The sequence below is a fragment of the Taudactylus pleione genome, unplaced genomic scaffold (genome assembly GCF_031769625.1).
Source record: "Taudactylus pleione unplaced genomic scaffold, aTauple2 ptg000016l, whole genome shotgun sequence".
NCBI lineage: Eukaryota > Metazoa > Chordata > Amphibia > Anura > Myobatrachidae > Taudactylus > Taudactylus pleione.
Genome location: NW_028284418.1, coordinates 47,105,962 through 47,178,050, shown reverse-complemented (window position 1 = coordinate 47,178,050; position 72,089 = coordinate 47,105,962). Strand labels below are relative to the sequence as shown.

The following is a 72,089-nucleotide window of genomic DNA, read 5'->3' as shown; positions in this document are numbered from 1 at the left end:
AGTGATTTTGGCTCTATCAGAGCCAAAATCACTCCCACTGACATCACTAGTTGCCTTGGGAACGCCTCAGTCTGGCAGGCACGCCCCTGGCACGCCCACCAAAGGGGGCGTGCTGTCAATCAACATCGACAGCATGCCCCCTTTGATCAGACACTACGGGCGAAGGAAAGTCCTTCGCTCGTCGCGTCTCGCGCATGCGCACGACGGAACTCCCTCCGTCGTGCGCATGCGCAGTGCAGACCATCGACCCACTTGCGAGCGGACAGCCGTTCGCGAGTGGGTCTGAATCAGGGCCTAAGAGAGGAGAGGGCCGGTGTGCATTCCCTGTCTGGGGCCCCCTCCTCTCTCCCAGATGGCTGGCAGCAGACTGACGGCTGACCGCAGCAGCAGTAGACTCTGGACACTAGTCTGTGCCCAAAGTCTACTGCGCAGGTTGCCGGGAAAATGGCGCAGCTGCTATTTTCCCGGCAATTTCCTCACTGCGCTGCGCAAAATGTTGGGAAAATGGCAGCGGCCATTCTCCAGTGTTTTGTGCAGGGCTGAGACACCCGAAGCAGGATCTCGAAGAGGTAAGTACTAGAAAATATGGGTGCCGGGTGTACGGTGTGGGCCCCCCTGGACCCAGGAGCCCGTGTGAAACACACACCCTGCACCCATTATAAATACATCCCTGCCTGGATGGAGATAAAGTGAATTGAGATAAAGTCTCAACCAATCAACACAGCCCGTGTTTGAAAAATGACAGTTAGGAGCAGTAGCGGAACTTGTGAGTGGTGGGCCCAGGTGTAAAAATTTGCTTTGGGACCCCCTCCTCCGCCCTACTTCAAGTACAAAGTAAAAAAACTAAATGTAAAAAGCAGCGCTAAAGCTTAAACTCATTTATTGGATAATATCAAAAACACATAAATACATAAAAGATGAAATGACATTAGGTGTCAATCAATCTATGAACAATACTTGCAAGTATGAAAGAAATAATATAGTGAAATAAAAAATTTAAAAATTAAAAAATACTAAAAATTGAAAAAAAGGCACTGATGAATTAAAAAATCGACATGCATGTCAGAAATCGTAATGACTGGATGACCTCAATAAATACCCATTTCAGGCACTACACAATATACCGCACCATGGGTAAACAAGAAAATAGTTCTGTTGGTAGAACCCGAAGAATCATTCAGCCAAAGATGGAAATCCAATAAGGGACTGAGCACATATAGTCCTCAGCGCTAGGACCCTCCTATATGGACAAATATTACCTCTATGAATCTCTTAGGAGTGGTCCAATATGTAGTGGCGGTGGTCTGGGAAGGGGTGCTCAAAGTCACAATTCAATATCCACAGTTTCCTGGTGCTGAGCTGGTAGTCATATGGAGCGTACACACGGTCAGATTTGTCAGACTTGTCAGATTTGTCAGATGAACGACTGAACGATTAAACGATTTAAACGATTTGGACGATTTGACCAAAGTTTTGAACGATTTGAACGATTTGAACGATTGATCGATTTTTGACTGCATTAAAATGAATGGAATCGTCCAAGTCTGACTGCAAACCCATCAGATGTCAGATATCGTTATCTGACAAACGGGAACGCGCATCGTTGATCGTCCATCGTTCAGGCATGTCAGATATGAACGATTTTCCTTCAGATATGAACGACTGAACGATTTTTAAATCGTTATCGTTCATATCTGAAGGAAAAATCTGATCGTGTGTATGCACCAATAGGGGCTTCCAATGAAGAAAAATCCACATATTTTCCATTCTAGGAAAAAGTATCTGCTTATCACTCATTGGTGTATGCAGACCATGTGTTCTGTAGCAGGGAGAGATCAATATGGCTTTGTAGATCCTGTAAGATTTCTACAATGGGATCATCAAATGAATCTAAAAGGATAGGAACAGGTTCTACAGAATCTTGGGACATTGGCCCTCATTCCGAGCCGGACGCTCTGAGAAGAGCGCTCGCTCTGAATGAGGGCCGTCCTCCATAAAAATGGAGCGTCCTCCTGGACGCTCGTATAGCTGTGGGTCACCACCCACAGCTCATACGAGCGTGCAGGATGATGGTCGCGATGGTCTTGACCATCGCGACCATCGCCAGTGCGACCAGAAGCCTGTGGTCGGGGTTTTCGACCACAAGCCCTGGAGTGATTTTGGCTCTATCAGAGCCAAAATCACTCCCACTGACATCACTAGTGATGTCAGTGGGGCCGGCTTCTGACGGTAGGCGTTCCCTTGGGAACGCCTCCGTCTGGGAGGCACGCCCCTGGCACGCCCACCAAAGGGGGCGTGCTGTCAATCAACATCGACAGCACGCCCCCTTTGATCAGACACAACGAGCGAAGGAAAGTCCTTCGCTCGTCGCGTCTGGCGCATGCGCATGACGGAGCTCCCTCCGTCGTGCGCATGCGCAGTGCACACCATCGACCCACTTGCGAGCGGACAGCCGCTTGCGAGTGGGTCTGAATGAGGCCCATTGTCTTTTTAGCAAAAAATCTCTGCCTACAGAGATTACGAACAAATTTGTTCAGATCTACATAGAGATCGTAGATATTTGGTTCTGTAGAGGGAGTGAATTTTAGACCTTTGTTAAGCAAAGATAGTTCATCTTTAGACAATTTTTTAGAAGATAGGTTAAAGATACTATTGGTTAAATTATATTGTCCCCTTAATTTCATTCTCTTAAGTTTCTCCTTTTTCCCACTTCTTCTACCTCTATACTTGACGTTCGACCTCTTTTTGGTGTGGATGGATGGAAATCTTTTCTCCACGCTTGTTCCTGAGAGGGTGGATGCATTCTCTCTAAAAAAAACCTCTGGTACTCTCTCTCTATGTTCATAAATTCTGGAATGATTATTCTTTGGACGTACCCCTAGGCCCCTTTTAGTTGGTAGATTTTCCTGAAGGGGAAAAGTTTCTATCTTTCTACTATCAAAAAGGTTCGGCTGAGTATCGGACCGATACCTATCGGAGAGAACTCTCCGTCTAGTGTTCCGATATTTAATAGGTTGATGCTAAATGGTATTAGTATCTTCTCTGTTATTTTATTGTCATATTCTAAAAAATCAGATCTTTTACTGATGGGTTCTAGTTTCGTTTTAATAACATCAATTTCTTTTATCAGTTGTTCCACTTTCATATTTCTATATTTAATCACTACTTTCATAAGGGATAATGAGCATTGATCTAAAGTATTCTCCCATTCTCTCTGAAATTCTGATTCTTTTGGAAAAATGGAAGGTTTGAATATACGTAATCCTCTTGGAATCATTTCTTTGTCTAAATATTTCTGCAGGTTGGTGCTATCCAACCAATTTTTTGATTCCAACCTCAATTGATTATATGTAATATTTACCTATTTCCATGTAGCTAGGTTCCAAATATAAGCTGGGAACATTATGGGTCCATATATAAATTGGTTAATTATGCCACCCGGGATCTAGAATGGGTATAACTGATTTTTTCCACCTACATGATTCTATATCTCATTCGCATTGACAGAGGAGAATACTGTGGACCGCGACGTTAATCACGCTGCGCTCCACTGATTATGCCTTTTTTAGCGTGGAATATCTCATGATTGGATCTTACACCGCTGTATAGGAGGGGTCCTAGTGGAGCGCGACGTTGTTTTGCGTTGCGCTCCACAGGCCGCTCGAATTGATCCGCAGTATCTGTACCCTTAAGATCCGTCCTCTGTTAGCGGTTGGAGGATCAAGTTGAGGCTTGAGACACAACGTCATTTGGACTACGCCCCTTGCCATATTGATCTCTCCCTGCTACAGAACACGTGGTCTGCATACACCAATGAGTGATAAGCAGATACTTCTTCCTAGGACGGAAGAATTATTTGCACGATTGGAATATAAGTAAGTGATTTAAACATTCCTTTTTTCCTATTATATAAGTGATCGGTTTGCCTCCATCCATTTTTTATATATATGGCTTATTAAAGTTAGAATATGTTAATGCTTAATGTGTTGTTTCTGAGAACTTAAACGATGTGAGTAATGTAATTACACTCAGTGGAAATTAATTAATTTTAATGAAAGGCACTATTTAAGAGGCACTTGAGAGAGTCCAAAACACCTTGAAAAAGCTGCCAGAGGAGCAGTGAAACGCATTGGTGTATTACCAGGATTCAGGCACTACCAGCACCTGCACCTACACATCCCTGCACTTCATTTGGAAGTTCAACATATGTGGATTTTTCTTCATTGGAAGCCCCTATGACTACCAGCTCAGCACCAGGAAACTGTGGATATTGACTTGGGACTTTGAGCACCCCTTCCCAGACCACCGCCACTACATATTGGACCACTCCTAAGAGACTCATAGAAGTAATATTTGTCCATATAGGAGGGTCCTAGCGGTGAGGACTATATGTGCTCAGTCCCTTATTGGATTTCCATATTTGGCTGATTGATTCTTCGGGTTCTACCAACAGAACTATTTTCTTGTTTTCCCATGGTGCGGTATATTGTGTAGTGCCTGAAATGGGTATTTATTGAGGTCATCCAGTCATTACGATTTCTGAAATGCATGTCGATTTTTTAATTCATCAGTGCCTTTTTTTCAATTTTTAGTATTTTTTAATTTTTTAATTTTTTATTTCACTATATTATTTCTTTCATACTTGCAAGTATTGTTCATAGATTGATTGACACCTAATGTCATTTCATCTTTTATGTATTTATGTGTTTTTGGTATTATCCAATAAATGAGTTTAAGCTTTAGCGCTGCTTTTTACATTTAGTTTTTTGGCTCTTCAAAGGGACTAACTACCCCTTTTTTCTAGCAGCTGCTTAGAGAGACCAACCTTGTCAGCGCCGGTGTTATTTCCATTTGTTTACTTCCAAGAACAAAGTGCAGTGGGTGACAGGGAGAGGTAGAGGGTGACAGGGAGAGGCGAGAGGTAGACAAAGAGATGCAAGAAGGTGACAAAGAGAGGGTGACAGAGAGAAGCAATGGGTGACAGGGGGGTAGATGTATGAAGCTCTGGAAAGTGATAAAGTGGAGAGTGATAGACGACCAACCAATCAACTCCCAAATGTCATGTTACAGGCTGTGTTTGAAAAATAACAGTTGGGAGATGATTGGTTGGTCCTTTATCACTCTCCACTTTATCACTTCCAAGAGCTTCATACATCTGCCCCAGGGAGAGGGAGGGGCAGTGGGTGACAGGGAGAAGCAGTGGGTGACAGGCAGTGGGAGACAAGGAAGAGGGTGAGAGGTGACAGGGAGAGTAGTGGGTGACAGGGATAGTTGACAGGCAATGGGTGAAAGGGAGAGGGGATAGGCAGTGGGTGACAGTGAGAGAGTAATAGGGAGAGGTGACAGGCAGTAGTGACAAGGAAAAGCAGTGGGTGAGAGGGAGAGGCAGTGGGTGACAGGCAGAGGGTGACAGGGAGAGGGGAGAGGCAGTGGGTGACAGGGAGAGGGTGATAGGAAGAGGTGACAGGCAGTGAGTGACATGGAGATGCAGTGGGTGCCTGACACATTATAACACACTGTAGTGCCCACACATTATGCCACCTTTAGTGCCCACAAATTATGCTACACTGTAGTTCCCACACATTATGCTGCCTGTAGTGCCCACACATTATGCCACCTTTAGTGCCCACATTATGCCACCTCTAATGCCCACACATTATGCTACATTGTAGTCCCCACACATTATGCCACATGTAGTGCCCACACATTATGTCGCCTCTAGTGCCCACACATTATGCTACACTGTAGTCCCCACACATTATGCTACCTGTAGTGCCCACACATTATGCCACCTGTAGTGCCCACACAGTGTACTCACCAGCAGCATCCTCAAGCAGCCAGCAGAGCAGCAGTCACAGTAACAGTCACAGCCTCACAATCAGTCACACCCATGAGGCTGCGCTGCTGCCTCACTCCAGGCAAGAGGAGCATGTGATGGGCTACTCCAATCAGAGCTCAGCACATGCTCCTCTGACCCCACTGCAGAGACTACTGGGATTTATTACCCAGTAGTGTACTGCAGTGCTGAGCCTGACTGCACTGTGCCCTGGTCCTCTCTGTGTGTAGATGCCGGCCAGCTCAGTCACAGCCTTGATGACTGGCTGACAGGCCAAAACAAGTGTGAAAACTGTTCTTTACACACACACAAACACACACACTGTTGTGCATAGGAATCGTTAAAGTGAATGGCTGGGGGCCGCCTAGGTACTATGGCCCTGATTCAGAGCCGGACGCTCTGACCAGAGCGCTCGCTTTGAATCAGGGCCCACCTCCATTAATATGGAGCGTCCTCCTGGACGCTCGTATAGCTGTGGGTCACCACCCACAGCATATACGAGCGTGCAGGATGATGGTCGCGATGGTCTTGACCATCGTGACCATCGAAACTGCGAGCAAAAGCCTGCGGTTGGGTTTTTCAACCGCAAGGCCAGGAGTGATTTTGGCTCTATCAGAGCCAAAATCACTCCCACTGACATCACTAGTGATGTCAGTGGGGCCGGCTTCAGACGGTAGGCGTTCCCTTGGGAACGCCTACGTCTGGCAGGCACGCCCCCGGCACGCCCACCAAAGGGGCGTGCTGTCAGTCACCATCGACAGCACACCCCCTTTGATGAGACACTCCGAGCGAAGGAAAGTCCTTCGCTTGTCGGGTCTCGCGCATGCGCACAACGGAGCTCCCTCCGTCGTGCGCATGCGCAGTGGGGACCATTGACCCACTTGCGAGCGGACAGCCGCTCGAGAGTGTGTCTGAATGAGGGCCTATATCATCAGTGTTATTTTTCTGCCGTGCCACTGAGCTTTTTTTATGGGGTCCCCACAAACTAGTTTATGTCACTTGGATGCCTAATGTTTTTTTTTGCAACCCCTATTTATTGCCTTCGCTTGATTCTTTCCTTACCTATATGCTGGTTTCTCTGAAATTAGGGACCTCTGAAGAAATTGAGCTTCCCTAGACAGACAGTGAGTGTCTCTCTGTCTGTGGGACTTCTGTGCAGGGACTTGGTGGAGGTGAAACTAGTTCCACCTACCATAAGAGGTGACGGAACATAGTTCCACCCCATTCCTGCCCACTTTAACCCCTGGGCTGCACTGCTTTTGTTTTCCCAATCCCGGGATTGGCCACCTTACCTCTAATATAGCGGTGGTGATACAGTGTACTTCTGGGCTCCTAGTAAGCATTGCAGGGCTGCTGTCATAGGAGAGTCTCAGAGATGCGTTCATATACAGAGAGTGTCAGGGAGAAATGTTACGCAAACGGAGCAAATGTGTAGTAGTGCATATCGCCAGGGGCACCAAGAGGGGGGGGGCGGGTACAGGTGGCCTGGATTTCCTTGAGGGGCCTGGCGGGGGCCCGGGTCCAGTGCCACCCCCACCCTCCCTCACAGCAGCCCAGCACACAGCGTGTGCTGAGCTGCAGTGGGAGACTGCTCGTGGCTGCTGAGCAGCCATAGCAGTCTCCTATGCCTGTGCAGGGGAGCGAACACACTGATCGCGCCCCCCCTGGCTTTGCGCCGGGCTGAGAGGGCTCAGAGCGCCCCCCAGCGAAAAGCGCCGCTTCACGGTGCTGCAAATCTTTTTTTTGGGGGGGGGAAGGGGGCATGGCCACACCTCCCGCAATTAGGCCACGCCCCCTATCACCCAGGCCTGCCGCGGCTCTTTGCGGGCCTGCATATCGTAGGTCAGGCCCCCTGCTGAACTCCAGCATGTCCTAGATGTTAAAAGTGGAGAACACTACTTGCCACACTCCTTTTTCTTACTCCAGTGAGGTTTCAAACCATATTCCAAGATGGCCACTGGAGTTAGCTACTGCGCATGCATGGAGCCATCTTGTCACTGTGTTAAATGCCACAGTGCGAGGTAGTAGTCTCCCACTTAGCTTTAGGGAAACCACGTTATTACCGCCACCCTTAACGCCTTCCATGATCCCTGTACTGCTATCTGGTCACCAGATACACTCACTTTAATCTGCTGAAACTCCACGCCATCAAACCAGTGTAGTACGGCTGTATCTCATATAACAGCAATAAAACCACTTCACTGGTTAAGCAATTGGGCTGTTCGTTGTCTCATGGCATTCGCCTTGTGTACTGGAACTCTGCTACACCTACAAACCCCTACACGCATAGTTCCAACACTAGGAACCACCAGCTCAGTTACCTGTTTGGAACTATGGATGGAGGTAGTGCAGGAGAGCTCCTCATCCAACAAAAAGTAGGCATGGACCATCACAAAAGGTCATGTGCACTTCAGAATTGCTCTTTTCATGGCATTTAATCAGCATTAAAGTGCGCAAACTTCAGAAAGGGATTCACGGTCATCAGCAAGTCATGAGATCCTGGAATGAGAAGATGATCCAAGTTGTCCTGCATCCAGGATTCATAAGGAACAAAGTCAGTCCCTATGTATACAGTAAGCGAGAACACAATAGATGGATAATTGTCTTAATTTATATGGATGATGTGCTAATGTGGGTGCATGAAGCATACTGTGACAAAACCCTAAGGGCTCACATGGGTGTCTTTTCATACATAAGTTCCTCTTCATTCAGCTTGCTACTGTTGAATATATCTGGGTGCTATTCACTAAAATAGTTAGGCTCTACTTTGTATTCCTGTAATCAACATTTATAAATAATATCCAATCCATCTAAGGATCCAAAGTACTGCAGAAGGACCTTCAGGCATAACAATCTATTATGATAAATTTACTACTCTTGAATATCTTATTTAATAGCTATTAAGTTGACGCTGCCATGTATTACACGAGTACAGGTGGTGGTTTTAGCAAAGATAAATGTACACTCGAGCAGATTGCAGGGACCAATCCAGTGTAGCTTAACCAGGCTGTGTGGTTTATTATGCAAGTGGTAGTACATCCGTACTCACTGTTACACTGATACAGGAAGAGCATGAATCGGAGCTTGTAGTGCAGGGCCGGCTCTAGGGGTGTTCAACCTGTGCGGTCGTACAGGGGCACCACCCATAGAGGGCGCACCCCTCCCCAACATCCTGATTTCAGCGGGACAGCACTGTCCCGCTGTTCACATAAGGGGCGTGACCAATGGTAAATAGGCCACACCCCAATTTTTGATCACACGCGAAGATAGGGTGCCCTGGAGAGGGCCGGCACAGGGTGCTCCAACCCCTGGAGCTGGCCCTGTTGTAGCGGAGCAGGGATTAGGCAGATCACCAGCTGGTGACTGGCTCAGGTATGCAGTAGCGGTGCAGGTGCTGGAACAGCAGTCAATGTGGGCGAAAAGTTGCAGGTCTGTGGAACTAAGGGGGAGTTGTCCGTTTCCCACTATGTCATTCATACAGAATAAGCAAGATGGAGCTGAGCCTTCACTTAATAGTACTGGTAGCCTTAGTGGTAAGGGAGCCATATTGGAGGTTGCGCAGTAGTGCTCTCCATTTCTAACACTCCCTTCGCTACAAGCTTCAACATGTTACACAAACTTGCAATTGAACCTTTCACGTAGCAATACTTTTTACTGCCAGTAGGGCATCATCCGGTTCACGGTGCTTTGGGGTCCCTCTAATCCCTTATAATTTCACAGTCCTGTATATCATGAAGTGGTGCATTACGTGTCAGAATATTATAAGATTGATTACTAAAGAACAGACTAATTGGTCTCTATTCCAAACAAAATAGAATAGTATAAAGAAAAATCATGTTGTTAGAAATGTTGCTGATGTATAAGATGTTAGTCTGTTATCAACAATTTTTTTATTATTTTTTTAAATTAAAAAGAAAACAAAAACGTTATAATAAGATGATGGTGACATAGTAATGTAACTCCATGGCCACCGCTCATCTGAAATCTAAATGGAATTGACTGGATATCTTTACTTTCAAAATACAAGCGCTGTGCAAATCCATTTGTGACCTGCTCTATTATTGTAAGTAATTACAGAGATTATTGTTCTTTATCATAACTGGCTTCACATCACTGCATAATAAGAATGAATGGCTTCCCCAGTGGAAAATCCAGTTCGTTGTGGTTGTTGTTTAAATACATCATTAGAGGCTTTTATTACAAGATTAGACAAATCCTTTGTCTGTTTTGTGATCTCTACAACACTATATATTTCCTATAGCAATATATCTTGTCTATACCTTCCTAGAGCCCCAAAGCAATTTGCTCTTATCTGATTGGGTGTTAGGGACGGGCTCATCATGCACCATAAAAAAAACATTCCTTGCAGATGAAAGCTAAATTCTATTGTCCCTTTCCTGTTTCCTATATTAAACTACTTATACCTGCAAATTACTGCTACATCTCTGGAACTGATGGCATTGGGAGGGGTAATTGCTTTACTGAAGGCTAGGAAAGAAAATAGTTTAGTATTTGGATTAAAGGCCGTATTTCAATAAGGGGATTTATGGATTAGCCTGTGGCAGAATTAATATTACAACACCAAGAAGATTTAATGGAATAGACACAATATACCTGGATGAAGCAATGCATTATAATTATCCGATTTAATCATGCCCATATTTTATAAGGACTTTCATTACATAAACTGTGTATTTGAGAAGTCATGGCACAGTTTGCATCGAGCCATCTGCAGATATATCTGTAGATGATGGTTGTTCATACACATTGAACGACCATCAATTTCCAGGCAGCTGCGGGTTCCTATGGCTGGGGGTCGGGTCCGCCTTCCTCCCTTGACGATGGACAGATATGTCTGCATATATATTTGTCAATTGGCTGTGCAGCACAACCAACGCAAAATGTCTGTGAACAACGTCGTTCACCAGACATATCGCTGGTACGCGCTGGCCGATGGGCACCAGTTATATTGGCCAATCAATTGATCGGCCAATATATCTGTCAGTGTGTACCCAGCTTTAGTATACAACCACACTCCATAAAAAGCACAGCCTTGGTGTTTCCATTACATTTTATGTTATTCAATAATGATGACAAAGCAGTTTTATTTGAGCTGTGTTTTTGCTGTGAATGAAAGGGGGGACAATAAAATAATAAAAGAAGTCTAACTTTCAGAAAAAAAACAAACCAGACCCTTTTATTTTTATAATGTGATTTTACAGCCGCTACCTTTGCCACTGTGGAGCAGTGACAGATTTTGTGAGTGATACAGCCCCAGCCTTAAACCACGTTACACCAGAGCTGAGAGTGTAAATTATGCTTAGTAAATAAACTTGACAAAAGCAGACAGCTGATTTCTGACACTGTCCCTCACAGATGGGATACTGAGGAGGGGGCAGGGATTACGGGAAGACAAATGAAGTAGTATTGATGTTCTGATTTATAGGTTTGTCCTCTTCCATTCATGCACTTCAATACATTTGCTATACATATATGGTAATACACAGTTTACAAAGAAAAGTGATGTCGGTGGGAAAGCCGGAAGCTCTCCCACTGACATCACTGGTGATGTCAGTGGGGCTGCCCACAAACGGCAGGCGTTCGCTTGGGATCGCCTCGGTTGTGAAGCCACCCCCCGCCACGCCTACAAAAAGGGGTGAGCTGTCGGTCAACATCGACAGCCGCTGCTTTTGTAGTGAGTCCCAGAGCGAAAAAAATTCTCTCTCGCTCCGGGGCTTGTGCGTGCGCAGAGCCCACCATCGACCCGCTTGCGAGCGCTCATTTCATGATACCATCTTCCAGTGACAGTGCTGCATCTAAAACCACAGTGTGTGTACTCTGTACCCTCAACTAGTACCATCTCATGATTTCATTCCCCTGTGACTGTGCTGCGTCTAAAGCCACAACGTGTGTACCATCGTCAAGTACCATTTCATGATACTATCTTCTAGTGCCAGTGCCGCATCTAAAGCCGCAACTAGTGTACTCAGTACCTTCATCACATACTGTCTCGTCTTATTCTTTTCCTGTACCAGCGTTACCTCAGGATCTGCACCAAGCGCGCTTTATTCGCAGCTTAGTTCTATTAGTGCTATTAGTGCTTACCTGTGATTGTGTTCTTCTATTCCCACTTGTACCAGATACCTGACCAAAGGGCTGCAACCTGCCTGCTGGGTGCAGCTAAAAGCCAAATCCCAATTGGAGGGGTCACTGGTGAACACCTCCCGGCAGGTTAGACTTCGAGCCTTTGATCTGGTCTGGTCTCGCCAACGTCAAGTACTTGTGAATGAGGAGGACGTATATCCAGGCCTCTCGCCTCCGGTTCATTTCCCAACCTGGGACCTTGACTTCCAGCTCCTCAGTAGGTGATCTCCCTAACACGAAGGTGACACATTGCTGAATGCAGCATGGCCCCCGCTGTCGTTTCGTTCGCTGACGGCATCGGCAAATGTGTACGCACTTAAGAATTTGTAGTGCTAATATACAGCTAAAAAACATGAGCCCCTGTATATTTTTCACTGAGGACAATGTTCAGCTATTAGACATTTAGGGGTACATTTACTAAAGTGAGAGTTTTTAGAGGTGGAGATGTTGCCCATAGCAACCAATTAGATTCTACTTAACATTTAACTAGCACCTTCTAGAATATAATAGCTAGAATCTGATTGGTTGCTATGGGCAACATCTCCACTTCTAAAAACTCTCACTTTAGTAAATTTACCCCTAAGGGAGTATAGGTGCCTTAGGAGAAAAGAATAAACATCTCATAATTTTGTAATAAATAAACTCAATGTGGCCATGCCCTAGTGCTAGCGCCAAGGCCTCTGGAATAGAAACATATACCAGTCTGGTACACCTGAGAACTGCTGGTCAGGGGTACAAAACATTTATATTTCTAACAGTTATCAAAATATGAACATCTGAACAAAGTGACTCCTGCAATTATTTGATCTAAGAAGAGTGAGTCATAGGAAGCAGTTATTGCACGTGCATGTATGAATGTATTCCCTAAGGCCATAGTTATCCCCCTGCATACATATGGCCAGACAACAACTGTGAGTAGTTTACTTACATTCAATACAAAAGTTACATGACTCAATAATGTCAAATTCTTGAAAAGAATATGATAACCTATTGGAAAGTCAACACAATGTCGACATCTGAACTGGTGCAATGTGAAATGTCAACAGTCTAAAAATGCAGACAGTTAGGGTTAGGCACCATCTGGAGGGTGAGGGTTAGGCTGCCGGGGGAGGTTAGGATTAGGCTTCGGTAAGGGGAGGGTAGGGTTAGGTGCCATCTGGAGGGTTAGGGTTAGACTGCGGTGGGTGGTTAGGGTAGGCACTAGGGTGAGAGTTAGGGTTAGGCTGCCGGGGGAGGTTAGGATTAGGCTGCGGTAAGGGGAGGTTAGTGTTAGGCACCATTGGGAGGGTTAGGCTGCGGTGGGAGGTTAGTGTAGGCACTAGTTAATGGTTAGGGTTTGGCTGCCGGGGGAGGTTAGGGCTAGGCGCTGTTGGAAGGATTAGAGATAGGCTGCGGTGGGAGGTTAGGGTAGGCACTAGGGGGAGGGTTAGGGTTAAGCTGCCAAGGGAGGTTAGGAGTAGGCTGCGTAAAAAGGGGAGGTAAGGGTTAGGTGCCGTTGGGAGGGTTGGGGTGCATTGGGAGGGTTAGGCTGCAGTGGGAGGTTAAGGTAGGACTAGGGGTAGGGTTAGGTTTAGGCTGCCGGGGGAGGTTAGGGTTAGGCTGCAGTGAGATGTTAGGGTAGGCACTAGGCAGAGGGTTAGAGTTATAGATTAGAATTAGGAATAGTGGGGAGAATTCTCACAGGAACACTGCTACTGAGACATCGCCGCCGAAACTGATCTTAACATGACTACACGGAACGGCACCGCTAGACCACCAGGAACCATTTGTCCGCAGCTCATCATGTCAACATATCATCCATGTAGACATGATGAATTTCTTCTACATCTTGAGCCTGATTCTGAGTGGACACAGCAGCGACCATATTCAGATGGATAATCTGCACCTACCACAGGGCAGGTGTAAGTTTCAATGGTGTGACCAATGGTGCGTCACAAGACACAGCAATCCGTATCTCAGCTGACAGTAGGCGGCTCAGTCCGTGCACATTAGGACACACGTATGTACACCAGAAAAAGGCTAAGCAACATTTGTATAAAGTCACAGATGTGTGACCGGCAATAGACATGGACACGGCTGCCTCTGACTCACAATCAGACCCCTTACATTATTATTCTTCATGTATAAATTGTTACTATTCTTTCCCACATTTAGAAAAATGAAAATGATCATTTACGAAGAGCACAAGGGAAGCTCAGAAGTACAAATACACTTTTGTACCATCCATGCACTTGAATTTGCTCAGGGGCACCTATTTTTCTCCCAGAGAACATGAGCTTACAGAGCAAGCTGGCCACAGGAGTGGAAGTTTGCAAAGATAGATGGCAACCTCCCATCTGGCCCTCCCAGAGAATGGATCTTCCGTAGCCCAGAATAGCATGTATGGAGTTTTCACATGAGTGCACCAAGTTGCATGGAAAATGGTAGAAACTAAGGGCCTGATTCAGAGCCGGACGCTCTGACCAGAGCGCTCGCTCTGATTCAGTGCCCTCCTACCTAAAAATGGAGCGGCCTCCTGGTCACTCGCATAGCTGTGGGTGACCACCCACAGCATATGCGATGGGCCAAAAAGATGGTCGCGATGGTCAAGACCATCGCGACCATCGGGCTTGCGGCGAGACGCTGCGGTAGGGTCTCGGTGACCGCAAGCCCTGGAGTGATTTTGGCTCTGTCAGTCACCATCGACAGCACGCCCCCTTTGGTGCGAGACCCGGAGCGACAGCTTGGCTGTCGCTGTCCGGGTCTCGCGCATGCGCACGATGGAGCTCCCTCCATCGTGCGCATGCGCATTGGGGTAACATCGATGCTCGCAAGCAGGTCTGAATGACCCCCTAAGGCCCTGATTCAGAGCCGGACGCTCTGACAGAGCGCTCGCTCTGAATCAGGGACGGGCTATTTTTTTTTAGAACGGTCTCCTGGCCGCTCGCATAGCTGAGGGTGACCACCCACAGCTATAGCGAGCGGCCAGGAAGATGGTCGCGATGGTCAAGACCATCGTGACCATCGGGCTTGCAACAAGACCCTTGTGGTAGGGTCTCATTGCTGCAAGCCTCAGAGAGATTTCAGCTCTAACAGAGCCGAAATCTCTCCCACTGACATCACTCGTGATGTCAGTGGGGCCGCCCCCAAACGGAGGCGTTCTCATGGGAACGCCTCCATTTGGGCAGCCACTCCCCCGGCCCGCCCACCAAAGGGGACGTGCTGTCACTCAACATCGACAACACGTCCTCTTTGGTACGAGACCCGGAGCGACGGATTGCCCGGTTCCGGCTCCGTCGTGCGCATGTGCTCTGGGCCACCATCGACCCAGTTGCGAATGTTCAGCGCTTGCGACCGGGTCTGAATCAGGCCCTAAGTGTGAGTGGGATTGTTATAGGAAAATAAAATTTGTGGTGTGCATGGTCATTGTCACTCTACGAAAGGATTAAAAGGATTTGATATAGTCACTCGACTAGAGCCGGCAGAGATTGGGTCTTGTCCTTTACTTTTAATGACACAAAACAGTACCCATGCACCGTACACTGCAGCAGCAGTATCTGCTCTCTCCCTGCCCGTTGGGGTGCTGCGCTGCTATATAACTGCCAGCGGTAGTGGGCAGGGGGGGTAGCATGTGAATAAAAGATTGTGATAATGGGCACTATGAATAAAATAAACACATGCAATAGATGTTGATTCTTACTCAAGATACATTTGTTTCAGAATTTCCCTGTAGAATTGAATAAGGGATATTATGTATCAGTTTGACTGCTGCTGGAATACACATCAACAATTGGTGGATGTGACGCAGACAGACAGGTAATAGATGTGACACACAGGTAAACAGGTGGGTGGATGAAATGCAGACAGGTAGATGGATGTTATGTAGAGAGGTAGCTGGATGTAACATAATCGGGTAGACAGCTAGGTGGATGTGATGCAGACAGGTAGGTGGATGTAATGCACAGCGCTGTCTCTTTGTATGGGGTTAATGGGTAATTGTTCAGGGGCCCAATGATTCCAGGGGCCTGGGCTGTATTCTCCTCCCTCATAGCTTGTAGCAGCTGGCACTGCTTCTTCACAACCAGAGAAACGGCTCTAGCTGCTGCATCTTGGGGAACTACAGCGTATATATCTCCCCCCATGCAGTTCGCATCGTGCTTGAGAGCTGGCCAGCCGGGTGATGTCAACCTTGTCAGTCGTTTAATGTATGTGAAACAACCGGGGGGGATCAACAGCCATGCACGGGGGAAGGGGAAGCAGCCATGCATACAATCAGTGGAGGGGGGGGGGAACAGCAGCCGTGCATACAGTCGAGGGGGGGGGGAGCACCAGCCATGCACACAGTCATGAGGGTGGGAGGAGCGAAGCAGCCATGCACACAGTCAGGTGGGGGGGAGTGGCCATGCACACTGTCATGTTGGTGGAGGAGCAGCTATGCATCTGTGATTTCCATCAATGGCACAAAATCCATCTATGGTGAACCATCGATGGTTTGCTCCCCTCGATGGCCACCGCTGATGGGGGTATGGCAGCCCAATCAAAAACGGGGTGGGGCTTAGCGGGCACTGGGGTGGGGCTAAGCTTCATCCCATCAAGAAAATAAAAAACTACCGGCTAGCACTTGTCCATCAATGGCAGAGAACCTTTGATTCTCTGCAATCGATGGCAAAACCATTGGCCATCAACAGTTACCATCGGTGATTGCTAACTATCGATGGTCGATGACCATCCCTAGCGGCCATGCACACAGTCATGGTGGGAAGGGGCGGGGCAGCCATGCACACAATAAGGGGGTGGGGGAGAGCAGCAGCCATGCACACAGTCGGGGAGGCAGCAGCTAAGATGTGCTCTCCATCTTTGATCCTCCCCTGTGTACTCCTAATCTCTATTCCTCTCCTGTGTGTTCCCAATACTCCCTCCTTCCCCACTGTGTGCTCCCCAGCCGCCCTCATGCGTGCTGCCCTATGTCTGCTCTTCCCCAAGTGGATGTGATACAGATAGGTAGATGGGTAAAATGCAAGCAGGCTGACAGGTAGGCGAATGTGACACAGGAGGCAGACAAGTAGCTGGATGTGACACAGTAAGAAGACTGGTAGGTGGATGTGATGCATACAGGTAGGTGCATGTGAAACAGATAGGCAGAGAGGCAGTTGAATGTGACACAGGTAGGCAGACAGGTAGGGGGATGGATGTGACACAGGCAACTAGTTTACACATTTACTATGTACTTACTACCACTATGATCCTTTCCCCATGCCCCTTCACCTTGCTAGGTGCGGCTGAGATCCACCTCCTTCTATATGTTGTTCTCTTCCAGGCCTGGTTCCTCTGTGTCCCATGATGTCTGTGTGCTTGCAGCAGTCTAGGCTCCAGCCAGGAGCATATCTACCCCTTGGCCAGGATGGCACTCGACAGGGGCACCGGCTGAGCCAGGGGTGTCATCCTCAGACGCGTAATAAGGGAAGGGCAAGTGGGGCATGTGCTCTGGGCGCCGGTGCAGTGAGGGACGCCAGTAGGGGGTTTGACTTCAGGGTTCTGTGCCACTATAATACATCTCCCCCACACAGCCTGTAAAATGACAGTAAGACAATGGGGCAAATTCATTTAATCGCGCTGTGAATATCTCCGGGAAGTTGGTGCCGGAGCTATTCAATCCAGCGCGCTGTTGAGTCCGACTATAACAACTTAAGTCGCAAAATGCCGGCTCCCACAACTTAACCTGGGTGTTTAATTGCGAGAACCGCCATTCTTCAACTAAAATGCCAGCTGCGAGGCTGTTAGCACTGCGCTAAGCCGGCAAACAGACTCGCGGCTGCCACTTTAGTCGAATTTCTGCTTGCACCCTCGGGAGGGTGCGAGAAGAAATCCTGTAGTCGGCTTAACTAGCACACTGAATTGAATAGCTCCAGGATCGACTTCCCGGAGATATTCACAGCGCACTGAAATGAATCGGCCCCAGTGATTGGTTATCTCTCTCCACTTTTTCTCTTTCCAAGGCTTAGTACATCTACCCTTAATGAACTCTAGTTGCTGTATTAGGAGCACTTTAGCCACAAACGTAAATTATTTTTTTTTGTCTTAAAGAAAAATAACTCGTTAATGGTAGTTTTTCTGTCTCTGTGAAGTCCTCTGTTATCCAAGGTGACATAAAACAAGATATTCAACCACAAACCACAGAAACAGTGTTATTATCAAATCTCTCACAAGTAATTCGTCACATATCAGCAGCAACACCATATTTATTTGTACTATATTTTAAATTGACTTGTGAATATGATGATGGATGTACAATTACCAGACATGGCAGGTCCAGGAATATAAAAAAAGTCACCTTAGTTATTGAGCTCATTATACATACCAAACTCCGCCCACATACAGCCCCGCCCCCAACTACAGCAGCACTCCACAGGTCGCGGTGTGACTGATTGATATTTGGAGGTTCCGCCCCCAGTAACCGGGACAGCAGCAGCAGCTACAGCCACAGTAACACTGAGTCAGTGTGTGATAGAGAGAGATAGTAGTGCTGATCTGTGGGTGGCAGTGTCCCATGTGAGTGCAGCATGTCCCGGGACAGGGTGCTCCAGCTGGCCCCTACCTCCCTAGCCCTGGTCCTGTGCAGACTGGATGGCCCCGGAGAGGAAGGGGAGAGGGGCAGCCACATCTTCCAGGACTTCCAGGCTGCCAATGCGAGGTGCTTCTGGAACAGGAGGCTAGTCCGGGCCGTGTCGGAGGTGTCCTTCCAGGGCTGGATGGAGAGCTGGGTGCTGCTGGTCCAGGGGCAGAGCGCCAGCCTGGAGGTGCTGAGAGATGCCTGGGTCAGGAGAGCACTGAGACCTCCTAGGGGCTTCCTCATCACAGCGCTGGGTGAGTAACCGTATATATCCCTGTATGTCTTCATTAAACCTCTGTGCCCCCTGTGCCTATGCCATGTACTGTACAGTGCCTAGCACCTCTTCTCTGTGTGCCTACCGTCTGGCCATGGGACACTTGTTGCACTTTAAAATGAGCACAATGTTCTTTTTTTATCCAATCCATTCTGCTACGTGGAATAATGCCCCCCTTGTCTTTTACCACTTATTTCTTACTTTTTGTTTGTTTATTATATACCAAATGCACTTTGCACCTTTATCTTATTTTGCTCGAAGTTGCACATTTTCTGCAAATTCATGACTTGCCCCTCAGTGTTTACAGCTGTTTGCACTGTATTTTGTTTATCTGTACAGATATTAACACCTTATACATACAAATAGTTCTCTTATAAATGGATTTATATGTATATTGCATCAATGGGTATGCAATGATAAGACTGCATAGAATAATATACAATACAATTAATTAAATACAGCTGCTGTTTCTTTATAATTACCTTCAGTATGTGATCAAGTATTTTACCAGTAGGAGATCACATTGTCTGGAAGATGCCTGATTACATAGAAATACAACCAATGTCATCATCATAACTGAGGATTAGCCAGATAATATATAGTAACAAAAAGATTTTGTGCAGGTCAAAATGTGAAAATATTTTAACAAATGTACAGTTTCTCTTCTGTATACTGTTCAGTGCTTCTGTAGTATATACAGAGTGTGATGTGACTGTGGGACTGGTGTAGAGATCCGTTATAGGGAAATGTATTGGTTTTCATGCGTATGCTTACTATACTATCCCTTTATACTGAGTATATATACTCAGTTACACAGTTTCTGTGTCTAGTTGACTTCAAGCCTTCAGTTCCCCTGGTTTTATCAGCCACAGACCCTGTGTAATTCATACATATCCAGGTTTAAACTTTAAAGTGATAGAATGGTAAGCCTAATCTTGCGGCCAAACTGGACATTGGTTGAGGTGCACGTCCCCAATACATTCTTTTGTGAAAGTAGCTGCCATCATTATCTGCCTGCATGTGTGCCAACCCTATCCTTGCTGCCAAAGATCTGTCTGAAATTAGCTGGATCTCTGCCCACGCTCACAAGCCCACAATTCTGTCTATACCTCCATTGGACACGTATCCAGGGCCGACTCTAGGGGTGTTTGACCAGTGCGGTCGAACAGGGGCGCCACTCTCCTCAACTTCCCGATTTCAGAATGGCGTTATATGAAGAAAATACTTAATTATCCTGAAAACTGCAGGGACAGAGGGAAATTTCCCCATAAGTCCCTGCAGTCTCCGTACCTGCTTTCCGGTGACCGCGGACAGGTAAGCCCAATTAGAGCATGTTAAACCTAACAAAAGTGATTGACATGTGTATACAGGCTTTATACTAGCCTGTATACAGGTATAGTTATGTACGATTAACTTTAACATTTATATATAAATGTTAAATATAAAATCACTTAAATATACATGTATACAGGCTAGTATAAAGCCTGTAAACACATGTCAATCAATTTGGACAGGCTGGAGGTGTACTTACCCCGTCAACGGGCACCGCAAGCAGGGACGGAGACTATTCTGGAGAGCATGACTGAGCATTGCGCAGACCAACAATGCCGATTGTTTTCGGAATCCCGATAACCATGCCATCTGTGACATCGCAGGGACAGCGTGTAATATGATTTATCAGTTTTGAAAATACCAAGGCTAGTGTATTCCCTTGTCTTTTCACAATCTTCCACTTGTTACATTGTGTATATTTTGCTTATCACTTGTGATTGAATTGTTTGAGAGAATAAGGTCCCGTCTAAAGTGGCCGGGATCTAATACAAGTGTTTTGGATGACTGGGGCTGGTCGTGAGTGCCAGGCGCGCCTTAACTACAGAGCGCCAGGCAGTTAGCATGGGTGAAGCTGCTTAACACAGCTAATCCCGTGCATTAGGGTACGAGAATATGGGCGTTGCAAACAGCGCAGTGGTGGTCGCGCATACAATTGATTTAGCTCCCGGCCACTTTAGAAGGGAGTTAATTCTCTCAAACAATTGAATCGTTTTGAATGATTAATCAGAGCTATTGAGGTCTCAATTAGCACATACATATTAACAGCACATTTATTACACAATCACTCTGCCCTATATTCTGTGGTAAGCTAAAACCCTCTCGCCCAAATGTAATCTCATACATTTGCAGATTCTGGTGAGGTTTTGGTGAACTGTCCTCGAAATTTAAATGAGCAAAAGTTTTTTTTTTTTATGGTAAATCCAGGTTGGTTTTGCCTTTTAAAAATAAATTGTTGATTTAAATCTGGAGAACATATTGTCAGAATCTCAACGCTGCCCACAACTCGCAGGATATTACATTTGGGCCACTGTCTGGTCATCACATTGGCCTGCAGCTCGCACTTCTGCTGACAGCTAGGCTGTCATTGGACATGTAGCCATGGGTTTCTAACAGAATTCTGAAAATAGGGGGGAGGGTAATCCTATCGTAAACTGTGCAGCTCTGTGTACCTACAGCCAGAGTCTGGCTAATTTCATTGTACTGGGACGCCTGTTGTCATTGTGTCCATCAATAAGGTTTGTATACAGTATAATTTTTTTTGATTATGTGTAATCTATTCTATTTTCAATCCTGTTGTATGTAAGAATTTCAACTTCATATATAGGTGTTCTCAGTACGTGATCAAGATTGTCACTAACTAGTGCAAGGCAGAGCATTCATTCCACCTTTATTGCCAAGCAATCAGGTGTGGCCAGTTTGGCCACACAAGTGAAGGGAAATGTTTTACAGATTTGATCTATCAGTGATTCGACTGCATATCTGGATCACAAAGGATATCACACTTCCCTAATAGCTGATGACTCTCCAGACATGGCAAAGGAATATGGCAAACCAGATCTTCTGCCCAGGCTGGTCAGACATTGATCAGACAGGTTGGACTTCTTGTGACCCATACACAAAATAAGGACTCCAGTCTGGGATAAGTAGTCTTATAGTCCTGTGTAATGGTCCACTTTAGGTCATGATTGCTTTCAGAGATCTGGATAACCACACTCTTCTATTACAACAGTAAATCCTCATGTTGGGCAGTAAAAGCAGGAACAGGACTGTCATCAGCTACCTATTTTTTATCCGAACAGTCGGTAGCATCAGGTCCCTGACTTTCATGTTTGGGTCTCTGAAATCCTCATATCTTAACACTGGAGAGGATATATATCAAGCCGTGGAGAGAGAGAAAATGGCGCAGTTGTCCAAAGCGACCAATCAGCTTCTAACTCATTTCAAAGACTGATCGATAAATGACAGAAGCTGATTGGTTGCTTTTGGCTCCTCTTTATCTCTCTCCAATGTTTGACACATCTCCCCCTATGTTGTGTAACCAGAACTTACACATGAATCTATATTAAGAAGAGTGTTTATAAAAAAAATAAAAAAATTAACCAACCTCCCCCCTCACCCTACAGAAAAAATAAAACAAACCACACATCTGTTATTTGTTTAGGTATCTACAAACGTGCCGCCTGCCCAGCCTTCCGCCACCACCACACAGAAACACATGCCAAACTGCTTGTTACTAGTATTATATATGTTTATATGAAATCCCATGCATTTTATTTACCCCAGTTTGGCTTAAATAATGAAATAATATATTCCAGCTAATTTCGGTTGTATTCATATTAAAAAAAAAACAACAACTAAAATTAACACCCAGAGCTCAGTGCTGGTCCTGACTTTGCCGCAAAAAAAGGTGTGACCCACTCCCACAGGCCTCCATCTCCACACTAACAAAATTGCTGGGGGTTTTCCCAAATCCACACGGCTGTAGGATCAGGATAATATTTTCCACCCTACTGATCAAACTATAATAGACAGGGGAGGGACCATGAGACTCCTGTCATTATACAGAACTTATCTCAAACTGTGAAAGTGCAACATGCCTAAAACTAAAGCATTCCCACAGGATAAGTAAGAAGTGTTTCCCATTAAGAAGAACTTGTCACCACAGGACCAGTGCACATGATCATTACTGTGCTTTTGTGGTTGGAGCAATGAGTCAAACGCTAATGAAGCACAGCTAAAGGTATATATCATGTCCCTTCCTTACCTATATCATGCCTTTATTTTGGTAAATTGATGTTAAACTTCCCTCCACAACCCTAACTACCTAATGCTTACCTAGAAACTATTTTCTTCCCTAAACTATTCTTCTTTTTTTTTTTTAAACAATTTGGCTAAGTAAAATGGAAGCTAAGTTACTTGTCCACATTTGACTTAAGTGAAATGAAACAACCGTAAGCAAGACATACTTATACCTGGTTTGTATCTGTGGTTACATAATATATCCCACATAGGATAGTTCCTTGTAATGACGTGTATTCTATTGCACACCTGTCTACCTTGCACTTGTAGCTGTTTATCGTGTGATGTTGGAGTCGTGGCAATTTCTATTTAATAGAAGGTTCTTACTCCTTCACTAAATGGACAAATGGCCATTTTACAATTGATCTTATTTAAAAAACATGGTACATTGTGCAAACATGTACTGTAACCTATGGCAATCGGACATTTGTTCTAATTTCCTAAATGACAGAATATAATTATTATGGGTTTTATGTAATTCTTTGGCATATATGCACCATTTTATTAAATAAGCCGCTGTGTGTTAATTGACTAAGGCACAGGTTCCCAAACGCGGTCCTCAAGGTACCACAACAGTTCAGGTTTTAGAGATATCCAGGGTTGAGCACATGTACTGAGGGACTAATTAAGTCACCTGTGCTCAACCCAGAGGTTGCCGTCTTTCTGGCTTCCCCTTCCAGGAGGGGGCAGCCAGATCGGCAAATCAAGGGGGCGTGGCTGGCATTTGTGAGCGGAGCGTGGGGCGTGACCACGCAATCACGCAATCACATAATTTTGGCCCCATCCCCGATACACAATGCCGAGATTACCAGCATTGTGAAGCAGGGGGCAGGGCCAAAATGTCGCGATTTGGAGAGAATCGCGTCACTGACCCCCCTGTTGCGGTGGAGTCTCTTATTGCCTCGAGGGAGTCTTATTACCGCGGCTGCCAGGAGGTTTGCCTGCCTTTCCGGGGGGCTGGGAGCGGCACGCGATTTTCGTGAGGCTCCCGGCCGAATCGGGAGGGTAGGCAAGTATGGCTCAACCATGGATATCGCTAAAACCTGAACTGTTGGGGTGCCTTGAGGAACGCATTTGGGAACCTCTGGACTAAGGGGTTTGTCTGTCATCAGCGATTCAGTGGCTATGCTAACAGTCAGGATTTATCACTGAACTTTGCAGCAATACAGAATGCAGTTGGTACGCATATTACCATCCTTCGGCTCCTCTAGGGGCCCTGGTGAAAACACCCCAGTTTAACACTGTCAGTGAAGGGTTACAGCATGTGTGGCTAATGTCTGTGCATGCACATAGAGATTTGGCGGCCTATTTATCAAGCTATTTTGTTTCATAAAATGATGTACAGTAGAAACTGCAGTTTCTGCATAATTTTATGAATTGTTGCTATGTACTAATAGTAGAATGCAGGATATGTCACAGAAATCTCTGGCAGAGTGCTAATTAGTGCTGCAAATCGCAGTCCCCATGATTATCTATGGGGACTACGATCTCAGTCCTATGTACTAAACTCCAAAGAAAAACAGCTTCTCTGAGTTTGGCCCCGGTAGTTTACATCCTCTTCAGATGGCGAATGTAAGGTGTCAGCTTCCCCTGGAGAAGTCTCTCACAAACCTGAAACACTTCTACATATTACCGAGGATATAACTCACAAGTACAGCAGTTACAGCAACCTCTGTCTCTGCGAGTTTCGTATTGTACATAGTGGGGATATTTTCATTAAAAATCAAAATAACCACCGTGATATGGATACGGCAGTTCCACGATTATTAATACACAGGCTCCTTGACCCGGTGGGGGTCTATTTTAAAAGGGAACCTGAAAACGGCATATAAATCATAAATATGTTATGCTTCTCTCAATTTTAGAAGAGGTTATTTGGCCTATCTCTGTAAATAACCTTGTTGCCTTTTTACAGATCCAACTCCTATCAATGGGGAGCATTCATCAATGACAAGATGCCTCCATAATTAATTTTTAGATTTTAGTTTATCAGAATAAAAACTTTTGTCTAATGCAGTTTCGCAAACTCCACCATTACTGTCCAGGTGTTAAGGATAGCCATGCTTGAGCACAGGTGACTTAATTAGTACCTCAATAGTCAACTTGATTTAACCGTCATGACTCAAGCATTGATATCCTTAGAACCTGGACTGTAATGGCGGAGTTTGGGAAACTGTGGTTTAATGTATACAATATGTTATGTTAAATCTCCTTTGTATTCCTGTGATTAGTGTGTCCGCTATGGGTGGTAAGTGCTAGCTATTCGCCGAGGCTGACATTCTCCTGTGTTAGTAACTGATGGTGGTGTTTGTTCTTGTGTGTTCAGCTGATGAGGTGCTGTAAAAACCCTGCTGTTCACAATGTTTACTTATAAATAAGGAAATTGGCTGACTCATTTCACTTATGCTGCCATGCAGACATATAGCCTAGCTGATGACTCTATACGGTTCTCGTAGGAGTAGATATTGTGAAATAGGAGAACTAGTAAAAGTTTGTGTTTTTAATCTAATAACCTCAGCACAGCATGATGTCATTGTGCAAGTAATGTTGCAGCCAACTGAAGACGTTATTAAACAGTTATTGTTCTTTTATGAAAGGTCACCTGAGCCGATTGTAAATAGTGATTTTGATAACGTAAGCTAGATATCAACATCTACCTGTATGGATGGTGCTTGTGATTAAATGGATGGGCCTCTCAGGCACAGGCTTATTCTGCAGTGATGGGCCACCTAATACACTTCAGGGACAGCATTGAGAGGCCCTCTAACCTTCAAAGGGCTGCACATTACTCTTCATCTCAGTAGTAAGTCAAATTAATACATTGAATCAATGAAAGAGTACGCTATATGGAATAACATACCAGCTATAACAAACAAATATGACAACAGAACAGGAAGTCAAGGCTGCAGGGCCGTATTAGGACTGCCTGCTGACCACCACTGGTATACCACTGACCGCCTGCTGACCACCACTGGTATAAACATAGGAAAGGTTGGGAGCTGTTGGTGTAGAAAATCCCAGCACTGCATGCTGCTGACCCCTCCTTGCATGGCAGTGTGATACTGCAGATGCACTTTATCGAGATGGGCCTGATTCAGAGTTCGGAATGGAGTTAAGCTGGGTAAAATTTACACGATGTGTGTACACGGCCGACCCACGATGCGATGAACAACATATTGTTTGACACCGCACAATCTGATTAATGACTGTCCAATATGTCGTTCACCAGCTGTATCCACAACCATGGGGTTGTTCAATAAATTTAACAGATTGAGCAGCATGTAGACTCGATCTACCGATGTGATGAACGACCTCGCAGGAGCATGCATGGTCGCTCATAGTGGGTACACACTTGCCAATGTGGACCATATGTTGGCCTGATCTGCCGGATCGGGAGACATATCGTCTAGTGTGTACTGTGTGCTACCATAAGAAAGAGCAAGTAACTGTACATCTTGGTAAAACCATGCTGCACTGCAGGTGGGGCAGATGAGAAATGTGCAGAGATTTAGGTTTGGGAGGGGCGTGTCCAAACCGAGATCTAAATCGCAGTGTAAAATAAAGCTGTGCAGCATTTGTGGGCTACATGCAAAAGCAGCCAGTATTTAGCCGGAATGGGATTGAAATTCCGGCGGCGGCAAATCCCGACAGCGGATGCCCGACAGGATGAAGATCCCAATGGGGGCAGGTAAGTACCCTAACCTCCCCTGTCCCCACCCCCTAACCATAACCCTTCCTTAGTGGTGCCTAACCTCCCCCCTTAACTAGGGTAGTGCGACCAGTGTCATGGCACAGGGCAGGCGGTGCTGTTTGGGCCTGTCAATTTTCCTTTTTATTATCATTCTCACTAGTAGTTTCCTCTTCTTTTATCCCCAGCTTCTCCTGGCCTATCTCTTCCCTGGCCCTTCCCCATGAGGCCATGGCCCTTTTTCAGATGCACTTTCCTTAATTAAAAATTGGGGGGAGGAAGGGTGCCAATGCTCGCTCTTGCACATGGCACCAAAAAGTCTAGTTACGGCTCTGCCTCCCCCTTAGTGACTAACCCTAACCTACCACCGGGGGCGCCTAACCCTAACCCTCCTAGGGGGGTGCCGAACTCTAACCTCTCCCTGGGGTTGCCTAACCCTCCCCCCTAGGGTTGCCTAATCCTAATCTCCCCCCCCCCCTTCAAACCTAACCCTAACCCCGCTAGACTCCCTAATCTTAACCCTCCCCCTCACGGCTAATGCTAAGGGCGCCTCGGACTTGCCTTCATTCGGGATGGCGTCCTCGGCGTTCCGCAGTTGGGATTATGATAGGCGGCAGTATTTCAACACCTATCATAAATCCCTAGCCGGCATTCCGTTGTCGGGATTGTGGTCATGACTACATCCCATTTACCCCACATGCAAAAATAATGTATGTATTTGCACCCCTTGCATTGCAACATGGATTGGAAAGGTACACAGTCACTTGCTCTGTCTTACTCTGGGCCAAAATTTGAATCAGGCCCTATGTGTATACAAATTGGTGTGTACCTCCTGTGGAGGTTATATAGTATATATAAGTAATATATATCTATCATGCAAGAAGGGAGAGGCACTCAGGGGTCTTGAAAATGAAGAATGAAACACCGACTAGGTTGTAATGTTCAACCTTTCAGTCACCTAAGACTTTTATCAAGAACAAGGTTGTTCTTGATAAAAGTCTTAGGTGACTGAAACGTTGAACATTACAACCTAGTCGGTGTTTCATTCTTCATTTTCAAGACCCGTGAGTGCCTCTCCCTTCTTGCATGATATTTACAGGGGTTTCACACCCTAGATGGCACCAGGGCAAATTGTTTAGTTCATTGAGGAGTGCCAGCCTATTGTGTATGTGTGTATGTGTGTGTGTGTGTTAAAAATTAAAGTGTTATTATGGGGTCGATGCAGAGTTGAATGTAAGTCGGATGCGCCTGTATTTCGTGCGTGGAGCTAAATAGGTTTTTTTCTCCCACATACAGAGCTGTACGCATCTGTGCAACTGGACTGTCCTCATCTGACCACTAAGCAGCATATTTACTAAAGGTTTCTCATGTGTTACTAAATGTGTGATTTAGCCCCAAAAACACATCGATTATGATTGACTTAAAATTGATCTATAGTAAATATTTATTTATTAAGTGTTTTATACAGCGCAGCATATTCCGTTGCGCTTTACAATTGTAAGCATTACTAGAACAAAACTGTGTAATAACAGACAGATATATAGGTAGGAATATACCCCTTTAGTGTCGTAGCTGTCATTATTATCACTGGCACTTGCAAAAGAGCTGACTGAAAACAGGTGTAATTACCCATACCCCATATTTTGCATAGCCTGCCCTTCCATAAACTGTGTGTGAGAATACCCCATTATCCGCAAGTGGAAATGCGATGGAATTGGATATGACTCTGACTTGCCACTAATTGCATACACTTTGCTCCTGAGCTTTCACATTGCAATAACACACAAGGTACATCTGCAAAACTGACGTGTTCAACACCTGTGTATATTGTGCTTGTGCATAACATACAATATCCATGTCAGGTACACTGCAGGTTTTAGGAAAGGTTTACTAAAGCAGACAGAAAAACAACAGATGCATACAGCACATAAATTGCACTGAAAGGAATAGACATTGAAGCACCTGTACAATAATGTAGGTGACGTGTAAATACTGTGTTTTATATTTTGGTGATAAAGATTGACACAAGGAGAGAGTAAAGTTACACAAAAAAGAGAGTAAACAAAACACACTTGGTTGAAGGGATATTTTTATGATGTACCTGATGGCAGCATAGTAATAGGTTGCTTGTGCTTTGTGCTTCTGAAACACAGCTAGTGTGAATGTTGGGTAACTCCTCTCGTTTAGCTGCTCAGGGAGTGTGGAGGAATGCAATCTTTATAATTTGGGTCTGAAAATTACACTGGATAAAGGAGTCTTAGAACGTCCATGTGTAATTGTAAAAATATGCAAACCAAAGTTGTGACCTTCTTTTTGGAAGAGATTGACCTTGCACCAACATTCATCTCTGAGGGACTGGTTAAAGTGTAAATATAATTATCATGATGTTAACATTTTATTTCCAAAAGCATTCCACTGAAGACCTACATGCCCCGAGATTATTTCAGAATGCCAGTTGCCGTTTGCTTATTAAATATGATATGTTTTCCTTACAACATGTGGTTCAGCTCTGTCACAGAATTTCAATGTACCACTTATTATGAAAAAGTGTATTTGCAATTGAAAATTCTGTATGTATATTTTGTCTCTGATTAAAGCTTAGGTGCCCGCTTACATCAAATACCAAGTGGCGGGTATGTGTCTACTCAGTTTTTTATAAGCAAAATATAAACTTGTAGACGTTTCTATGCTTGTTGCAAAGGTTTAAGACATTTTTAAAATGTATTTAATTTGAGAAATGGGATATCCTGCATAAAGGTTTCTGCAAACAAATGTATTCACATGGTGCTTGTAGTAATGTTACCATTTCTTATATAATTTTTACTAAAGATAATAAACAACATTGTTTACTTGCAATATTTAATGAATGAAATTCACATTTTATGTGCTGTTTTGTGTCTGTGAATGTCTTGTTCAGCGAATGTGATTTTAGTTATGTGTGGCTATGAAGAGTCTCTAGTGATTGGCAGGGGGCTTTCAGTACATGATGGTGTGATGCACTATAATATTGCAGGCACAAGATTTAATTATATACACATTACTACTTCTCTGCGTTTACTTGAAATATAAATTCATGGGGGTCTATTCAGCATTGATTTATTTATTTTTTTACATAAAAAATACGGGAACTATGAATTACGTATTTTTTATGTAAATCCCCTATGCAGCAATGGTATAATGGAGAAGATAATGCAATTATCTTCTCCATTGATTCCCATCTCGGTGAATACTGCACTGTAGGGATCAGCCATTGATCTCTACAGTACTTTAACACTTTTTGCTATTCAGCAAAGCAAAAAGTGTTAAATCACGCGATAAATATTTCCGTTCTATAACGCCATTTCTGAATGGCATTACAAGAAGAAAATACTTAAATATTGCGAAAACTGCAGGGACAGAGGGAAATTTTCCCATAAGTAACTGGAGCATCTTGTAAGCCCGCCCAGTCTCCGTCTCTGCTTCCCGGTGATCGGCGGCAGGTAAGTCACTTTAGAGGCTTTTAAACCCCCCGAAACTTTATAATAGCTTGTATACATGTATTTTTATGTGCGATTATATTTAACATTTATATATAAATGTTAAATCTAAAAGCACATAAATATACATGTATACAGGCTAGTATGAAGCCTCTATACACATATCAATCAGTTTTGGGAGGCTGGAGCTGGACCCCTCCGCGGTCACCGGGAAGCCATCTTGATGTGGTGCCTTAAATATATGGGTTGCTACTGAATAATCCTTCCCCTTTATGAAATTAATTTTAATATATATATATATATATTATTTTTTTTTCATTTTTGGCATCACAAATTACTCCAAAAAAACCCTCAAACCCCAAAACAAAAATGAAAAACCTGTGACTTGTCTTAATGACCACTAGAATTTTTTTTTTTTGTTTTTTTTGTAAAAAGCCCGTAATTTTTACCTCAACATTAATCCGCTTTGCGAAGATACCTAAACCCTACTGCAATCAGTTATCTTCAAATGCCACATAAATCAGTGATTGGAATCCACTTCTGTGCAATTTAAAACTTTTTTTTTTTCTTAAACTAAGGTCTCTGTGAGGTTCCAGACTTGATAAGTGCCTATCCAATTACAAGCTTAATCATGATGATCATAAAATCATTCACAGCATATCCAAGATGAGGTAATTGAAAGAACATCAATCAAGAGAATGATATAAGATTTTAAAGACCTTTAGGGGCAGATCCAACTAGCAGCGAGGATCATTCCGAACATTGTGCGGTGCTTGCTTGCGCACATTTCTAGGTAGTACACTAGGAAACGACTGCTTGCTTTTCAATGCCTAATTTTCCCATGGTGTATCATACCCCTTACGTCTTTCAGACTGGCAGCCGGACCCGGCACTAATGCCGGCTCGATGACGTCATCACCATCACATGCTAACCCGACGCTTGTGCTATGAACGGGATCTTGGTCGCATCGTCCTGGGTTACCTGTTCACACTGCACAACGAGCTGGGTTGAACATGTCTCGGAGTTAAAATGCCGGGTCGTTTCAACCTGGCCCTTTCACACTGCACAGTAACCCGGGTTGCTGCATGTTCACTTGCAATAACCCGAGTTATTGCTTGTAGTGTGAAACGTGTATCAGTGTACCAGAACAGGCCATCTTCCTAAAGTGAGCATCCATGCAAGAAGGGCACTTTTAAGGAAAAGCCCTATGGTAACGTCGACAGAGTTAATCTTCCATGGCAAAATGAGAACCTGGGCACTTTACAAACCTACCTTTTATGAGGGGGTGTTGAAAAAACATTGTAAATAAAAAGGATTTTTGCCAGAAAGCACTTAAGAGACACTAACAGGTGGAGAAAGACTCGGTGGTCTGATGAGCCCATGAATCAGTTTTTCAGTCTCCACACTGTGCACATCATTTGGAGAAAACTCCATGAAGCATGGTGGTGAGAGCATAATGTTATGCAAATGCATCTCTGCCACAGGGGCTGGAAAATTTCTGAAAAACAGTGAAACAAGATTTCTTACACCGAAATGTTCCCACCACTTCGCCACGGCTAACATATATTTTCCTTGCACCCTATAGATGTTGGGTTACATCGCTTTCAAGGGCGTAACTACCATAGGTACACAGCTGCTCTGGGACCCACAGCTGAGGGAGGGAGGGGTTTGGGGGGCTGTCCCAGGTTTCTATAGATCTTCTGTCATTGGGTGATCCATGGAACCCTTACAAATGTTGCTGTGGGGCCCAAAATTGACTTGTTACGCCCCTAGTTGCCCTAATTGATTTTCCCATAGGATATTATATGTTGAGTATATAAGCCAATTTACCATTATGTTAAATTAGTACACACAACAGAAATACCCATTATAATATTAACAGGAATTATTCTCCTCCACAGAAAAAAATGTAGTACGACAACTTGTGTTGCCTTGCAGTTATGTAATAATCAGAATAATAATAATGATGATGATTTAAAAAAATTGTCCAGGAGAGGCTCAGGCAAAACCCTAACCTCAGTCTTATCACTAATGCAAAATGGTTTACAAATTGCTGTTCACAAGCATTCGCTATCCAGATGTAGATAAAGGGGACGAAGATAAAGTACCAACCAGTCAGCTCCTAACTGTCACTTTACAGGCTGTGTTTGAAAAATGACAGGAGCTGTTTGGCTGGTACTTTATCTCTCTCCAAGGCTTAGTACATCTCTTCCAAAGTCACTTGTGACATTTTGCAAAGAAGTATGGCGAGAATGCCAAAGCTATAAGAGAATAGCAGAAATATCCCCTGATTTTTTATTTTTTTATTTGATATTAAAGTACAGTGAATTGTGTTTATCTATAGTGGGCATTCCCCATAGTCACATTTTATATTACATTAGCGAAACAAAATAGAAGAATATCTATACAATACTATACTGTCTTCCTTTACCTGTGTATTCAAGTCACATGACCTCAAGTTTTCGATCTACTTTGGAACTGCTTGTTTGGGATCTCTCAATTAGGTGCTCCCTGAAGACTGGTTTAACATAGGAGCTTGCCAGGAGCTAGGTAACCAGATAGTGTATTTTTATTTCCATTCTGTTTCACATGCTTTTGGAACAAACAGTCTAGTCTTGGGTGGATTGCATAAGTACACTGTATCTGTGTAAAGAAAGAATAGCACTTTAGAATAGGGCAGGCTGTATGTTGTAGTCCAGAAAAACACTTAGGTTTCTAGAAGACAATCTTCTGGTGGTTTTAAGATATTGCATGTGTTCCCACAGTGCTATCCAGCTTCTTCGCAGCGCGGACTGTATATCTTGTTACATTACATTCCGCCTATTTTTATGATGAAGTGTTAAAACGGTTTAAAATATATTTTGTCTGCTTGCTGTGTGTAATGGTGGTGTTATGCTAGAGTTCAGTCCCCCACTTCCCAGTACAAAGTTATATCGCTCTGCATTCACCTGATCAGCTTACTGGAAGTGCAGAACATCCTGCTGCCCTAAATCACAAATGCAGGACCTTCCAGTTCCCATGTGGTAAATCAACTACATAGTCGTACAGGTCGGCCCAGTAAAAACTTTCTTTTCTTTATGTATAACCTTGTCACATACATATGAGGCATTTACATGCTCACAACAATACTTATATGATTAAAAAAGAAATTAAAGCTCAAAAAATGTTGTCCATTTGGGATAGTTATCACATATCCTGGCTATCCATGACTGTTCATTCGGAGAAGTATGTATTTGCTTAACTGGTAATACAAGAGAGACCACATATCTCTGCACTGATGTTCTCAAATAGTGCGCTGCCATACTTTATCCTCTAGGATGACATCATGGGTGCAAACTGATGAAAAATTATCCTTTGCATTGACACTGGAGTTGGATTAAAATTTCTTGGACATGTTTGTCCCCACGTACACTAGGACATTGCTCACACTCTTTCACCCACAAATAATTTGCGGTCTCACTATGTTTGATCATTATGTCAATAACTCCAAAATTCTACCCTTTCAACACTCGATCCTTATACTTACCAGCGATTTATTATGTCTAAAGCACGAGATTGTGGGGAAAAACAAAAGCTTGTTCTATAATGCCAACAAAACCTTAATTCCCCAAGACTCCTTCCCAAGGTTTAGTCATTGCTTTGTTGGGTCCAAACGGCGCAAAAGTGTACATAACGGAGAGCATTGGTGGGGGACATTAATACCCCTTTTACACTGCTGCGATAACCCGGGTTATTGATGGGTCTGCCCGGGTCGCAGCTCAATGTAAAGGGTACCTGAAAAATAACCCTGCAATCCAACCTAGGTAGCTACCAGCAGGGCATTATGCATTCCCATAACACACCCATCAGGTGGAATAGCTTTGAAAGTCTGTAACCTCACAGTAATCGCCAGGAACACCCAACACATTCCAGCATCAGTGCGGCTCAGACGGTCCTCGGAGTTTGTACGCCGACCCCGTGGGACACATGCGCTGTGCAACTTTTTAGGGATTTAGACACATGTGCAGTCAGGAAAAATCACCCATATATAGAGTAAGTGAACATTGGCAATGTGTGCAACATTGGTTTGTTTGTATCGTTCTATCACGTTTGGTGGCTTTGCCCAGTAGCAGCCCACTTTTCACAACTGACAGCTTGAATGTTACCACTCATATTTAATTATATACTGTAATTAGGCACCAAGTTGTTTCTATCAGGGCTCATCCAATAACAATTAAGGGGAATCCAATTTCAGATGGGCTTCTTAAAAATTGCAGTGGTGCAGGGTTTTTCCTACAACTGTTGGGTTTTTCTATTCAATTACATGACTGAAAATGGGACACGGTGATTTCTATCTAGAAATCGCTGCATCTTTTTTCTCGCACCTCCAGAGCAAATCTGATTTTTCCTAAAATCGTTAGTTTTAGGAAAAATCAGCGGGACTTCCTCTGGGACCCCGGTGACACCCCCCTGAGGACTGATTAAGCAATTGGAAGTTTCCAGTTAGATTAATTAGTCCTTAATTACTCACCTTCTGAAGTAGTGTCTTTTTCCTCCAGCGTCGGAAGTCGGGTCTTCTGCAGCAGGGTGAATATGTAAGTATTTGTAAAAATGTGTGTGTGATCCCCCCTGTAGCCGACGCTGGGAGAACTACATCTCCCAGCAGCCCTTGCACTTCCTAGCAGCTCCCAGTGCCTCCCAGCAGCCCCCTCCCCAGTGACAAGATGGAGGGGAGCCGTGGAGACCACCGTACAGGTAAGGATAATTTTTTTTTTTAATTCTATTTTTACGCGCTATGGGGTTTTCAGAGCTGAAAATCCCGCAACCGCTTTTTTTAATTGGATACCGCGGGTATCGGAGTGCGTATGCCCGTGTTAATCCAAAATGGTATGCGAGGGGCGAGCGTTTTTTTACCTCGCTAAACCTCGCCCCCAATTGAATTTACCCCTAAAACTTGAATTGCTGGCTCGATTTACAATTCCATTTTTTTTCCCTAGCAGATGATTTATTACTCACAACTTAGGACCTGATTCAAAGATAGATGCTACTACGCTATTCCCCCAATTTAGCAATTATCGTAATCTGCGCCTGAGCCGCACTGCACATGTGCCTACTTTCATTACTGTTGGCGGTCACAGCCAGGCTTTATTCGCAAGTGATTGACAGTCATGTAGCGTTTAGGGGAGGTAACGAGGGGAGTGGCGGCTCAAATGCAGGAGTGTTGCAACGGGGGCATGTGGCAGCCTGCAGCTGCCATCCAGTAACGATGATTCCGGCTTCTAAGTTTCCCCGTCCATTCTGTATGACCATAGGGTTACTCAGACAGCCGATTATCGAATGATCTGCGACCAATGTATGTATGATAGAATAATGCTTATGTAAATACCTGTATTTTAGTTGTAGTACCATTTATGTCGTTATTAATCTTTGCACACGTGATATTTGTATTTACATTTAAATTTTTTCATTTATTTTTTTATTATTTTTTTACATAAATTTGGGTACTGAAAGCCAGAGTAGTGTTGGCCTGTACTGAGATTTATGGTTCAATCTGATTTAAATGTTGGTACTTAGGATAAGGTCAGAATCTGTCTTGTCCTTATCGCATTTTCAATAAACTGTTTTATACATATTCACTTAAGGTTTCCTATAGCAACAACATTTCCTTGCATTGTAAACTTTAAACTATCCCGAGACTGTTTGATAAATGGCCCTGGAGCCAGTGCTTCTAGAGGCAAATAAACATGAATTTTTCATAAGACCTCTATTTATTTTCCTTTTACATGGGCAGATGTGTGTTCACCCATGGGGAACATCTGTCTTCACGTGTAACTTGATTTTTGTGACAATGATACATTTCTGATTTAGTTTCAAGCTCTACCTGATTTGCACTTCCTTGTTCTAAAGTGATTTAGAATAATTCTGCCCTGTAGACGCGTGTGTATTTCTGGCACGCATCTCAATTTCCCTGGAGAAATGTTGGTGTATTCAGTTTCTGAGAGCCAGTTCCTACTACACTTTATACAGCGTTTACCTATGAAGTGCATTTTCTATGGTTCTTAAAGGAAAGTGTCAAAATGTGTTTACTGTAGACAAGGGCTGTGTTTCTTGAATGGCTGCCATGGAGAGCTGCTAATTGTTTGGCCTACTGCTGTGAATATGCTAATAATGTATAGCAGCCCTGACATTTGCGGCAGAGTGGCTGCAGACATATAGCTTGCCCACAGGCTGCTTTTATACTCCTTATGGAAACAATCTGTTTTACACCAGCAGATCACAGTCTGCTGCATACTAAAGCTAAAAGCGTTCTGTAAAAATGCAGCTTGTTAAAAATAGCCCGAGTGCTAACACGTGCATTTAATCTACTTGGACCAAGAATTTCCCATTAATTAACAATAAAGAAAGAAAGAGAAATAAATAGACCCATTTGCAAATTGTTAACTGTTACTGTTATTTCTTTATCCTATAAGTCAAACTTGACTAAGTAACAATGTAACATAAATAATATTAATTTGTATCTCATCAGAATGTTTATAGCAATACTTGATTAAGCTCTATTTATTTATTTTTATTAATTGTATATTTTTCCCTTTCTGTCTATGCTTTAAAGCTCAACTTTATATATCAATGGCATCGGGAATTCATTAAAGTAATATACAAAAAATTGGAATAGAGTTGCAGGCTAGTAGGTAATGCTCAGGCCCTAATGATCGCCCATTTCAGCAGGGGGCAGACACACAGGAGGATTCTGAAGAATCACCCTTGTCCTCATCATAGTAGTAGTATAACCAAAGCATCTCCGAATCTGCAACCTTCTAGATCCAGACAAAAAAATAATGTATGAAGCTTTCCCAGGCTGTGAAAAAGACTGGCCCTGTGATTCAATCCTGGCCGTACTAAAAAGGTGGAAAAGCTTTTCTTTAAATACTAAAAAGGGGGCGGAGGGTGGGGCGAGGTCTGAGACCAAACCTACAGTTGCGGGCAGTGGACAAAACAGCCAAGAGCAAATTGCCCACTAGGAAATAGCATAGCCCACTCAGGAGATAGCGAGAAAAAGTCTATCATGTGAGCAATAACGATCCTCCAGACCTGGGCCCAGTACACTTGATTTGATGACATTCCCACAGACAATGGTCTAGGTCATCCACACTTAGTACAAGATTAGTTGCTAGTCATAGTAAATTGGTACGACACGAGGATAAATACTTTCAGAAACAATTAGACATAAGTAGTTGTGGGGAGGAGATGAGAGTGGAGTAAAATATCGGTAGTCAGCGTCGGAAAGCCGCCGTTTCTTTGCGGGTTGGATCTGGAAACTTAAAGCAGCACTCATATTCTGTGGCGTGCTTTACACTAAATGTGAGTGCCACTTTAAATTTTTTGCTGTAAACCACCAATAAGTGTCGGCTTACAAAGGTCACCGCTTTGTAAATATAGCCCCAAGTCCCTAATTATCGGACACTCATCTCTGCCCATAATGTGAAGTTGTAGATAGCCATGCTGTATTGGAAGCAGGGATTGCCCTTCATTAAGCTTTTAAGCATTTTTTTTTTTTTACTACTGCTACGACTACTTTACATTTATATTTATTAATTTATATATTGTCAACATAAACCTGCAGCACTTTAGATATGAATAAACCCAGTAATAAGTCTAAGCATTAACCATCAGACAAAGAGTAGAGGTAGCCCTGCTAACGCACTTGAAGTCTATAGCAATTTGGGAGTTTGATACACGAGGTTAGTACATATTTGTCCCGTCAGATCGCAATAGGAAAATAAATGTAGTGAGTGCACGCTGTGCTAGGTGATGGTGGGATCTGGGTGCCTTTTACCTTATGCTCAGTCACACTATGGTCAGTGCTTGTTGATTTTTGCTCCTTTAGCTGTAAATACAGTTGCTCACTATACCCGGCCGTTTCCATGTTCTAAGTTTTTTTTTTCAGCAAGTTCAGTTATTCTATTGGCCAGAATCCAAGAGAGAAACCACCAAGAGGAAAATCCTGATACTGATTATAGTGTTACAACCAAACCTATGTTTATACGTGTTTACAGCTTCATATCCGAAAATAGGTAATGTTCCATTTGAAAGCCCAGTAGCTGCCCTTTTAGGAAAATTCATGCAATCCTATTTCATCTCGGTATGCATTCCACTAACAAGATAGCACTAGACATGAGAATATCACATAGGCAGAAGTGCGGTCTGTTTGTTATTACCGAATATAATATTCCATGTTTCTTTTACATGATGGTCTTAAATAACTATGTAACATAAGAACTGAAATTCTTTAGCTGTACATACAAACCCCTGGTACAATGCTTTATTCAGCTGTCCTGACTTGACAAATGCACAAATGCTGTCATTCTGTGGATAAAGTAATGATCTGCAAAGGTATGGAATCGCTGTAGTATGGATTCCTGAATCTAAACACAGAATGAAACTAACCAGACATTTAAAAAAAAAAGAACCAAAAAACAAATACAAAGAGAAAGTGTCTAATTATCAACCATAGATAGAAATATAGTTCTACCAGCTAAGAGGCCAGTTGATTTTATTTTTTTAAATGCTATACATATTTAATCCACTATGTTATGGCATACCGTCTTCCAGAGCCGTAACTAGACTTTTTGGTGCCCTGTGCCAGAAAGAGCATTGGCGCCCCCCTCATTTTTCAAAGGGACCTAATGCGCCCAAAAAAGGGCCATGGCTTCATGGGAAAGGGCCAGGGAAGAGATAGGAGAGGCCAGGAGATGCTGGGGATGAAATAAGAGGAAGCTACAAGCAAGAATGATAATAAACAGAAATTTGACAGGCCCAAACAGTACCCCCGGACCTGTGGTGCCTGTGTGATGGCACCAGCCACACTACCCTAGCTACGGCCCTGCCGTCTTCCTTCCTGTTTGTTCTTTTAATCTCTGATCAAGCGCCCTCCCAAATGTCTATATAGTGAATGTCGCTGGTCCCCACTCCACCTTGCTCTCACCGACTCTTTCGCTCCCCTGCAGGCGTCCTTCTCAACTCTTTGGGAGCAGGCGTGCAGCATTTTCTACTTGGGGTAATGTGAGTGTGACGTCAGAACTGACGCCAAATATAGACAGGCCAATTTAGTTAAGCCTCTCTCTGGGACCAAGAAGCTGACAAAGTATTAGAACAGGCCTGGCCAACCTGTGGCTCTCCAGCTGTTGTGAAACAAAAGTCCCAGCATACCCTGCCACAGTTTTGCAATTAGGGAATGCTAAAACAATGGCAGAGCATGCTGGGACTTGTAGTTTCACAGCAGCTGGAGAGCCACAGCTTGGCCGGGCGTGTATTAGGACTTTACTCTAGTGTCCAGCCCTATTCGCTCTCCTGTTATCTTGTGTCTGACCAGCCTTGTTCTGACTTCTCTGGTTCCCTGCTGATTCTGCACTTATGCTGTGACTCTTTTTAGTTCTGACATTGGCTATTCCTGCGCACATTTTTACCTATTATTATGGTAGTCTCAACATTGCAAGGTTTCCTGCCAATATCACAATGTTGATGATTGTATTTCTGCAATGATCCATTTTTAAACAGCATTGTGCAGAATTGAATTGCCCCTAGGATTCTGGGCAGGGCACAGCGAAGGCCAACCTTCCTTGTCGGGGCCCTTGGTGAAAGCCACCGGTGCATTTCACTCTGCGTCTCTGTCTCAGGCAGCACCAATCTTAGCTGATAGAAAAGAATCTAGCTTCTTTAGTCTTTATTCAGGGCAAAACTCTTCTATATTTTTCGTATGGAATGAGTGGGAGCTTCACAAAAATGTGTGAAACAATTGTTTGATACTTGGGAAAGTTTTGTTGAAATCTGTCTCCTAATATTAGGGTCCAAGGGCCTGATTCAGACCAGCTCGTGAGCGCATAGCACTCGCATGTGGTTCGATGGCCGGGCAGTGCGCACTGCGCATGCGCGAGCCCCGTATCGAGTGAATTTTCACTCACTGCGGGACTCACTACAAGACGGGCGGCTGTCGATTGTGATTGACAGTTCGCCCCATTTTGTAGGTTTGCAGGGGGGGTGGCTGGACAAATGGAGGCGTTCCTGAAGGAACGTCTGCCGTTTGTGGGCGGCCCTACTGACATCACCAGTGATGCCAGTAGTGAACTTCCTGCTCTATTAGAGCAGGAAGTTCACTGGGGCTTGCGGTGGATGAGGCCCTACCACAAGGGTCTCTTCGCAAGCCCGATGGTCGCGATAATTGCAACCAACGCCAGGCCGCCGGCTGAAGCTGTGGGTGGTCATCCACAGCTTAGCGAGCGGCCTGGAGGCTGGTGGGAAAAAAAAACGGCCCGCCCTGATTCAGAGCGAGCGCTCGCAAATAGCGAGTGCCTCTGAATCAGGGCCCAAATCCGCAACACTATGGTGTAAAACACGGATACTTCTACAGGATAACCCAATATTACTCCCTTGACTGAGCCACTGTACATGGGGGCTTTCCCGCACGCACCTGCCTGATTTTACAATTTATGTATCTGACTTTCTCTTCTGCTGTATGGACAGAACAAAACATTGTTTATTATTTGATTAGCAGAATTGTCTTAGTAGGTTTTGTCCATAAGATTCTTGTATTTGATCTTTATTATTATTAATAGTGTTCATTCTAGCACCCTGAACCTGTAACAACCAGTGCAGTTCCTTATTCCTGCCTGGGGTGTCGCTCTCTGTTCTGGTGCTTCTAACACACTCTGGCCTGTATCTCAAAAGTTTGTTGCATCATCTGAGTGGGCTAGAAGCACCAGAGCAGAGCGCGACACCCCAGGCAGGAAAGAGGAACTGCACAGGTGGGAATGGATATATAATGCCGGCTGTCGGGATGCCTCCTGATGGTTGGTCAGTGTGTATGAACAACCATCATCTGCAGATACTGTATATCTGTTAGGTGTGGACCCAGCTTTAGTTAGGTGACAGACCCTTTACAGAGTGGTTCTGTTTTCTATTTGTATTGTTTCATTAAAATACAGGGGGTCAGTCAGATGGGTTTTACACAGTGCAGGGCCTATATGTGTGCTCCCCAATCCTGCAAGTTCATGGTCCATCTGCATATGTCATGTCTACGCCTGCCATGGTCTGTCTGTCTGTCCTATCGTTTGTAACTTGTCATTTACTGTATGAGCAAATGTATGACATTGAAGTAGCATTCTTTTTTTTTTGTATTTTATTATCTTCTTAAATATGTCCTGAAGTGTATGTGTGTGTGTGTGTGTATATATATATATATATATATATATATAATATAAATGTCTTACTACCCTGTTGAAACTCGTGTAATGCTTTCCGTAAGCCCACACCACCCCCACACACACAGTGCCCCAACCATAGTCCTCTGGCCCATTTGGTGTGGTTTGTGTCCTAGGTTAGGCAGGAACATATAAACCTCTCTGGGGTGGTAAAGCCACAGGAGGCCTGTTTTCTGCTCTTTCCATTCTCATTTGGCGTCCTTCATCTGCGTGTGGCTCAGGGATAACCCAGGAGCTGCCGTTGCTGGAATTCCTGGGATACACTAGCTGTGAGCATGTGTTTCAGATGAAATTACTATATATTGGAGACTTTCCACTTCCATGTGGATCCTGTTTTGCTTTGGTTTTTTTTCTAAACCCTTATAATAGGCTTTCTGAATGGTTCAGGAGGAGAAGTTTAAACAAACTGCAATAAAAGTAGAATTTGCCACATGTCATAAACTTGAGGTTTCTGTGATGTTGCTTTTTTCCTTAATTGCTCTTTCGTACAATGATTTCATGGGACTAACTAGTAATGCCACTGGCCTTTTGAAGTGCATAAACCTTGTGTCTCTGTTTAACACTTCCCGACCCTTGATTTTATTTTAAGTACTCGGAAACCAACATTACTGACTCTGGTTCTTTGTTCAGGCATCTGAGGGTATAGTGTAATAAAACACAGGGTTTAGGAGAGACCCATTGCACTTAGCTCTGTGTATCACCATGTTACTCACGGCTTTGTGAGCCCCCACTTCTATTTGTTTTGTTTATTGTTTTTTATAAATAATGTTAGCAAAGTGCTACTATTAACTCTGATATACTAAAGTGGAGGAGATGGGACACTACAGGATTTCTGCATCCACCAGCTTCAGAAGTCGTCTTATCACTTACTATGTGACTACAAAATAATATCTTAAAGAAAAAAGATTTGAAATCATGACAGTTCTTAAAGGTGAGAAATCTAGTAGCAATTAAGATTTTCAAGGCTTGGTAAATGGTAGCACTAGCAGGTCAGTGACTCTTTAGTGTTACGTGGCATGCAGCACTATTGGAAGGTGGTCAGAATGCCGATGCTAGAATTTCGACACCTGTCAGAATCCCGACCGCCAGAATCCCGAAGGTAAGTAGTGGGGTTATGGGAAGGGTTAGCATTAGACACTAAGGGGGAGGGTTAGATTTAGGGTGCGGGTAGAGGGAGGTTAAGTTTAGGCACTGGGGAGGGAGGGTTAGGGTAGGGACAGGGAGAGGTTTAGGATACTGACTGAAAAAGTGACTGCCTGGATCCAGAACACCGGCGAGGCTTTGTGCATTGTATTTTAGTCACCAGAATGGGGTCTGTGCATATAATAATCAGATGGATTGCATTGGATTTGTTTGAATATCTTGTGGCAGGGGATTTTAATCAGTTGCGCTAGATCCCCTTCAGTTAATGGACCCTGATGTCATCATTTACTATCCTTGTAGATATCTCTCGAGAATAGTAAACTGTGGCGAGCGAAGTGAGGTGAGTAAAGCGAGCCAGTGAAGGTACACGTTTCTACTGAGTTAACAGCACTGTCTGATGTGTGGGAGCATCATGTGTCCCTGTAATCTCCAATTGTTCCCATGATGAAAGCACTACTGTGCAAGTACACTTTATGGTAGGGGAGAATGGATTTTTTTTCACACTACTATATTGCTTGGCAAGAACAGTTTACTGCAAGGTTTACGGAGGAGTCATATACCATAAACAGCACCGCAGAGAGCTTCATTCAGACAATACAACAGTCAGAAACCTATCAATTTGTGCAAAATATAAGGTTTGTCTTGGGACTGTATGCATCACATATATATATATATATATATATATATATATATATATATATCTTCACTTGTTTTATTGATTCATGTAATTGTACCCTATAATAGGAAAAAGCAGGGTGCACTAAAAGCACAGTCTACAAAATGGACATCCTGCTATTATACCTCTCCTGTCATACTCCTGAGATTTGATGAAAAATGATTAGAATATTACAAAGACGATATCTAGAACTTATAAACTTCTTCTTTGGTTATTGTAATCATTTTTATAGTTAACACTCATCAACTTTGTGGAGCTCCATGGAACTGCAGAGATGAGGCAGGAAGAGCTCAGCTTCGCTTCTGTATAGTCAGACATAGCTTGTAGAGCAGGGGGTGGGGCCACACCATGGGCAGTAAGCTGCACAGAAAGAGAGCTAATAGAGGCATACCTCTGAGCATGGGGAGGCATGCCTTGAGCACTGATGGACACCTTGGATGTGTCATGTGACCAGAAAGTGCACTGCAGTGTTTAGAGGTCGGAGCTCAAGTCCGCAGCAGTAAGAGATGTAGGTTGGAGAATCAATGGACACTGAAGCTTAGTGTAGTAATTGGAGAGTTACAGTGAGTAGGGGGTGAGACAGGCTCTCTGCCCTCAGACCCATCTCCATGTGTGCCTCCCCAGCCATTGGCCTCTCCGCACGTCACTGCTAGCAATGCATTCTGCTCACACAGGTAAGTGGCTCTGGGTGGTAGTGCAGCTAACAGTAAATATAATGCAGCGTACACACGGTCAGATAACCTGTCAGATTTAACGATAATGATCCTATCGTTATCGTTAAAATCTGACAATTTCTGCCCCATGCAAACGATGGTCGATGTGCGGGCACGAATGGTCGTTATCGACCATCGTCCGTAGTCCGTGCATGCAGGCCAACCTGGTCGATATCGACCAGGTTAGCCTGTTTACTATAGAGACCTGCGATCGTTAATTGCGGGTCGTTATAGTCGTTAGGGAGTTAATGCATGTGTTGGATGCTCGATAACGATCATCCAACACATGCAAGACGATCAGATAACGATAGTTATCGTTATCTGACCATCGTTGTGTCTGACCGTGTGTACGCACCTTAACATGTATACCACATGTATACCACAGTTGAAGTATGTTACTCTCTGCCCCCCCCTCAATCGATTGAAATAAAATACAAATAATTGTACTTTTCCCCCATTACATATAATTGAAAAAATACCTTATGCACTCCTCTGTCTCCCACTAGCTTTAAAATTATACATATAACTTGTTTTTATTGAAAGTTAAGCAACTTTAAACTATATATATAGTTTTATATATAATGATATACGTGTGTGTGTGTATATAAATAAGTAAAAAAAATATATATATATAATATACAGACACACAGACACATACACTTTAAAAAGCAAAGTTAAAATGTATGCCACAGTGTCAAACTGAAAGTGATACACAGCTGTAACTTAATATCCATTAGCTGCGAGGCAGTATTGTCCTTTTAAATGTGTGTTTCAAAACAGCATCTTCATGATTGATTACCATTTAAACTTGTGGTTTAAAGGTCAGTGGTATCCTAAATATAATGTAACCTACATGCACTGGAGTGAAGGGTCACTGCAAGGCACATCACCTAGGGTATCACATTTGACACGGCTGCCAAACTGTAACTTCTTTGATTTAAATTGTTTTCATGTTGCAATTTGTGAAAAACAGTAAATAAATACTGTGATTTTGCAGAAGTTACGAATTTCCGGGCAGTCCCAAAAACCAATGGCGCCTGTTGAATGGTTGACGGCAGTATTTCGTGGTCCGTAATCCTGTCTTGATGAGTAAAATCTGTTCTTTATTCTTAATAAAGCAGTCATTGTTTCCATACTTCAAAATCTATTATGTACATTTTTTCCTTCTCAAAGCAAAAGAAAATGAGCAAGGTTACTTGGAGAAACAGAGGCACCAGATGCTGAAGTCAGGAAGGAAAAGGCATAATTTGGGCTACAGCTGTTTTCTCATTTGTAAAAATGTGAAGCATGTGGCAGCTAGGTCCGGGGACATGCAAGTAACGTTGTTATGATTACTGGTAGGAGGCATCAAGGAGAACGTGAATGAATAGTACCATTGCTGGTTATTTTCTTTTGAAGGACAGGAAGATCTCCAGATGACTAGGTTCTACATGCCACTTAGCCTGAGTTGGGAAACACCAGATACTTTGAATACAACTAGTTTGTGTGCGGTTAGAAGAGAATTGACAGACTGCAGTATTGTTTTGCCACTAAAGCCACGTTTCCAGGCGCTTATTCACTACTTCAAAATAGGCCCTCTGACTTCCTAAGACACACGCAGGACTGGCTCACCACAATATTACATATGATTGCTGCTAGCGGTTTGTTTGATAAACAGAAACAAATTGGCAGCCACCAGGTCATGTATATGACCTGTACAATAAACCGCTTGTAGCCTTGAGTTGTTGCCATCATACATGATCTATTGTTAATTAGTGAGAAGTTCTGCTTTGCATTGAAGGAGTATTGTTAAATGTTAGTGCATGTTCTCTGTAGTGTAAAAGGAAATCCATAAGTTACTACAGTTGTGGTATGACTTGTCAGGTTCTGAATGTCGTCCGTCATAATGACGACATGGTCCTTAGGCCAACAATTGACATGTAGACATGCATTTAGGTCGACATGGATAAAATGTTGACATTTAACATGCCAACCCCAAAATGTTTAATTTTTTTTTTGTTATTTTAGCCTAAACCTTAACTCAACCCTATAAATACACGAAAAAACAAATGTCGACATTTGGTGTTGACATTCAGAATGTTAAATGTCAATATTTTGAATGTTTTGACATTTTAGCCATGTCAACCTAAGGGCATGTCCACCTAATGACCACGTCAACATTCAGACCTGTTGACAGTCTGGTGTCGACATAATGTCGACCATTGTAATGTTGACAAGTCAACCGGATACCTGTTACTACAGAGTTAAGTGGTATCAAAAACATAACTTGTAAAAACATTTTAAAAAACCCTGCTCGATAAATCCCAAATATGATCCTTAAGTGATTCTCTCCTGTTAATATGAAGTCATTCTTTCTTTTTACTATACAATAATCTATTACTTTTACCGTAAAAGATGATTAAACACATAAGGGTCAATTCAATTAGCCACAAATTGCTCGCGGCCGTGTGTAAGTGAGGCTATATGCTGCACTTATGGTACCTTCGGACTCGCTGATTTTTGTTTCTAGTCTCATAGAGCTGCGTACAAAGATCCAAAAATTTGGGGCGAGATCAGGCTGTGAGGGGGGGGGGGGGGGGTTTGAGGTGCAGTAGGCGGCGTTTCTACATTGTTACAAAGGCAACTAGCCCCCCTCACATCTATTGGAATCGGCCCCCAAATGTTCATATATGTACAATGAAAGTACATTATTGCTTAGTGTGAAGATGCCTTCGTTCTTACTGCAGCTTTGTTTAAAAGTAAAGTATCACTTTACTGTGGTTCCTCCTACATGTGTAGGACAGTGTCCTGGTGGTATCTCATGCAGGTCAGTAAGTTGTAAATGTAACAAAAATGACCCAGTTCCCATCTATTAATGAATCAATCCACACAGCACAAGCGTGCAAAACTCATTGCAGTGAGTTGGTGCTTGTTTACCAGTGGGCATCCCTCCAAGTAGCAGGGGCAATAATTGTCATAGGAAAAGGGAGTTTGAAGTTGTATTGGACTCCAGTAATACTGGCTATGTCCCAGTGATAGATGGAAACACCCACAGTGTTGTGCAACCAATTTCCGTGTAAGCAGCGGTATGCATGGACTGCCCCAAGGAACACAGTTTAAATATTGTAAACCTATTTAGTTCAGTATAAGCTGTCCAGATGTTACAATGAAGCCAGTGGGTTGAACACCCAGGTCTCATCCAAATTGACATTCCTGTCAGCAGTCACGGTGAATGGCGGAACCTGTGTGTAGCCACTTCTGTTTGTTTTACAGTATTAACCTTTGCTGGCTAGGAGCCGCCATGACAATGTATATGAAGAGTGTTGTGCTATATTTACTTATTATGGAAATGCTCTGTCTCAGTTATGGCATTATTTTATACATTTTACTGTCAACACTGCTATGGAGGTTTTTTTTATTTTTAGGGCTTTTACTTTTCTTTATATATAATGATGTTAGACAGATACTCGCAGGAATATGACAGTGCATATGGAGATATATCTGATCGTTTGAGTAAATAGCTATTTTCACAACCGGGGAAGTAATAAATCACTCCTGTCTGTCCCCACATTGCCCATGGCATTGCATACTGTGGGGCATATTCAATTGGGGGCAAGAATAGCAAAAATCCTGCACCTGCGAGGTCTGCCCTGCACCTGCGAGGTCTGCCCTGCACCTGCGAGGTCTGTCCTGCACCTGCAGGATTTTTGCTATTCAATCAGGTGCTTGTTTTTTTAGATTTTTGAGCGCCGAGAGGTTTTTTGCTCGCACCTTCAGAGCAAGTCTGATATGTCCTAATATCGTTAATTGTAGGAAAAATCAACGGGACTTGCTCTAGGACATCGGCGGAAACCCCCTGAGGACTAATTAAGCATTGAAAGTTTCCAATGAGCTCAATTAGTCCTTAATTACTTACCTTCTGCAGCGCTTTCTTCTTCGTCTAGCGTTGGGATCCAGTCTCCTGCAGCAGCGGTGAGTATGTCAGTGTGTGTGTTTGTATGTGTGTGTGCATGAGTGTGTGTGAGTGACCCCCGTGTGTGTGTCCCTCCCTGTAACGGGCGCTGGGGGAACTACAACTCCCAGCAGCCTTTGCTCCTCCCACCAGCCCCCGGAGCCTCCCACCAGCCTCCAGGACTCCCAACAGCCCCCCCCTCCTCCCCAGAGACAAGATGGAGGGGAGGCCACTGGGAGCCATGGAGACCTCCGGGCAGGTGAGTGTAATTTTTTTCTTTACACGGCGCAGGTTTTCAGAGCTGAAAACCTCGCAACCACTTTTTATTTATTTGAATATCGTGGGTATCTGGAGCATGCATACCGCTTTAATCCAAAATAAGGTGCAAGTTTTTTTACCTCGCTAAACCTTGCGCCCAATTGGATATGCCCCTTTATGTAATTGATCAGCAGTGCTAATCACAGTGACTGTACAAGGAGCCAGTTTGTTATCACTTTTCTTTGTATACAGTATACTGTAACTACGCCCCTTTGTAAATTCTTTTCCACCGTGTCACACACACTCTTTACCATGCTTTTTTCGCCACACTATCTCACAAGGCTTTGACAGTGGTATGTTATAGGTTATTTGGTGTAATATAACATTTGAATAGAGTATTATTGTACAGTCACATTGTTTGCCACATTTCACCCTGTTGACACATTTTAAATATTTTTTTCTTTCAATTCTGCCTCTTATCCTCCTAGGAGTTCTCCATGTTTACAATAAAGCCTATACTAAGGGCTGAATTCAATTAGTCACAAACTGGGTGGTACGACTTTCTAACGTGGGCCTGATTCAGAGATGGACCCACTGGCTGTGCAAAAATATGCAAAAATCGCAGTAGGCGTCTAGTGTAAAAAGACGGCCCCACTGCAGGCTTCTGTGATCCGCTGCTGCATTAGAAGACATGGCATCGGTTCACCATCGCGACCATCGGGAAGGCATCACCCATCTGAGTACCCCTAAGGTTATTTAGAATGGCCGCCACATCTCCACTGCCGAGAATTCGGAAGACGCAGTCACTGACCTCGGCACTCCCACAAGACGGAGGCGACGCTTCCTTTTTGTGCGAAGGTCCCCGTCTCCTAAACTGCCTGTGCTCATCAATCAAGCTGCAGCTTCCCCCACATTGCGTTTGTAGGCGCAGCAGTATCGCAGTGCAGTAAATAAATAACTTTGGAGACCTGCAACCGAATCAGTCCAGCGTCCATCTCTGAATTAGCCCCTATGTTCTCTATATAAAGTCACTTTGCTCTCCTGCCATAATGATTTTCTGAATAATGTAACGTTGGCCATATACAATACAAAGCAGAGCTAGTAGAGACATGTCATCTGATATTGTTGCTAACATTTCAAGCGATGGGGAGGGTGGGGACATATTAAAAATGTATGACACTTCTGTGGTGGTTCATTCTGTAAGTGGGTATCGTATATAATGCTCTCCAGCAGCGATACTCTAAAATAGCATGTAATTAGTTGTTTGCCAAATAGATGCCCAAATCCTTACAGTTTCTGCCAACAGCAGACATTACATCTTACTGTAATGCTGAGAGTATTTTGTAATTTTAAAACTAAATTCTCTTTTAATTGTGTGTGTATATGTATATACACACACACACACACACACACACACACATATATATAATGTGTGTGTGTGTGTATATATTATACTGTGCAAAAGTTTTAAGCAGATGTGGAAAAAATGCTGCAAAGTAAGAATGCAAAAATGGAAGTGTTTTTATCAATCAACAATATGCAAAGTAAATTAATAGAAGAGAAGTCTGTATCAAATCAATATTTGGTGTGACCACCCTTTGCCTTCAAAACAGCATTGATCCTTCTAGGTACACTTGCACAAAGTCAGGGATTTTGTAGGATTATAGTCAGGTGTATGATTAACCAATCAGACCAAACAGGTGATAATAATCATCATTTTCATATGTAGGTTGAAACACAGTTATTAACTGAAACAGAAACTGTGTAGGAGGCTTAAAACTGGGTGAGGAACAGCCAAACTCTGCTACAAAGATGAGGTTGTTTCATGTCACAGGTCATACACCATGGCAAGACTGAGCACAGCAACAAGACACAAGGTAATTATACTGCATCAGCAAGGTCTCTCCCAGGCAAAGATTTCAAAGCAGCCTGGGGTTTCAAGATGTGCTGTTCAAGCTCTTTTGAAAAAGCACAAAGAAACTGGTAACGTTGAGGACCATAGACGCAGTGGTCGGCCAAGGAAACTTCAGATGAAAGATATCATGCTTACTTCCCTTCAAAATTGGAAGATGTCCAGTAGTGCTATCAGCTCAGAACTGGCAGAAACCAAAGGGACAAAGGTAGACCCATCTATTGTTCGTAGAAGTATGGCCAGAAGTGATCTTCATGGAACAATTGCGGCCAAAAAGCCATACCTTCGACATGGAAACAAGGCCAAGCGACTCAACTATGCATGAAAACATATGAACTGGGGTGCACAAAAATGGCAGCAGGTGCTCTGGACTGATAGGTCAAAATTTTAAATATTTGGCTGTAGCAGAAGGGCTGGAGAGCGGTACAATAATGAGTGTCTGCAGGCAACAGTGAAGCATGGTGGAGGTTCTTTGCAAGTTTGGGGCTGCATTTCAGCAAATGGAGTTGGGGATTTGGTCAGGATTAATGATGTCCTCAATGCTGAGAAATACAGGCAGGTACTTGTCCATCATGCATTACCATCAGGGAGGCATCTCATTGTCTCCAAATCTATTCTGCAGCAGGACAATGACCCCAAACATACAGCAAATGTCATTAAGAACTATCTTAAAGAACAAGTAGTCCTGGAAGTGATTATATGGCCCCCACAGAGCCCTGATCTTAACATCATCATCGAGTCTGTCTAGGATTATATGAAGAGACAGAAGGATTTCAGCAAGCCTACATCCACAGAAGATCTGTGGTTAGTTCTCCAAGTTGTTTGGAACAACCTCCCTGCCGAATTCCTTCAAAAACTGTGTGCAAGGGCCAAATGTAATAGGGTGAGAGTTTAGCAGTAAACTCTCACATTTTTTAAACCAATGTATTAGAGTCCAAGAACATGCAAACTAGACTCAAAAAAACCCTTCACGATTTAAACTCTTATCCAGATGTTTTTCCATTTTGAAGATAAAACTCGACCAATGTGAGAGTTTACTGCTAAACTCTCACATTTTCTAAACTCTCACCCTATTACATTTGGCCCCAAGTGTACCTACAAGAATTTATGCTGTATAAAAAGTCACACCAAATATTGATTTGATTTAGATTTCTCTTCTGCTCATTCACTTTGCATTTTGTTAATTGATAAAAATAAACTATGAACACTTCTATTTTTGAAAGCATTCTTACTTTGCAGCATTACTTCCACACCTGCACAGTACTGTGTGTATGTGTATACACACACACACACACACTATGTATGTGTGTGTAAAAAATAAATAAATAAATAAATTATATATATACTATGTGTGTGTGCGTGTGTGTAATAAAAAAAAAATATATATATTATATTATATTTATTTATTGTAGGTAGATATTGAGTTATCTTCAGATGCTGCCAAAGTCAAATTCAAGAAAAATTAATCTTAAAGTGAATCATGGCTGAAAATTTAGCAAAATAATTGGGATGCAGTCACTGTCGACATCACATGAAAGAGGGATATATTACGGGATTGGAGGGTTAGGACCCAGGAAGGGAGGGTTAGGCACTAGGTGGAGTGTATAAGGTAAGGCTATGGTAAGAGAGGATTAGGCACTGGGTGGAGAGTTAAGGCTAGGCTATGGGAAGGGAGGGTTAGGCACTAAGTTGAGGGTTAAGGTTGGGATACGGGAAGGGAGGGTTAGGCAGTAGATGGAGGGTTAAGGTGAGGCTATGGAAAGGAAGAATTGGGTACTAAGTGGAGGGTTAAGGTCAGGATACAGGAAGTGAGGATTGGGCACTAGGTGGAGTGTTAAGGTAAGGTTTTGGGAAGGAAGAATGAGGCACTAGGTGGAGTGTTGGGGTTAGGCACTAAGTGGAGTGTCAAGGTAAGGCTATGGTAAGGGAGAATTAGGTACCAAGTGGAGGGTTAAGGTTAGGCTATGGGAAGAGAGGGTTAGGCACTAGGTGGAGAGTTGGGGTTAGGTACTAAGGGGAGGGTCAGGCTGTGGGAGAGGAGAGTTAGAAGTTACTTCCTGCTGGAACTGCTTCATGACACCCAGAAGTCATGATCAGTTGACCACTGTTCCCAGAAGCCATTGCTGGAGTTGTCGGAGATCCGCTACCAGGCAAATGAAGCCACTGCACCAGGACACACTGTTTTGTTGACATTCTAATCATGTCATCATTTAGTCAGTGTCGACATTCTGAATGTCTACATTACAGCCATGTCTACATTTTCATGCTGACATTATGAATGTTGACATGATGAAGGTTGACAAAATATACCGTACCCAAATAATTGTGTAAATGCCGTAATCAGTGTAATAATTTTATCCTCGAATATTTAACATGTTTTATATTAAATTAGCCATAACTACCCCCCAAAAAAAAACTTTTTTTTTAATTGTCATAAATGTTGATAAATTGTGAACCTTGTGTTTACCCCAGTGTGGTACAGGATTAGGAGCGCAGGGCATGTCCTGACACGGGGCCATGTATTGATGTATTGCTCAGTCAGTCACATGACAGTACGCTGGTGGTATGTCAGGGCAGAACAGTGGGCCTAATTCAGAGGTGGATGCCATGCCTGTTGCTGCTGCGTCTTCAAATGCAGCAGATCTGAGAAGATATGCAAATGTCGCAGCCGCAGTGTTTACTACGGCCCATCGCCAGCTTCTCAGATCTGCTGCCTACAAAGAAGCAGCATCGGTCGCACCATCCAACCTCTTTGCAACCCTATGGTTGCTCGGAATGTACGTCGCACGTAAGACGCTGGGACTAGAATGACTGCATAAGAAGACACAGTCACTGGCTGCGACACACCTGCGTTTGAGTTGCTACATCCCCGTTACCTCCCCCAAATGGTCGCTATCTAGCAATCACTCTACGTCCTAATCCACAGTATGACCGCTGTCGCAAGACCATCGTGGCACATGCGCAGTGTGGCTCAAATGCTTGTGCAGCATAACTACAGAAAAATCCAGACTGCTCCCATCTCTGAATCAGGGCCATTGTTTCTGATAAATTGTTTGCTCCACCTATAAAATCACTTTGCACTTTTTCACTGAATGCACCAAATGCAGAAAAGCTATTGTTTGTTTCCAGTATATGTAGTAGTAATTTTTCCTGGTGGTGTATTTACCAGTGTGTCTGATTTCCTGGGATAGTCCAGTTCCTGGAAACGTTTCTCTTAGAATTCCGATGCTTGGTGCAGCCAGTTTAACGGACTATACAATTGGGAGCGAGGTTTTTTTTCTGCAAAAAATCACACGGACCTCTCGCCCAATTGTGGAGTAGCGCGGGTATGCCTGCTCCCGATACCCGCGGTATTCAATTAACAAAAAAAAGCTAAAAACCATGCTGTGTGAGGAAAAAAAAAAACCCCTACTTACCGGTCCATTGATCTCCACAGCTACCAGTCATCTTCCCTCCATGTTTGGAACTAGGGAGGGGGCTGCTGGTAGATGTAGTTTTGCCTGCAGCTTTCTCCCAGGGGGCTGACACACACTCACACATACTTACACAGGAATCGGTATGAAATACAGATGGACGCGATGCCGGCTGTCAGTACACTGTGAAATCCCGACAGGGGAATGGTAAGTAATGTTCCCCTGTCCTATTTACCCCCTAACCCTCCATTCCTGCACCCTTATTCTAACCCTCCCAATCCCGCTCCCCTCATTTTTCAAAGGGACATGATGCACCCAAAAAAAGGGGCAGGCCTCATGGGGAAGGGCCAGGGAAGAGATAGGAGAGGCCAGGAAATGCTGGGGATGAAATAAGAGGAAGCTACAAGTGAGAATGATAATAAACAGAAATGTGACAGGCCCAAACAGCGCTCCCTGCCCAGTGGTGCCGTGCCGCACTACCCTAGCTACGGCCCTGCTATGTCCCTCCGGGCTGCCTAAACCTAACTCTGCCTGTACCCCAGCGCCCATTACTCTCCCCTTTCTGCCGGGATCGGAGTAGGCATCCCGAGTCATGTCAGGATTTTGGCGCCGGTGTTGTCTCTGCAATTAGGATTCCAGTGCCGGGGTTCCGGCAGACGGCATCCCGGTTGTCCGGATCTTAACCACATCCCCTTACACATACTTACACACACTCACACATTACTACACACACTCACAAAACATACTTGTGCACACCGCTTCTGCAGGAGACAGGGTCTTGACGCTGGAGGGAGAAGACACCGTTTTGGAAGGTATTTACTGATAAGCAAAGTGGAAACTTCCAATTGCTTAATTAGTCATTAGGAGGGGTGCCGCCGGGGTCCCAGAGCATTTCTTGACAATTTTTCCTAAAAATATGGATTTTAGGAAAAATTGGATGTGCTCTGGATGTGCGCATAAAATAAAAAACCCTGCACCTAATTGAATAGCAAAAATCTTGCACCTGCAGGAAAAACCCCACAGGTACTGGATTTTTGCTATTCTTTTACCTAATTTAAATTGCCCCTAAGTCTGTGTTCATTGCATTTGGCACTTGGCACAACAAGAAGTATGGTGCAGCTTTTATGGACTAAGCAAAGGCCAGGTGGCATGCATGTAGTGGTTTTCTGTTTCAAGAATAGGAGAACCCAATGTATTACTGTGCTGTAAAGCTATACCTTTGTTAATGTCAGTGTAGCTAGCCGATTATGTGACAGAATCCTTTGTCTACTCGTATAATTTCCTGAATAGGATACAGGGTTGTTCCAGGTTAAGCTCTCATAATTATTGAGAAACAATGCTCATTTAGGCAGAAAGTGCGAGCATGACCAGAAAAGCGGCTGCACTCCTGAGGGGGCCCGTGTGCAGCCCCACATCTTACCTTGTGCCGGCAAGCAGGTGCCCATTCCACCGCGGCACCAACTTCCCAGGAAAATTGTGCATACACACAAGAGAGCACAGGCTCTGGCACATCACAAGAGTCTTAGCTTTCACTACACCGAGATCTCACTGGGAAGATGGCGCCGCGAACGAGGAGGAACCCACTTGTTGGCACAAGGCAAGTATACTCTGGGTACAGGGTGCACCACACACCCTGCACTTACTATAAATACGCGTATGCAGATTTGGGTGATGCTGCCATTTATGCCTTCTTGCATCTGGATAGGTGGGATAGGAGGCTGCTAACATAGGCAGAGTACAGTAATAGAGTCTTGGCACAAATGCAAATCGGGGGCATGTGAAGCGCTGCAGCATTTATTGGCTACATGCAAAAGCAGCCGCTATTTATCTGGAATGGGATTAAAATGCCGGCGGTGGCAAATCCCAACAGCGGATGCCCGACAGGATGAAGATCCCAACAGGGGGCAGGTAAGTACCCTAACCTCCCCTGTCCCTCCCCCCTAACCCTCCCTTAGTGGTGCCTAACCCTAACCTCCCCACAGGGCTGTAACTAGGGTAGTGCGACCAGTGCCACGGCACAGGGCACCAAAGGGCACGGGGCGCTGTCAATTTTCCTGTATATTATTATTCTCATCTTTTATCCCCAGCATCTCCTGGCTGCCCAGGAGTACCCCTATCTCTTCCCTGGCCCTTCCCCATGAAGCCATGGCCCTTTTTCAGGTGCATTATCTTATGTCCCTATTTAAAAAAATGATGGGGCCAATGCTCTCTCTGGCACAGGGCACCAAACAGTCTAGTTCCGGCTCTGGCAGGTACAAATAGCGAATCATGCTGATGACTATTCTCAGCACTAATAAACCACTTGTGATTGGCTGATTTGAGAATGTCCAAAAAATGTATATCCAAACCTTTCATTGTTTGGACATACATTATGCTTCTTATCAAAACCCTTTTTTAGTACAGAAGACTAAAGTGGAGTTTTCTGTTATACTAGAGATGTTTTAGCAATTTTACTAATGTCTAATATTTAATATGTTTGTAGCAAATAAAGAAATAAAGGGTGCGGATAAACCAGGTGCACGTGCTACACATCAGAGTAGTTGCCGTTCTGCATATGGTCACAATTGCCGCTTTAGTAATTTGTTATATTCATGCTGTTTGTGTCAATACATAAAATATTTACTCATGGTCTCACTTGGTTATTCAGTTAGCCATCATTTTTTTCTGGTACTTAAACACAAATACATTTTGGCTATCATTCCCTTTGGACATGTCTTCAAATTATTTTTCTTCTTATGGTCTTTATAACCCTCTTTATACCGACTAGTACCTTTCTAGTGTCTGTCTCCTCCATACTAAAATGATGTTGTAAATGTGTTCATAATCATTATTACTATCAGGTTTGTTTCTCTATCACCTATTTTAAGTGCTGTTTTCAGGACATTCCTGTCTCGGGACTGTGGGTATTATATTTCAGAGCTGACATGAGCTTACAGAGGAGGGAAGGTATCTGAAGTCTCTACAAAGACTTTTCCCTGATTTATACACCTGAATGTGGTAGCCTAGCAACTACCTGGGATAAAAGGCTCTTGGAAAGTTCTGTATAAACAGGCTTTGTTGAAGTTCACAATGGTAGGCTGTAACACAAAGGTCAGCAGTAATTTAACAATCTCCCTGTGATGGGGATCTGTCAGTCCTGCTTGGCTCTCACATAAACATTGTAAACACCTTTTATCCAACTTTTTTTTTGCTGTTGTTTAAAGATTAGGCTGCACCTTCATTTGGAGACATGCACTTAATTTTGTAGCGGTTTCTCATTGTTGTTTGTTAGAAACTTTAATGTGACTTTAGTCATTTAGTAGCCTTTTCTGGCTTTGTCTCCAGATGCAGTCTGTTTCTTCTTTTTTTTTTTTTAATATGTAAACTGACTGGTGTCTAAAACTGAACATACAAAGTCAGCACACCATGTCACATCACATATTGGTGGTGCTGTGGTACATCTGGTACGTACACGTTTTTATTCTCTTGCACACCCAGCAGAATACACACTCGGTAGCTTTTTTTTATTGTGTATACCTTTATAGTAGTGGGTAGAGCCCCTTTGGTCCCAGAACAAGCTGAAGTCTTTGTGGCATGGATTTCCTAATAAATTCAGGCCCATGGTAACATCATGATAGCATTACGTAGTACCTGCAGATTTTCCAGCTGCACATTCATGCTGTGATTCTCCCATCCCTCTATGTGCTCTATTACACAGGTTCTCAAACTCGGTCCTCAGTGCATGTTTTCCAGGTTTCCTCACTGAATCACAAGTGAGATATTAGCTCCACCTGTGGATCTTTTACAATGTGGCAGTGAGTAATGACTACACCTGTTCTCCTGTTGGATGACCTGCAAAACATGAACTGTGTGGGGTCCTGAGGACTGAGTTTGAGAATCACTGCTCTATTTGATTGAGATTTGCTGAATGGACGCCATTGATTTACACTGGACTCCATGTTATTGAACCAGCTTGAGACAACATGTTATCCTGCTAGCAGTAGCCATGTTGTGGCCATAAGGGGATGCACATGGTCAGCAGAGATACTCATTGGTTGGCTGTGGTATTTAAATGATGATCAATTAAGAGGCCTCAGGAGTGCCAAAAAAACATTTCCCCACCTCATTTAACCAATAGCCTTAACCATTGACAACGGGCAAGATGGAAACCATGGATTGATGTTGTTTATACCAAATTCTCACCCTACCCATCTGTAAGTCGCCTCAAATACAGAGAGTGATCAGATCCAGCGACACTTTTCCAATCTTCAAATGTCAGGTGTTGGTGAGCTAGTGTCCACTGTGGAACCAGTTGTGGTCTTCTGCTGCTATGGCGACAGGAGCAGCAGCCCCGGGGCCCCCACACTGGGTTGGTGGGACCCTGCCGAGAACAGGTGCCCAGTTCCCGGATGGGGGGCTCAGCTGCGGCTGTGTTCTACTGCAGTGACGCTAATGAGGGGACTAGGAAGCAGCTCTGCTGGAATCGGGAGGATGACAGGTGAGGCAGGGATGGAGGCAGTAGGGCTTCATGTGGTTTGGGGGTGGAGTGGGGGAGTTGGTGGGCTTTGTGTGGCTAGGGAGGGGGTTGGCTCTGTGTGGCTTGCAGGGGGCCCCCACAAGCTTTAATTCGGCCCTGACTGTGCATTCAGAGATGCTTTTCTGCATACCCCTGTTGTAATGCATGGATATTTAAGATACTATTACTTTCATGTCAGCTTGAACTAGCCTGGCCAGTCTCCTCTCACCTCTCTTATTAACAGTTATTTTTGCCACAGAACTGCTGCTCACGGAACGCTTTTTGTTTTGTGCACCATACTCTGTAAACGCTAAAAATCCGAGGACATCAGCCATATTCTGAGATGCTCAAACTACACTGTCTGGAATCTGCAATCATTCCAGGGAATGTGACTAAAGGTGCGTACACACTATGCGATATTTAGTACGATTTGCTCGATTTCGAGGCATCGGAATGACAAATCGTGTCAAATATGTCCAAATTATGAGTGTCTACTTACCATAACTATGCTGATGCACGTCCCCGAGGGTTGTACATCGCATCTTCAGATATTGACTGCAGCAAGCAAGATCTGCCAATCTCGTTGATGAGATTAAGGTCCGTGGTCAGATTTTGTCAGTTTGGACAGTTTATGCAAGATATCACTTGTCTGGGAGTGCAGGGAGGTTGCCGGGGGAGTTCAAGGGAAATCGTTGACAACATCACATCTTTTGAGCCGTCTAGTGTGTAGGCACCTTTAGATCACATAACTTCCGAAAATCTGGGGTTTATTCTGAACAACAACTGAATCTCTTGACCATGTCTACATGATTTTATGCATTGAGTTGCTGCCACATGATTGGCTAATTAAATATTTGCATTAATGAGCATGTGCACCTAGTAAAGTGGCCACAAAGTGTATATACTGTAGCAAAATAAGTGCATCTGCTATTGGGTCTGGAATCCTAACGTTTACAATTTGACAATGGCATTCTTAAGTAGAATCAGTGCTTGAAGTGTGCCGCTATACAACGGTATGGCATACCGGCACTTCCAGCACCACTAAACAATTTTTCTTTTCAACTTCAAAGGACAGCAGGAGAGCAGAGCTGAGGGCTTCAGCACAGAGCTGGAAAGCTACACGCCTCCGCCCGCCTGCTACACTGACACTGCTCACAGGCAGCCAGAGTGTCAGTGTAGGACAGCCCCTAGTACAGCCCCAGCCCCTAAAGCCAGCTGCTCATGCCACAGCTACCTGCCAGCGGAGGCGGACTGTGTTAATGTTTGCCCCTATCATGGAGAGGGGGGTGTCAGGAGTCCTGTCGCACGCGCGGGGGAGTCGGGAGTACACCCCTGGATGGGGGGGGGTATTGGGGGTCGGGAGTACGGCCATGAGCAAGAGATGGCAGGGCTGCGGGCACAACTTGCCTACTAGTACGCATGAAGCAGTGAGCTGCAAGCAAGTTCTGTCAAAGCTCTGACACACTAATGCACTAATGAAAAAGAGGGGAGCTGAGGAACATGGAAAAGAGGGGAGAGAGTAAGAGAAAGAGGGAAGTCTGGTTGCCACCTATTTATTATAATTGTTATTACTGCTCGGAGGACCTGATTTCCGGACTGTCCGAAATGTTAATAATTACAGACAGGTAGCATCTGGAAATTTTAAATTTTTTCTTTACTTTTCACTTTACAAGCTGAACTCCCCTCATATCCACCCGCCTCCTTCCTGCCTCCAATCCTCACCCACCTCCAGTCCTCTACTGCCTACTAGAAAGCCTCCTCACTTGTCTCCCTGCCCCCCATGCAGTCCTCTCCCACCCACCTTCTCACTGCCAAATACCTGCCTCCAGTCCTGTCCTGCCTAACCACCAGTCTCCTTACCTGCCTCCAGTCCTGTCCTGCCTACCCACCCGCCTCCTTACCTGCCTCCAGTCCTGTCCTGCCTACCCACCCGCCTCCTTACCTGCCTCCAGTCCTGTCCTGCCTACCCACCCACCTCCTTACCTGCCTCCAGTCCTCTCCTGCCTACCCACACGCCTCCAGTCCTCTTTCCTGCCCACCCGCCTCCTTACCTGCCTCCAGTCCTCTCCTGCCTACCCAGCCGACACCTCCAATCCTCACCCACCTCCAGTCCTCTCCTGCTTACCAGCATGCCTCTGCACCTGTCTCCCTCTCCCCATCCCATCCTCTCCCACCTACCATCCCATCTCCTCACCTGCCTTTAGTTCTCTCCTGCCTACTCGGCCGCCTTTTCACCTGCCTCCAGTCCACTCCCATCTACCCACTCATGTTCTCACCTGCATCTAGTCCTTGCCCACCTCCATTCCTCTCCCAGCAAGTCTCCTTGCCTGTCTCTTCACACACCTTCTGTCCTCGCCTACCTATGCACCCGTCTTCCAGTCTACCACCACACCTCTTTGCCTGTGACTGTAATTCCTTCTGGACAAGTGCCCTCTGCAGCAGCTGCTGGTGCTGGACTGAATAAAAATACATCCCCTCCATGCGGAATCTGTATGTAATGCAGCCGGATCTATGCCCGGCGGATGAAATACTGACACCGGAAGGCCGAAGCCCTCTCCCCCCCCCCCCAACCCTCTCTTAGTGGTGCCTAACCCTAAAACTCCCAGGGTGGTGCCTAACCCCAAGACCCCCCGGGGGTTCCTAAATCTAACCCCCCCTCCCTGCACCCTAACCCTCCCCCCCCCCCCCCCCCAACGGCTACTTGGTATGATTTCCTGCTAACCCTCGTTCGGGATGCGGGCCGTTAGGATTTCAGCGCCTGGCTAAAGATAGGTGTCAGGATTTAGATGCCTATCCTTACTACCAGGTCGGGCTTCCAGCGTCGGGATTCCACCAGCTGGTATTATGGACGCTGGTAATTGATCTGCATCCCCTCCCTGCCACTATTTTATTTTATCCATGGCATCTCCAGAGAGAAATTGGTAGGTTTGAACTCCTGTGTTGGCAGAAGGCATTTTTAATAAACCAATATAGATGCTGATGATTTTAGCCTTATAAAAGTTAGGGGTATCTGGGCTGATTTTCAGAAAATAATTTATTTATTAATCTTCTTTTGTTTTTAATTTTAGTCCTATCTGATGCTTTTCTATTTCTATATTTGCCAGCTGTGAGGTGAGCTGACCATCCCCTCTGGGCAGAAACTAGGAGTGTAAACTGGCTGTGGGTGACATAGCAGTGGAGAGGGTTGGGGTTAACAAAGCCATGGTGAGGACAAGGGCAGGTTGAGGGTGGCAAAGGGTGCATTTATTATCCAGCAAAAGATTGGTATCTGTAGACAATTCATTTTTTTGTTTTTCATTTAAATAGCCTCACATGCTGTCCACACCCACTTCACCAAAATTGTGTGTGGGGGGTGGCATAACATAGGCATGCTCCAGGTGCCATGGCTCCACGCTACACCTCTGCAGAGCAGCAGCTACAGTTGTGAGGGTCGCTGACTGGTGGGTTCGGGCTGATTACTTTTGAAATGAGAGTTTCTTATTTGCCACCTCCTGTGGTTGAACATTCTATGGAGGCTGCTCCTGGCATTACTTACAGTTACTGTAGTCACAGTGTCAGATCTACAACAGAGCAACTATACAGAGACTAGCTGGGCGCAGTGCCTTGTGCACCCAGTATGGTATAATCCAGCCTGATACCAGTGCACCCAGCATGGTATATCCCAGCCTGATACCAGTGCACCCAGCGTGGTATATCCCAGTTTGATACCAGTGCAGCCAGCGATCTGTTGCCCATCACCTAGCAGCACCCATCTCCTCCCTGGGACACCGCTGCTGAGCTGAGTGACCGCTGCAGTGCACACACAGGTAAGTCGTGGCTGTTATGACGGTGTTGGGTGTTCCTTGCTGGACAGAATAGTATAATGACATGAGGGTACCCACCACCCTCAGCCCTTCTACCCGGTTACAAAGTTACTGCACTGTGTGCGTGTGCTAATGTGAAAGTGCCCACAGTAGTAGTGCCCCTTATACAATGCAGTCTGTGGGCATTGTATAATGGACACTACTAATGTGGGCATTCTATAAGGGGTACTACTTAGTGGCGTATCTACAATGGGTGCAGTGTGTGCGGGGCACACAGGCCCCCGGGTCCAGGGGGGCCCCGCACTGCACACCCTGCACCAATATTATTTTAAACGTCCCTGTCCGTGGTCCCGCGGCAGGTCTCAGCTTTGCTTAGAACACCGGAAAATGGCAGCCGCGGCCATTTTTCCGGTGTTCTGCGCATGCGCAGTAGACTGGGCACACTACTATTGTGCGCATTGTATAGGGGGAACTACTGTGGGCATTGTATAAGGGGCACTACTATTGTGTAGCATAATGTGTATAACGGGTACTATGGTGTGGTACACTACACTGATGAAAAAAGGGGCGCGTCTTAAGGATACGCCCCTTGTGAGTGGCCGTCCCCCATTTTTCAACATGCTCAAAAGTACAACCTTAGATTTTCCATACCCCCACTTTGACCACTGAGTAGAATCCAAATAAAATCAATATTGTAGAATAGAATGTATTATACTTCTTTGCCGGGCTTTTAATAGTGATCAGCTCTGGTTTTTGTCTGACATGAGTCAGATGTGTATTGTACACTGTCTGTTGATGGTGGCAATAAAGATAAGCGGCTACTACTGTATGAGTATGGTGTTACTACAGTGGCAGTGATGAGAGGGAAATCTCCAACTGAATAGGATCTTGGACTAGTAGTGTTAGCCGTTTACATTTACAGGCTGCTCAATTCTTTCGGCAGAGTACTTATGACTTATGTTTGAAAAGGCAGAATCTTAATACAAATCCAAATTTTGAAGTGTTTCCACAGCAATTTGAAAGACTTGTGTTTATACTTCATTGATTTCCAGTATTCCATGAAGAGTGGACACATTCTATCATTACATGTTCAAGACTAGATATAAATGGTAATCTAGGGGCATCATGTTTATAAGAGCCTACACCAGGAGTCTTCAACCTTGGCCCTCCAGCTGCTGTGGAACTACACATCCCAGCATGCACTGCCATAGTTTTAGCATGCTGTTATATCAAAAAGGTGGCAGTGCATGCTGGGATGTGTAGTTCCACAGCAGCTGAAGGGCCAAGGTTGAAGACCCCTGGCCTACACATAGTAGAGGTCGCCATTTACTCCTATGGCACTAAACCAATATTGCAACACATCCATGCAGCAGGAACTTGTGACACCACTGTTTAATGGCATTGTTGCTATAAGATCCTCCATGCTTAACTAGTTCTTAGTGAATCGATGGTCAGCCTACGGAGATGACTCCGGGGCAACATATGACCAACCACATGAACAGGCATCATGTCATGTATTATATTTATATTACACATACTAATGGTAGTAGTATTAATTAACCACAAGTGGTTGAATATTGGGTTTCCAGTAATATTTGTTGGTGGTCTGTAATGTAGCTGTATTTCTATATTGTAATCTGATGCATTGTGTTCTTCACTTTGTCACCCTAATGTGACATTATTATGACTGCTGTCTCTCATTGCAGGTGATGTGTCTCCAGTGCAGATGAACCAGGTGTCCCAGTCTCAGTTTATTCCCCTGGCGGAAGTACTGTGCTGCGCTATATCGGATATGAACACCGAGCAGATCTTAGTGACACAGGAGTCTCTAATGGAGCAGCTGATAAAACACTATCCAGGTGCAGAAGACTGGTTGCTTACATGTATTTAGGATATGATATCTATAACCATAGCAATTGTTGGTGTCACTCTAATGATGCAGATTAATCTTTATATTGGTGTAGTGTGTTGTAAGACTATTGTTATCTTGCCAAACATTAACAGAAAAGTAGCCACCATTAATAACAATTTACAATGAGAAAATTATCTTAAATTCTATGTTTCCTACACATTGTGCCCCAGTTTAAATATGCTTTTCCAAGTCAAGGGATCCGAAAGGGATATACTAAATCCTGTATATAACTACAGATGTGTCCTCATACATCTAGCCTACTTGCGTGTGACTCTGTAGCGCTGAAGGTCTTTTCGTGCGACTTTTTACTTTCAAATGCATCTTATTTGCACAGCGATGTGAATAGTTAGCACAAGAAGCTTCTGTGAGCGACTGCAGTTGTATCTGTATGCGAAACACTGTTACCGTGTCAGCGGCTGTAACACTGTAACGTAGCATTTCGCATGCAGATACACCCGCAGATGCACAGAAAACATAGGCATGCTGCATATCATTTTAATCAACAGGAGCTGCTTGTGCTAAATATTTGCATCCATGTGTGAATAAGACACATTTGAAGGTAAAAAGTTGCACGAAAAGATGCTCGGCGCTAGCGAGTCACACAGAGCTCCTGCGTTGTGTAGCGTGACTTGTAGCACATGGAGGATAGATGTATGTGGACACATCTGTAGTAAACATAGATAATCCACACTGTTCTCCTTATCTACACCCACTTCTACCTCCGATCCACTACTTCTCATTCATGTCAAGAGCACCCCAAGGTTGTGCTTGGCCCCCTTCACTTCTCCCTGTACTCTTCTTCTCTGTGAGTTTATCAGTTCCTTTGGCCTCCAATATGACCTCTATGCTAACAATACATATATTTATTTACTTTCCCTGATATCTGTCCTGTGTCACCTCCTGTCTGTCAGCTATCTCCTCCTGGATCATATAATGATTTCTGGAACTTCATATTTCAAAAACTGAACTCCTCTTTCCTCCACCCAAAGACCCATCCTCTCCTCTGTTCTCTAAATCCGATGTCACTTCCTTTCTTTCTCTCCCACATTCATTCCCTATCCCAATCTTGCTATATCCACCTCTAGAATAATTGCAGAATCGGGCCCTTCCTCACCCTGGAAGATAGTTAAACTCTTATCCATGCTCTCATAATTTCTCACCTAGATTACTGTAATCCTGCTAATGCTCATCCTGGCTGGCAACTCCAAAATGTATCCTTAACTGTGCTACCCACCTCATATTCTGCACTCATTGCTCTGGCAGTCACTCCACTGACTTTTTGTCCCCTTCAGAATCACCTTCTCTTACTGACCTACAAAACTGTCAATCACACCTCTCCTCCCTGTATCTTCAGCATCAGTAGCCCACTATATATATATATATATATATATATATACTCTCTTCCCTCTGCCAATGATAGCAGCCTCACCTCCTCCTTGATCACTTTGCATTCTCACATTCAGGAATTTTCCCTGGCTGCTCCCATTCTCTGGAAACCCCCCCCCCCCCCCCCCCCCCCCCACACACACACACACACATTCCATTAGACATTCATCCAGCCTCCCAGCAATCAAATGTGCTCTTGAAGCTAATTTTTAATTCTAGCTTACTGCCCCTCCTAACTCTGCACCCATGTCCACTATGGATTGTAAGCTTGTCTAAGCAGGACCCTCCCCCCTTTGTATTCTCTACATAATTATGGCAATTGCCCACTGTAATTATGTACTTATGTGCAAATAGTAACCTATGTTGTGTTAGTTTGTGTATTTATGTAACTTTGGGGTAAATTTACTAAGAATAGTGTCTGATTAAGTTTTTCAGTTTTTAAACTCTATTTGCATTGCTGAAACTCGGGTGATTTAGGCTTCTGAAACACTCAAATTTACTAAGAAGCATGTTTAGCTGAGATCGTGTTTTCCAATGGTGTATCATATTGCGATTACTCACCCGAGTTTGCAGTGTCTGACCGCAGCCAAACTCTCCGAAACAAGCAGCCTGCACATATCAGTGAGATATGTGAAGGCTGCTTGTGTGTTATACCTGTGAAAAAAGGATCAATTTAAAAAAAAAATTAAAAATGACAGAGTGGTGCTCAGCCAGTCCTGGTTTCTAAAAATACGGGAAAATGTGTAGAGTTCCCCCTTATTTTAGGAACCAGCACTGGGCTGCTGAGCCAGTTCTGGTTTTAAAAATAGGGGGGAATAAATAGCATAGGGATCCCCCTATTTTTATAACCAGTACTAGGCTCAAATCCGGCCGTGGTGTGATCCGGCCGGGCCACAGCATCACCCCAGCTGGGGATAAATAAAACTATAACTGGGTCACCCCTCTCCCGAGCACCCCAGGCTTAAGCCCGGGGCTCTTCCCTGCACCCCTGGAGTGGTGGGTGCAGGGGTAATAGTGGTGAAAATAGAGTAAAACTATTGTTTTTTTTACAGTTGAACTACAGGTGCCAGCCCTTTTCCACTTGAAGAACTACAAGTGCCAGCAGGCGGCCAACACTCATACTCCCACTGTAAACAAAAATAGAGACACACACACCGTAGATTGTAAACGTTATTACACACCTGCCTACCACACTCACACATAATTTCCTGTTGCCAGTTGTTCTGTCCCCTTGTCCATGTAAAATTGCAATGGGTTAGCTGTAAAAAAAAAAAAACAAAACAAAAAAAACAACCTATACTCACCTACCTCCTGGCTTAAATTTGGTCCTCTTCTCCATGTAGCATCCAATGGGTCTTGGCAAAACAAAAAAACGACTGTCCCATTCCACCTCGGACAAGTATAGGTATATGTGATATCACATATACCTATACTACGCGGAATGACAGAAGACGCTACTCTTCTGAAATTCTCAGAAGGTGGTCTATTTGAAACTTCTATTTAGCTGCACGCTTGCTGCAATTACACCTGTGATTGTAATCACGTTTCTTAGTAAATTTCCAACTTGTATCTTTTTCATTGAAAGTACTTTTCGAGTTTGGTAAGTTTAATGGGGTTTGCAATCTCACCCGAGTATTTCAGTGTAAGGAGAGAAATCTCTCTCGAGTTTATTTTAGTAAATTTGCGAGTTGAAAAAAATACTTAGGTGAGTTTAAGATTGCAATCTCGACTAAACTCGAATCTTAGTAAATTTACCACTCATTGTCAATTGTATTCCCCTTGTTTAGTGCTACAGAAGTGATGCTGGTGGGTTTTTATATTGGTTCCCAAATAATGAATAAGTACCAAATGTTTAATTACAGGTGTGTTAGTTCTTGTAAAAGTATATCATTTGTGAACACTGGATTATACTTAGACTTTGGCTAAAACTGGCAGCACACACCCACATTTTGATGTTTTGAAGAGTCGTCATGTCAGTAAAATAATCAGGTCCATCACTGAGTGATCAGAATATGAAAGATTTTATTATCTTGGGAAAAAGAACATTTTGGATGCCTATGAAAACCTATTGACATGGGTTGTTCATGATAGAAAATCCTCATGGTGGCCGTACTGGAAAATGAAGATGTGCAAATATGACCAAAAAATGTAGTGAGGAAACTTGTTCCTGTTGCTCATAAACTACAAATGGTAAATAGGTCACAAACTCATCTTTAGGCCATTGGGGACAAAATCGATTTGATTGCCCCTTCAAAATAAAGCTTAATAATAAAAATAAAATGTAAGCAAGAATACTTGGGTGATAGAAGCATCACACAAAGCAGATGTTTGTAGGCTATAGTAGTGGTATCTTGTGAATTTAGATCTAGTCAGTATTTTTCTCAGTACTAGACATGACATGAGCATTGTAAAGATGCTTGCTTGGATGATCAGATACTCTAGGCCCATTGGTCTCTCTAAACTGTGCAGCTACTGTATCAGCACTTTATTCAGGAATGACATCTCCACACACCACCTTTAGTCTTGGCCACCAAATGATCTTCCTTGACCTCCGCTGTGGCTTTCATGTCATATCAGCTGCAGCTGAAATACCGTTCGCTATAAGGTAGACATTTGGCCTCCGTCTAGTGAAATGCTTCATAGATAGCAATAGCGCCACCTCCAAAATAAAATAAAAAAATGAAACAAAAACATAAACTAATGTTGATCTGTTTGGTATATTTAAGTTGCCAATTAAAACTATAAATTAGTTTTACAGTGAAAAAATAGAACAGCCAATAACAGATTGTTTTGTGTTTGTTTGATAGGTATAGCAACACCATCCCAAGAAATTCTGTATTCTACTCTCGGAACACTCATCAAAGAAAGAAAAATCTACCATACCGGAGAAGGCTACTTCATTGTCACTCCACAGACTTACTTTATCACTAGAAAGCCAGTTCTGCACAGCAAATGTGGGGCAGGGGATATTTCCACCTCTCCACCAGCCATCACGTATATTGTCAGCATGGAGAGCTGCGCTGATCTAACCAAAGTGAATGCCCCCTCCGTATCACATTGCCGGTCTTGCAGCTGCTTCTCTGAAACATCCTCCCAGAATATACTAGGGCAACAGTCCATTAATGAGAGCAATGATAAAGAGCACAGGAGCGGCAAGGAATCCAAACCGTCTGTTCAAAACCAGGCAACATCCACTTCCCGGGACCATCATACGTGTGTTAAAACAAAGACACAACTTTCATCAAAAGAAAAAGAAAAGTGTAATAATAAGAAATTTGGCCTCAGTCTGTTCTGGCGAAATGTTGCTAAGAAGGAGAAGACAAAAAAAGAGCTGGTGAGCTTCTCTGCACAATTCCCGCCCGAGGAGTGGCCGGTGAGGGACGAGGACAATTTGGATAATATCCCACGTGACATAGAGCATGAAATAATAAAGCGCATCAATCCAGTTCTTACTGTGGACAACTTAATGAAACACACCATGTTGATGCAGAAAGCAGAGGAACAGAAAAAGTACTTTAGTAAAGGTACGTCAACAGATATAATAAGAAACAAGAATGGACATAATCTTAGGGGCAGCAGCAGGAAGAAAAACAGCAGGATTTCAAAGTACCACAAAAAAGTGCAGTCTGGCAAAGACAAAAATAGGAAGAGCATTTGTCCTGCGAGGTTATCGGCTCAAGCAGAGACAGATGCGGGAAATAAATCTTTGCTCCAGACAAGTGCGATGGACAATAGACAAGTTCCGGACCACGTAACTCCTGCTATTGAAGGTGTTGATCAACAGGATATTCTCTACAAAAAGCAGATCAATAACCCTTTTGAGGGCATTTCCTACAGAGATCATAACATCAATGGATGCAAAGCTATAAAAGAGATTAAGAAATCAAATTGTGGGAAGGACAGAAAAAACATTCCAAGGTCAAAGTCACTAGACTGTTCGGGGTCAAATGCTGCAGTCGAAACAAGACATTTACAAGCTGAAGGGCCTGTGCAGGAATATAATAATGAGGATTTGTTTCATGATCAGATAGTGCCTATTAATGATAAAGATGGGTTGATAGAGTACCCTCACAATTACCCACAATGCAGCACTCTGAGGATAGATGATAAATTTAAACAGATTAAAGAACACAACGCTGTAGAAGGTTTATCTGCTGAAGACAGAAGTCCTCATTTTGGTAATGCTCAAACAAAGATGTTGGTAAAATCAGAAGTGACTTGGGAACATGAAGGAGGCAAACCTTATTCTGTTGGGTCATATTGCAACAAGAGAACTTCAAATAATGGTCCATTACAGCATACACAACACAATCTAGGTGTAATACCCTCACAAAGTTTTGGTAGATCCCACTTTGGTGCGCTAGTGGAAACAGAATGTGATCAGCATGATTGTTATTCCACAAGTGGAATAAAAGTTAAAGATTTTCCACAATATACAGCATTGAACAGTTCTCAGAGTACTGTACTTGCTGAAGATAATCAGACTTTTTATAATAAAGTAGATGATGATGCTTCAAGTTCCTTCTACTTTGAAGGAGACGCGGATGAACACCGTGGCATGTGTCAAAACCTTGAAGTACGTATGCAAAACATAAATATGGACGTAATCAGTTGGAATGATATACGTGACAAAAGCCATAGTGCATCAGCTACTTCTCCAAGCCACTGGGACCCTCTGAGGTCCTCCGTACATCAGTTTACCTCTTCTACGAGCCATGATCAAGAGGACTATACTCCTTCTATTTTTTCTTCAGACAGTTCTCAAAGTTATACTAGTCCTGCCTTACGTGTTACAGCCAATCCGGGACAGCCATTGTCACAGTATGTGCTCAGCCATCCAGAAGTGAAGGGTGATATTGCTGAATGTAATCAATCTCCAGAACTTGTTGACAGTAGTATATTTAACTACTGCAATTCCAGTGACTGTAACTCCATGGCGGAGACTGTTCAGATGTCCGTTAAAGGGAGTGATGAGAAACATGTGAAGAACTCGGGGCAACAATCAGTGGAAATGAGGACGTGTTATGAACACACACTGAAGTTATTTAATGCAAACAGTAAACCATTGGAAGCAAATCAGAATGAGAACCATAGCACTACTGGAGACAGTGGGATTGAATCTCCACGGTAAGATTTTTAACCTGCCATTAAATACTAGATCGATGCCACTGGCTGTAAAACAGTACTACTATAGTCTTATTTACATAATAATAAAAAAATATATCTGATGGACCAGCACTCTAAAACTTGATGTTGTTGCTAATTTCTGAAGAAAACAAAATTTATATACAAGTTTTATATGTATATAATTTTTATTTTTTTTAAACAACTTATAATGGTTGTAGTAGACTGGTCACCACTTAACATTGGGGTGTTGGCCAGATGATGTTATTATGTCCCAGCACAGGCAAGCTTGTTTTCATGTGTTGAGGACACCTTACACTTAAATAATGATCTTCTTAACACATCAAAGCCATATTAAAAATGCGCATGCAGTTGGACTCTCAGCTGAATGGGCCCTCCTAAACAAATAACGCATCAGCACTATTGCTGTTTAAGCATGAATCCATTTATTGAAATGCCCACTTTCACCTCTCTTCCAAAGGCACAAGAGAGCTTTTTAGCTCAGCTAACACCTTTATGTCCATATGTAAGCAAGTTTAAAGTGGCAGGTGCTTAAACAATATGTATGACAACCAAACATCTAAAGTTAAACAGCACAAACTAATAAGGCTACAATGCCTTAAGTCGCAGTATTCACACGTCCTACCTGTTCGTTCATGTATATACAAACCATTGTTTTGTTTTCTCCCCCTCTTTTAGAACCCGTATAAGTCTTGCATCTAATAACTCGGTGATTTTTGAGAAGCTGAAGAAAAGGACATTTCTGCAGAACCTAGAAGTCAGTGTCGGTAACAAGAAAGAAGGACTGCTTACTGCTAATTCCCTAATGCAGCTAACCACTGCTATGAATGTATAGGACATGAACACAACAGTCTTCAATGTGGCAATATTTTTTACATTGTTTTTTTTTATTTTTTATTACAGTTACCAAGCTAATTATATTTATACAGCTCACTTTTCTGAGTTAAACATTCTTAAGTAAATGTGACCTTGCACCTGCAGATGGTTGATACATGTACAATGTAGAGGACTGGAATGCCTTAAAGCTGTTTTTGGAAATGCCTCAATCAAAAATGCTATATTTTCCAGCTCTAAAGTGTTACCCTAATGAGAATTTATACATTGATATAATATCAGATTGTTTTGTGATGGCTGCCCATGTATGTTTAATGAAAGGCAGATTTACAGTAATAATAAAACACAATTTAAAAGTAGTATTTCCGATGGCTGGTGATCAGATAGCTCAGAGATGGGGAACCTCAGGCCAGCAGAATTATTTGGTCTGGCCCTCTGAGCTTTTATTCTGCTAGCCTCATCTGGCTAGCATGGTGCCTAGAATGTCACCCTGCAGTCAGTCTATACAGCAGTACTGTATGGAGCGTCTTTATGACGCTTCAAACGGTCACACCGCTACCCTTACAGCTCCCCGGAGCATCCTCAGGATGTTCCGGGCATTACTGTGATCACCGGCGATTGTGGCCCGCCCCTGTGTGATGTCACACGGAGGGGGCATGGCCTACACCGGGCCCGCAAATAATGTTTTATATATATCAAAATGGCCCTCGGCAGAAAAAAAAAAAAAAAAAAAAGGTTCCGCACCCTGGTTAATTTGCTAGCTTTGACAAAGTTGGTCACTTATATCACAGTGCTTCAAAGATTCCTTATGGTGCGTACACACTGGGCGATTAAAGTGGACGACTGAACGATAACGATATCGTTATCGTTCAGTCGTCCACTTTATCGTCAATTTTTAACACAAAAAAGATGAACGACGACGCGCGTTCCCGCGGGTCGTTCGTCATCCTCGTTCATCGGGCTGACATGCAGGCCAACCTGACGACCTCGTCAGGTTGCTGCATGTCAGGGAATGGGTGAGAGAGCCCGGCGCTGAACGATATCGCTAATGATATCGTTCAGCGGCTGTGCTCAATGTCATGAACGACATTGAGCA

The 72,089-nt window shown here is 43.8% G+C and overlaps 1 protein-coding gene across 3 annotated transcripts; it reads left to right on the top strand.

Moving 5' to 3' along the window:
* Positions 1 to 18,386: 18,386 nt before the first annotated feature.
* STOX1 (storkhead box 1) lies at positions 18,387 to 71,352 on the top strand. 3 transcript variants are annotated; one of them, XM_088476075.1, is made up of 4 exons: positions 18,387 to 18,823; positions 63,423 to 63,575; positions 67,822 to 70,141; positions 70,838 to 71,352. In XM_088476075.1, the coding sequence occupies exons 1-4, from the start codon at positions 18,520 to 18,522 to the stop codon at positions 70,992 to 70,994; spliced, it is 2,934 nt and encodes a 977-aa protein (XP_088332201.1). In that variant the 5' UTR covers positions 18,387 to 18,519; the 3' UTR covers positions 70,995 to 71,352. The 3 variants fall into 3 exon arrangements, with proteins under 3 accessions (XP_088332201.1, XP_088332204.1, XP_088332205.1); XM_088476078.1 differs by lacking the exon at positions 18,387 to 18,823 and adding an exon at positions 57,776 to 57,895; XM_088476079.1 differs by lacking the exon at positions 18,387 to 18,823 and adding an exon at positions 61,627 to 61,719.
* The last annotated feature ends 737 nt before the right edge of the window (positions 71,353 to 72,089 follow it).

Coding starts and splice junctions, on each gene's coding strand:
- STOX1 (XM_088476075.1), top strand. CDS start 18,520: ATGTCCCGGGACAGGGTGCTCCAGCTGGCCCCTACCTCCCTAGCCCTG. Junction 18,824..63,422: donor CTTCCTCATCACAGCGCTGG/GTGAGTAACCGT, acceptor CTCTCATTGCAG/GTGATGTGTCTCCAGTGCAG. Junction 63,576..67,821: donor GCTGATAAAACACTATCCAG/GTGCAGAAGACT, acceptor TTTGTTTGATAG/GTATAGCAACACCATCCCAA.